This window comes from Impatiens glandulifera, chromosome 9, assembly GCF_907164915.1.
Source record: "Impatiens glandulifera chromosome 9, dImpGla2.1, whole genome shotgun sequence".
In the NCBI taxonomy this organism is placed as follows: domain Eukaryota; kingdom Viridiplantae; phylum Streptophyta; class Magnoliopsida; order Ericales; family Balsaminaceae; genus Impatiens; species Impatiens glandulifera.
In genome coordinates this window covers 1-55,000 of record NC_061870.1, presented here as the reverse complement: position 1 = coordinate 55,000, position 55,000 = coordinate 1, and the positions used below count along the sequence as shown (strand labels likewise).

At 35.1% G+C, this 55,000-nt stretch overlaps 1 protein-coding gene across 1 annotated transcript; it reads right to left on the bottom strand.

Annotated features, from left to right (window-relative positions):
- Positions 1 to 32,673: 32,673 nt before the first annotated feature.
- Positions 32,674 to 52,779, bottom strand: LOC124914243 (ankyrin repeat-containing protein BDA1-like). Its single transcript, XM_047454751.1, has 4 exons — positions 52,555 to 52,779; positions 34,403 to 34,483; positions 33,870 to 34,289; positions 32,674 to 32,973 (listed from the first exon to the last, which is right to left on the bottom strand). Exons 1-4 carry the CDS (start codon positions 52,777 to 52,779, stop codon positions 32,674 to 32,676), a joined length of 1,026 nt encoding a protein of 341 aa, XP_047310707.1.
- Positions 52,780 to 55,000: the final 2,221 nt, after the last annotated feature.

The following is a 55,000-nucleotide window of genomic DNA, read 5'->3' as shown; positions in this document are numbered from 1 at the left end:
GAAACAATCTAGATAATCACGCCAAAAACCATATCTTCAAAGTTTTGGACAGAAATACCTTCTATAAGGTCAGAGATTGCAAAACCTCAAAGGAAGTATGGGAAATAGTGATTCAACTTCATGAGGGAAATGAAAGAACCAAGGAAAACAAGATAATGGTGGCTACCGAGAAGTTTGAAAACATCAAGATGAAGCCAGGAAGGAGTACATTGACCGGTTTACAAATGTGATAAATGAGCTATCAACTCTTGGAAAGAAGTATGATAACAAGGAAACAATCATCAAAGATTTAAGATCTCTTCCGAGTGCATGGGACATAAAGACAATGGTGATGAGAGAATCAAACTGCCTAAACAAAATGAAGGTACACGATGTATTCAAAGATCTGAAGGCATATGAGTTTGAAATGAGATCTAGGATCGAAGATGAAGCAGCAACCTCAACCGCTACAAAGGCACTAGTCACATCTATAGAACCGGTAGCTGCCGCACCGATCAAATCTGCTGAACAATTCACTGAGGATGCAATGGCAATGTTTGCACAGAAGTTTGGTAGATTCATGAAGAAAAGCCAACCGACAAACAACAACTATAACTACGGTGATAAATCAAATATTAGATGTTATAATTGCAACTGTTTGGGACATTTCAGGTGGGAATGCAGAAAACAAGGACGAGATGACCGGAAGCCGGATGATCAGAACCAAAGAAACAACTACTCACAAACCGATGAAGGGAGGGAAATTCAGAAAGCACTAATAGCCGATGATGGAGGAAGTCTATGGGATCACAGTGACAGCGCTGATGAACTCTCTTGTCTCATGGCAAACGAAGAACAGGTATTTGATTTTTCCTGTGAAGAATTTACTAAAGATGATTTAGTTAATGCACTAAATGACATGATAGTAGAGTACAAGAATCTATTAACCTTAGTACCAACCCGACTCAACTTTAGAACCGACCCTATGGCACCAACCCAGTCCAATCTTGAAATCGATAGTATTCAACCTGATGAAATCCTAGAAATTGAGGCAGCACCTGAACTATCCTCTAAGACTGAACAGCTCAAGGAGTCAGTTCAAGAGTTGACCGAAGAGGAAGATGCACGAACCAGATATCGAATAGCAGCATGGAAAAGATCTAGTGAAGCGGTGAACCCGTTGTCTAATTATCAAAGACATCCCAAATGCAAATTTGGTCTTGGATACAAAAACAACAGATCTGCCAACCAGAACCGTTCCAATGAGATGAAACTCACGAAAGACAATCTTCCCTTTATAAGATTTGTCAAGAGCTCTTCAATCGACAATGAGGAACAACGTGACTCAAAACCGGAAGAAAAAATAAAATATGTAAGTCCAACTGACTCGGAAAAATGGCTTCATCTTGAGAGAAGGAAAGCCAACCGGCCAACAGGTAAACAAATCGATCCACGACCATATAGAATAAACCAAAAGCTACTACAAAATAAGACACTCTTAGGACAACAGAAAGATGTCAATTCAAGCACAAGAAAACTAATTAGAACCATAACCGGGAAAGTTATCCGATTTATTAAAGTCTGGATACCCAAGGGACTTATCAACTGTGGACCCAAGTAATGTGGGTACCAAATAGTTGTAAATATGAGTATTTTGCAGGTTATGAAGAAACGGCTAGGAAATTCTGAGTGGTACCTGGACAACGGTTGTTCCAGACATATGACTGGAAACAGCAACCTTCTGACCGACATCAAAATAGAAACCGGTGCAATGATAGTCTTTGGTGACAACTCAAGAGGTAGAACTGTGGGAAAGGGTAAGATTGTCCATGGTAATTTAACAATTCACAATGTACTTCTAGTTGAAAATTTACATTTTAACCTGCTAAGTATCAGTCAGATGTGTGATGCTGGATATACTGTAGAATTTCTCAGACATGCATGCTTAGTTAAAAACTCTCAGGGTAGCACACTACTAACCGGAAATAGGTTAGGAAATATATACAAGGTAGACTGGAAAAATGAAGTGGAGCATCCTGTTTGCATGATAGCTAAAAATGATCAAACCTGACTATGGCATAAAAGGTTAAACCATCTAAACCTCAAAACTATAAACTATATCCGCAATAAAAAGTTAGTTGAAGGAATTCCTGATATAATATTTAATAAGGATAAGGTGTGCTCAGCATGTCAAATGGGTAAACAAACTAAATCAACTTTTAAGAGTAAAGGAAACATTCAATCTAACCGATGTTTAGATCTTCTTCACATGGATTTATTTGGACCGATTAAGGTCACCATCCTAGGTGGTATGCATTACACTATGGTTGTTATTAATGATTATTCTAGATATACATGGGTCACATTTTTGGCATCTAAAAGTGAAACCGCATCCAATTTAATTACACTGCTTAAGCGTTTACAAAATGAAAAATCAACACGTATAAATAGCATTAGGAGTGATAGAGGAACCAAATTTACAAATAGTACTCTAAATGCATTTCTTGAGGAATCCGGCATTAGACATGAGTTGTCCAGTGCCCGAACCCCTTAACAGAACGGCCTGACTGAGAGAAGAAACCGAACTCTCAAGGAAGCCGCAAGGTCTATGATAGCCGACTCAGGTGTTGCTCAAAAATTTTGGGCTGAAGCTATCAGCACTACATGTTATACACAAAACCGGTCTTTGATCAACAAATTTCACAATAAAACACCGTACGAAATATATTTTGATAAAATTCCTAACATTCAGTATCTTAAGATTTTCGGTTGTAAATGTTACATTCACATTAATGGAAAAAAATACTTATCTGTTGTTGATGCAAAATCTGATATTGGGATAATGTTAGGATACTCAGCGGTTAGTAAAGAATATAGAGTATATAATACTAGAACTTTAACCGTGGAAGAATCTCTTCATGTTGTATTCGATGAATCGGTTGAAAGTAACACTGCATCATCCATTGATCTACACAACAGATTGGAAAACCATAATATCCATTCTGATAGTGAAGATGAGATTCCGGTTTTCAGACGGTTTGTCCATGACCAAATGGGTGTTGTTGAAACCCAGCCGGATCAAGCTACCACACAGCAGGAAGCTGATACCTCGGCTCAAACTAAGGAAATTGGTCGGTCTGACACTATTGTTCAGCCTACTAATATGTCTAGCCTTGATCAAACAAACGGTAATTTGGTAGACATTCATAAACCGAATCTCAAAAGGAACACAAATCATCCTCCTGAGCTTATTATAGGTGACCCTTCAAAACCCATCCAAACTAGGCGACAAAAACTGGAGGAATATTTTAATTCCGCTTTCATATCCCAGATTGAGCCGAAAAAGGTGGATGAAGTATTGTTGGATCCGGATTGGATCTTAGCAATGCAAGAAGAGTTAAACCAGTTTGAGAGTAATAAAGTATGGTATCTAGTGCCTAGACCGAAAGATCAACCGGTCATAGGAACAAGATGGGTATTCAGAAATAAACTCAATGAAGACGGTTTGGTTACGAGGAACAAAGCTAGATTAGTGGCACAAGAATACAAATAGGAAGAAGGCATTGATTTTGAAGAATCATTTGCTCCTGTAGCTAGAATTGAAGCTATTAGAATTTTTCTAGCCTTTGCTACTTTCAAAAATTTTAAAGTATTCCAAATGGATGTTAAAAGTGTATTTTTAAATGGTGACCTACGTGAAGAAGTATACGTTGAACAACCACCCGATTTTATAAATGCTGACCTGACTAATCATGTATATCGTCTAAATAAAGCTCTTTACGGTTTAAAACAAGCTCTTAGAGCTTGGTATGATACATTAACCGTATTTCTAATACATCATGACTTCACCATAGGTTCAGTAGATAAAACCCTATTTAGATTTGAGAAAAAGGGACACATTTTACTTGTTCAAATATATGTAGATGATATCATTTTCGGATCAACCGATCCTAAGCTGTGTGATAAATTCTCAACCCTTATGACTAACAAATTTGAAATGAGTATGATGGGAGAATTAAGCTTCTTCCTAGGTCTTCAGGTTAGACAACTCGAAGGAGGAACTTTCATCAATCAGTCCAAATATACAAAGGAACTTCTAAAGAAATTTGGGATGGAAACATGTTCATCTGCCTCCACTCCAATGAGCTCATCAATCAAGCTAGATAAAGATGATGACGGTCAGGGAGTAGACCTGACAGCCTATCGTGGAATCATCGGTTTACTTCTGTACCTGACAGCAAGTAGACCAGACATATTATTTGCGGTCGGAGTGTGTGGAAGATTCTAGGCTAATCCCAAACAGTCTCACTATACAGTCGCTAAACGAATCCTGAAATACCTAAAGGGAACCCCTGAAGTCAGATTATGGTATCCAAAGGACTCAAGTTTTAACCTAACAAGCTATTCTGACGCAGACTATGTAGGATGTAAAGTTGATAGAAAAAGTACCAGTGGAACATGCCAATTCTTAGGTGATCGGCTTGTTTCATGGCACAGCAAGAAGCAAACGTCGGTTGCTACATCAACCGCAGAAGCTGAATATCTGGCAGTCGGAAGTTGTTGTTCACAACTTCTATTGATTCAACAGCAACTAAAGGACTTTGGTGTCACCGCCGAAGAGTCTCCAATTTTCTGTGACAACACAAGTGCCATAGCAATCACATACAATACGGTTCTACACTCTAGAAACAAGCACATCGACATAAGGCATCATTTCATCCGGGAACATGTCATGCAGAAGCACATCCGGTTGGAATACGTATCAATTGATCAATAAGTAGCCAATATCTTCACAAAGCCTCTGCAGGAAGCTAAGTTTTCTTTCTTCAGAAACATCCTCGGTCTAACCGATATAAATCAACTCATTTCTTAAACCCTTTAACCTCTAAAGGGAAAAATCGGATCGGACAGACAAAACCGGCAGTTCTTCCTAAAATGTCGGAAACCGAATTTACCATTGCATTTATTGAAGAACCGCTTTGTCTATCAGTTACAGTAAACCGATCAGTTACTTAGAACCTACACTAATTAACTGCTTCGGGACCAATGATTGAAAACCAACCGGTTTGAATATAATATACTTTGGAATATTTGGATTCCCAACAAAAATGGAACAACTGTCTGTGTTTGGACGTATCTGTTCTGAAAAGATTACTTTTCAAAACAAAACAGTCATGCCTCAAAAGACGTAAAGATATGATATCTCTCATTGTCCAGGCCTATGACTCACACCCTTAAGCTGTAAACACACCTAATTCATGCAAGATGTTTTATCCTACTACTAATAAACTAAATATCCTGTTACCCACTAGATATAGCTACTCACTTATATCACCCCCAACTGATATATAAGTTAGATTAGTGTCAAACAAATATTCACACTCTCAACCTCTCATCTTACTAAGGCAAAAATGTCTCAGTTCCAGAACATTCTTCAAGTTGAGTTTGACACAGCACAAAGCACAAAACACTACGAAATTTTCAAGATGATCAAGTCTTTGGAGAGTACCGGTCTTCGGTCCTTCCTAGATGACAAACATATCATATTTCCTGAAACCGTGACCAAATTCTTTCACAATGCCAGAATTTTTCGCGGCACTCCATTTTTCGACACTCTTATCCAGTCAAGGGTAAGAGGAACATTTTTCGACTTCACCGAGCGAGACTTCGCTCGGTGCTTCGACCTTCCCAAAGAAGGTTTTACAGACCTGTCAGTTTCGGCTGAACAGAAAGCCGAAATATCTCTGGAATTCTCTCGCTCCAACTCTCCGGTCGATGATCACGGTGCACGATCATCGTTGAGGGCCGAATATCAGCTCCTCAACGACATCATTGGTAAGGCCATCCTGGGAAAGGATGTCACCAATACCTACTGTACCACGATATTTAACATCATGACCGCCATAACAACCGATACTCCGGTAAACTGGTCTAGGTTGATGTTTGACAACCTAATATGGATGATCAATACCCGACACACCGACTTTATTCCTCAAATAAGCTCTCTACTCATCGAACTCGGGGTTCCACCCGTCCAGGCGAAGGGATGCACCAATCCCAGGTCTTGACCAGGGATTCCGCGAATTCTTTCTTTGAGCGATTTGAGAAGGCATGGAAGAAAAAGCAGAGAAATATCACCTCCTCCGGCCATTAAAGAATTACTCCTTCGGACAACCGATCATTTTGCTTCATGCACCGGTTGTATTCCTACCTATTTTAATCGGTTGTGGATTCCTTTTGATCTACTGTAATTCACCTTTTTCTTAATGAAATTCTAGTACCTTTGAATTCTAACTGCATGGGAAACTACACAAACTTAGTTGGTTTCCAACTAGATTCTCAACCTCGGTCTCCGTAACCGGTCAATAGTACCACTTCCCAAGACGTTTTGAAAACATAAATATTCTAAAGCATTAATGAGACAAAACGAAATCTTAATCTTAAATGCTTTTACGTTACCTCTCATTTCCAATCTATTTAAGATGCCTCTCCCTCTCATTCCAATACACTCCAAGATAATATTCTACATCTCTATAAAAATCTGAAAAATGTCTCATCCCATTCTCCGAAACTATTTGTGCATCGAATTTGACTCAGTGCTATCCCTTGATGACGATGAAACAAGAGAAGTACTCTTTGAATCTTTGATTGACACTGGCCTTCGCGGATTCCTAGAGGAATCCAGACCTCTCTTTCTTCTAGAGGTACTGGAGTTCTTCTCCAATGCAGCTATGCATAACGGCGTCATCATTTCTATTGTAAACATAAGTGTCATCGTTCTCTCGGAAAACACACTCGCCGGGATGTTCGACCTCCCAACCGAGGGGTTTTCGGACTTTCCACCACGGGTGAGTAGTACATTTGATGAATACGCTGAAATGTTCTCTGCCTCCGACACACAGATTTAAAACCACGGCCTTAAAGCCCATCTTGCTCCCCACATCCAAATCTTGCATGAAATCGTCAACCGGTCGATCCTCTGCGAGACCCCCAATCAAAACTACTCTAGAAAAGCCTTTGACATGATGACCTATATCATTAGCTCAACTTCCATCAACTGGGCATCGGTCATTTTTGATAACCTGAAGACTATGGTCGAGACGAAGAAACGGTTCGGCTATGCTCCTCATTTGAGCCGGATCGTTCGAGCTTTCGTTCCAAACCATGGACCGGGTACACCGATGAATCCTTCAAATGTCCTCACTAAGGAAGCGGTAGAAGACAAAATCTCTAGGATGTCTTAGGTTCTAAGTCGGTTAACTTTTAATTTTAACCTTGTATGTGTATTTCAAACCGATCTTCATATCGGCTCTATCATCATCATGTCTGTTTCATCCTTAATCAAATATCGGTTTAAATTACAAAGTTCAAGTATCGGTTTAAATTCTTCACCGGTTAAATTGTTTACCGCTTCATTAATTACCGGTTAAATGGTTTACCACTTTAATCACTTCCCGCCAAAATGCCTCCCGCCAAAAACATTGCCGCCCAAGAGTTTACCGCCAACCCGTTTTGGAGGGAAACCTTGGCGCCTTTTCTTGATGTGACGGTTCACGTCAGTTAACATTCCAGACGATGCCTATAAATAACCTCATTCGTCTTCTTATTATCCTCTTCCGCGAATCTACTTTCTCTCTCTTGCAATCACTAAATCTTTCAAACTTTCAATCTTTCCAACTCCCAATCTCTCTAATCGAAATAGGTCGTGATTCTGCACTTTTCAACCACATTTTCCAAGTAGACTTCGAAGATATTCGAACCAACGGTTCGACGGAAGCTAAACAAATGTTGGAACTCATAACTGCTTCAGGGTTGGAGCATTTTCTAGGTGGACCGTTCGTCATGTATCAAGACGAGGTCACAGAGTTCTTCCAAACCGCCGCACTCCATGAGGAAACCATATCCGCAACGGTCGGTGGAAAACTGTTTCAGGTTACAAAGGAATCAATTGTTGAAGCTCTCCGCCTACCAACCGAAGGGTGTGACTTCACCGAGGACATGGACGCCGACGAACTCCTTTCGGTTTGCTGTGCTGTATCGGATGTTGACCAACCGTTAGTGGTGTCCGGTAAGAAAACAGACCTGAAACCGGAATACAGGCCACTTTGTGAAATTATTTTCAAAGTCGGTCCAAGGAAGAGGAGGCAACTTCGACAGCCTAACAGGTTCGAAGATTGAGATGATAGCCAGTATAGTTAGAGGTCTTCAAATCAAATAGGTCAAGGTCGTTTTCTCCAACTTCTGTGAGATGGTGGATCCGACTTCAAAATGTTCTCAGGGATATGCCGTTCTGCTCGGCAGGCTGATGCACCACTATAATATCGAAACCGGCCTAGGTGTTCTTATACGTCACAACAAGATCATAAAATCTACCCACTTTTTGGGGACAGCGGTTCGACCGAGCAGAGCGAAGGCCTCAACCGCTAAACAACCATCCACTCGATCTAGGAAATCGCAACCTAAGAAGAAGGCCCCGAAGGAAGGAGAATCCGAATCCGGAGAACTCCGCATCTAGCTCTAGCCGCACCAACACCAACGACACCGAGCAGAATCGGTTAAACAAAGGAAAATGGAAGGTCGTCGATGAGGAAAATCCGGCCACAAATTTTGATGTTGAATCCGGTCCAGTCAGTCGTCAACCGGAGGCATCCGAAACTGTAGACGACGACATCCAACAACTAGGAGAAGAACTTGTCTCCAAAATAATAGAGCAGCTCTTCATGTAGGCACATGTTGTAAGCAATGTCTTCTATCGGTGGGCTATTCTACGAGAGGAAGTCGGTTTTGCCGACATGTTACCAGAGTGTCCTGCTCATCAAAAATGGGAAAAACTGGTGGAAATGGAGAGGACGGTGTTCGAATTGACGAAGACAAAGAGTGTTGTCACTGGTCTTAGAAGAGGAAGGATGGTTGAAATGCACGCCCGGTTATAAGAACTCACCAGCCACATCCTTCACATTCATGAATAAAACGTCTCTCTAGAGGACAAAAACCAACTCGATGTGATAGTGCTGGAGGCATTAAAGACTAAGGAACAAGAGCTGACTGATGAGATGACGCAGTTGGAATCGGAAGCCGGTCATCAAGAAGCTTCGCATTTTTCTAGATCTCATCTTAACGATGATGAAGGATCTAAAGGATCCAAATCCAATGACGGTCCTAATCCAGAAGAGGCTGAGAATGCCCCTCCTCCACCGGAATTCACGGTCAACATAATTGAAACTGAAACGGGTAATCCGCTCACCGATCGACCCAGGTCTCCACAAACCGATAAATCGCCGGCGACAGCAATAACCGAGGACCACGTTAAGGAATACATCGAGGAATTTTTCCAAGATGCCATCATCCCATGGTAGACTAAAGTGAAAGAAAGGGTGAAAACATCACACCGGTTGGCTAAGTCTAACGGTGAAATGCTCAACTCTGCGATCCAACAGCTTACATCCATTGAAGAGAATCACGCCCTAACCGACCAGCTGATCAGTTCAACGACACATAGAACTATAACTCTTGAGGACGGTCTTGCTCAAACCGACCAGCGGCTCGGTTCGACGGATCAAAGGTTAGTGACTCTTGAAGAGGGTCACACTCATACCTCTCAACAAGTCACGTCAACCGAGCAAAGGTTGGCATCTCTTGAAGAGGGTCATTTTCAATCCGGTATCCAGACCGGTTCTATACTTCAAAGAATGGCAGTGCTTGAAGAAAAGCATGCCCTGACCGAAGCCTCGCTACAAGCGGTCTCCGAACAGCTTGCGGAAGTGATTACGGCCAAACTAGCGCCCGACGAGGCACTTGAGAAAGCGAATGAGATCGTGGCCCCAAAACTCCAAGAAGCTGAGAACGAGAACATGCAGATACTGAAGGAAAGGGAACAAGCAGATGCGAACCTGGACCAACACGTTCAGGTGGTAGAAAATGTCGCACCAGAACAAGTAGTACAAGAGAATGAGGACGCGGCTCAGCTATTCCAACAAAAGTTGATAGAAGAAGAAATAGCCGAAACAAATAAACTCTCTAATATGTCCGCTCCCTCAACCGGACCGGTCACCAAAAAGAGAAAGGTCACCAAGAAGACAGCGGCTAAACGGACTCAACAGCTGCTGGTTGAGATTGCTGAACCAACCAATGCTCCTCCAATCAACCCGGATTCACCAGAAGTTGAAGAAGTTGAGGACGAGACTATACCGCTAAGGAAGAGAGTGCGGTGCGCTAATGTGTTCCCACTCAGATCGGTCCCACCACCAGCACAGGCTTCACTAATCACCGGCACCTCGGGAGGGCAAGCATCTTCCTCCGGACTTGGCACCGATCCGTGCAATCCGGGAAAGGGGATAATAAGGAATAGACTTTCAATTATCTGTTATTTATGTCAACTTTATAATCTTTCCTATTTTATATATATATATAAAGTATTTTTGGAAACCAGCCTACTTCTTACATGATTTTGAATATTTTAAATAAAATAATCAAAAAGGGAGAAATTGATAAGATAAAATTTTTCTTTAAAGACAAATTTTTTTTCAAATTTTTCCAAAATTTTTCTAAAATTTTTTCTACATCTTTTTCAAAAATCCGGCCAAACAAACTTTTAAAACAACCGGCCTACTTCTTACTTCTTACATGATTTTGAATATTTTAAATAAAATAATCAAAAAGGGAGAAATTGATAGATAAATTAGACTGGTTAAAATAAGAACTTAACAAAAACAAATTTCCTGTGCAGGAACGGTCAAGAATCTAACTGGTCAAGTAATCAAACCGGTTAGAAGAAGAAGCAAAGGATGTATCCAAAACCGGAAGTTATTCGGTTAACCTGAAGCTATGAACAACCGGTAGACATCCTAAACCGAAATGAAGTATTAAACCTAAAATCGACGAGGAGACTACTTAAAGAAAGAAGTCAAGATTATCAAACTAAGTACAATCTACAAATTGGTGCAAACGAACACTTTGAGTATCTGCGGAAGATGATATCAAAGGATCAGACTGTGACATTGTCATATCTATACAAGTCTGATGATACTCTGAAGGCTGCAGAAGATTGCCTGAAGAAATATTTACCATTTTGGTACAAGTCAAATGTGCAGTTCTCCAGATGCAGGCAACTGGCCAACCAGTAGTTTCCATATTAAGTAAAAGACAAATGAAGCCGGTCTGCTCCATGCCTTGGAAGTTTAAACCGCAATTAATGCAATCCTGAACCTCTGCTCAACCAATCAGATTCAAGGATTACCCTAAAGGTATCCATTGAAGAAATGTGACCGTTGACACATTTCACCTATAAAAGAAGGAGCTGAAGAGGAGTAAATGCAGTTCTAACAATCACAAGTTGTGTTTATCTCTCTACAAGATTCAAAGTTTAAGTGTGCATTTGAAGTGTGATTACAATTTCTGTGAGAATTTTACGAGTGGTCATCGAGCAGTAAATAAGTCTTGATTGTGTAGTTTGGTTGAGTATTCCTTAGTGAATATCCTTCTTGCGGTTTGAGAAGAAGGAGTGACGTAGGAGTTTTATCTCCGAACATCCATAAAAACCTGTCTTGTGCTTTACTTTCTGCCGGTTCCGCTTTCTAACCGACTCGCATTGTCATAACCGACTTACATCATTCTAACCGACTCACTAAACCTCAAACCGACTTTATCCAAACTCTATCTCTATTCATCCTGTGTGTGTTGCTTCAGTCTGAAACAAACCACTTCCGCACTTGAACTCGGTTCAAGGGTTTGTGACAGCCTGTGTATTATTGAAACCGATGTTAATCTCTAACCGGATTAAACGTCAACCGTTGAGTGTTGTAGTGTTAGCCGGACTCCGGTCCGTCATCCGCGATCTAGATCCTAACACAAGATATTCTACAAGCTCTTTCTCTCTCAAATTGTTCCATCTTCTTGTATCTTTTAAGAGGCTGACTAGCTAGGATTATGGCAATCTAGCCTAGTACTACGCGGGACGAGTGAATATTCGGTGACCGAGTTTCTGCCCGTGACAAGTGGTATCAAAGCGAAAGTGATATCGCATCCACATTTGTGCTTTCACATTTAAGAGAATATATGGATTTAGATTCCAAAGTCATAAAGGTTTCGACCGATGAACAGAAGGACAAGAGGTCCAATAGGGACAAGTCCATTGAGAGGAGTGTCGGCATGGAAGCACGGGTGACCCGACTTGAGGAAAGCATGTGTGAGCACCAGGAGGCTCTCAATGTTTTTAGCACGGTGGTCGAGAGGGTGACGGCGTTGGATGAGGCTGGTGAAAAGTTGGAGAACGAGGTGATGGGGATCATTAACAATATGAACCGGAGCATTCGTGACAAAGTGGGATCGGTTCGAGGGGAGGTTAATGATATCTGTCATGAAGTGCTCGAGACAATGCGGGGAGAAGTCCATGCGATGGTCGAGGACCTCCGGAGGGAGATCTTAGGGAGGCTAGAATCGATGGAAAGGTGGATTGGGAGGAATGGAGGGGAACATAGAGGTGTGGCACCTCAACGGATGGATGTTTCTAAGCCAACTCCATTCAAATGCTCGAGGAGTGCAAGGGAAGTGGAGGACTTCCTTTGGAACATGGAGAGGTATTTTCGGGCATCAAACATACTAGATGATCGTGGCAAGTTGGAGACAGCACCTTTCTTCCTACAAGAGATGGCACTGCTGTGGTGGAGGAGGTGAGAAGTAGACATTGAACGAGGGACCTTGAGGATGGAAACATGGGAAGACTTCAAGATCGAGTTCAAGCGCCAATTCTTCCCAGAGAACGCCGAGTTCAAGCCTAGGAAAAGATTGAATCAACTTGTGCACAACAGGAGCATCAAGGAGTATGTGAAGGAGTTCCAGAAGTTGATGCTCGAGTTACTTAGTCTAACGGAATAGGAGGCCCTGTTCGCGTTTTTGAATGGCCTTAAGACTTGGGCGTAGTTGGAGCTGCAAAGGGCCAAGGTGCGGGACGTCCCCGAGGAAATCATAGTTGCAGAAAGACTGTTAGAGCTCAAAGTGTCTATGGATAGGCCGAAGATCCTTAGAGACGAGGAGTAAAATAGTGGGGGGAGACCGCCCACTTAGGAAGGGGCATGCACATAACAACTTTGTGGGGAAGACCGACGACTCGGGTAAGCAAGAGTGTGTCATATTTGTGGTGCCCATAATCACATAAAGTTTATGTGCCCGTTCAAGGGGGAAAAGGCTACAGCAGTGAAAGGACACGAGTCTTCCGAGGAAGAGGAAGGGACTCGGGTGGGATCCTTGAGACTGCTCAACGCTGCAAAGACTAGTGTTGCGAAGCTGGTCAAGGAAATAAGGAGTGGCTCTTTGTTCGTGGAAGCCTTGATCGGGAGAAGACACATTAAGGCACTAGTGGATACAGGGGCTACGCACAACTTCATGCAAGAAGGAGTAGCCAAGGCGTTGGGTCTGCGGATTAGCCCAACAAGAGGGACGGTGAGGTCCTTCGATGTAGCCAAGCCAGTGGCCGGGGAGGTTAGGAAAGTTCACACCAAGATCGGAGACTAGAATGGGACAGTCTCGTTTACCTTGGTCCTAATGGAAGACTACGACGTAGTGTTGGGACTACAATGGTACGATCAAGTACGCACTTGCATAATGCATTATTCCGATTCCTTAATCATTTTGGATCACGGGAAGTCTAGCGTGATTCCAACAAGGAGAGAATCAGAGTGAATATGCATGTTCTCGACAATGCGATTCAGCCGAAGTCGCAAATGTGGTAAAGGGGCTTTTACCACTTTTGGTAGGGTGGATGATGGGGACGGTTCTAAGGGGAAGAGACAAGTACCCAAGAAAGTCCAAAAGAGGTGCAAGGTCTTCGAGCGACTCAAGTCTAAAGGAACGAAACCATCAGATCCACAAGATTTGGCCACAAGCAACGTGGGCCAAAGTCCGTCCGCCTTCACTCGCGTCAAGTCCATGGAAAAGGAAGCAGGGTGTACAGTCAGGAAAGGGGACAGTGGAAGGGGGAAGTTGCCCCCACAACAGTTGAATTCTCTACGGTCTGTGCTCAAGGGGCTTGTGCGCAGATTTGAGGGACCACTTTCAATCGAGAGACGTGTGGGAAATGTCTCATATCGGTTGGATTTGGCGGCCATAGGTGCACCCAATGCTGTGACGTGCAAGGGGGAGGAAGAGCACTTAGGGGACGCCAGGAAGAAGATCACCATGCATCGTTCTAAGGTCGTGCCGAGGTCGGCCACGACTTAGGTGGGGGAGAATGTCATGGCCCATTGGTATGGGGTGCACATGACAAGCCAACAAGGTGAATTTTTTAGAATATTCCAGGTTTTGTGGTCATTTATGGAACTCTCTAGAATCCTCTAGGAGTTCCTGGGTTTTGGTTGGTCATAGAACTCTCTAGATTTCTATAGGAGTTCCCTTTTGTGAGTGAGGTCATGGAACTCTCTAGAATTCTCTAGGAGTTCCTCTTTTTGTAAGTAGAGTCATGGAACTTTCTAGAATTCTCTAGGAGTTCCTTTTTGTATGTAAGGTGGGAGAACTCTCAAGAATTCTCTAGGAGTTCTCATGTATAGGTGCTAGTATGGATGGTGTAGTGATCTAGTATGAGAGGGTTCTCTTGGATTAGCCTGGAGCTGTGCATCGTGCATAAACGGTCGTATTCGAGTTGGACAAGTCGTGTTAGACTTTCAATTGTGTTGTGTTGTTTCTCAATCTTATGCGTGTCCTGTCGTGTCTTGACTCACTCAAAAATTATGATCCACAGACTATTTTGTGTCGTGTTAATTCGTGTTCACGAGTTTGTTTGTGTCGTGGTAACTCGTGTTTAAATTTATGTTTCATGTTTTTCCAATTAGAGTTTCAACCTTATCGTCTCGAATCAGTGCTCGTTTTCCTGTGTGTGATGTCGTGTCTTGACACTCATATTCATTATATTATATTTTAATTTATATTATTTAAGTTAATATTTTAATTTAATATGTTTAGTTTTAATTATATATATTACATTTATAAAATTAAATAATTTATTAATTGAATAAGAATATAATATATTTAGAGAAAATATTAATGTAAAGTTGAGTAGCTTAGGTCATGTTGTGTTTATGTTGTTTCGTGTGTATACTCGTGCTCGTATTGTGTCTGTGTCGTATAAATTCATAATCGTGTCGTCTCGTGCTTGTATCGTGTCCAATCCACGACCCGAGTGAAAATATTGTATTGTGTTGTTCCGTTCTAATATTGTGTCGGTTCGTGTTGATATAACATATTGCTCAACTCTAGATTAGCCTATCCAAAGAGTCAACATTGCCTTCTTTTTCAAACATGATATAGTCTTTTCTCTCTTCCTTGTTCTATCTCCATCTATTAATTATATATATATATATATATATATATATATATATATATATATATATATATATATATATATTTCTAAGCAAGGAAAAGATGTAGCAATATTTAGACATGTATGATAACGATAAACAATAAAACAACACAAATGACAAAAAGAACAATGATTTGTAAAACTCACCAATATAACAATTGAGAATAATACATTGAAGTCATAAAGTCAGGCTTAGACCAATTTGATCTTGAGTTAAAGAAAAAATAAATAAATAATGTTTTCTTTTCACTTTTATCAAATAATTTAATTATAAATCAAAATACATATATATATATGTAGGTCTTTCTATTTTTTTTTTTAATAAAAAAAATATTTTTATAAAATATTAAAATAAGTTGTTAGACAATTAGTTTAGATGTGATTACTTTAGCCATATATTCATTGAACTTCTCTACCTTTTCTTAGAAAAGACAAATTATTAACTTACATAAATAGTAAAATAGGAGATATATAGCAAGTGATGATGACGTTTATAATTGTTTGTTTTCATCCTTTTCATTTAATTGAAGGTTAGTGGAGTTTTGTTTGCCTTTTCTTCCATCCACTAGTAAAAAAAGGCTCAATAACGACGGTAAGAGTCGTCGGTATTGGGATATAAGTCGTCGCTATAAATAATTTGGGACAGTGAAAAAGCAGTCGTCAGTCGTCGGCATTGCCCTTGTCGTTATTGCCCAAATACACATACAACGACCAATTTAGTACCGTCGCCATAAATCCCTCTATGCCGACGACTTTCACCGTCGCCATAGAATAGTCTATAACGACCACTCTTATTGTCGCCATATAGGACTCTATCACGACCACTCATACCGTCGTCATATAGGACTCTATCACGGCCACTCTTACCGTCGCCATATAGGACTCTATCACGACCACTCTTACCGTCGCCATACAGGACTCTATCACGACCACTCTTACCGTCGCCATCGAGGACTCTATGACAACCACTTTTACCGTCGCCATAGAAAACTCTATGACGACCAATTTTACCGTCGCCATAAAGAACTTTATCATGGCCACTCTTACCGTCGCTATTAAAGACTCTATGACGACCACTCTTACCGTCGTCATAGAATGTTCTGTCATGACAACTCTTACCCTCACCATTAAGTAACCTATTTGTAATGTCAATTTTTAAAATATTAAAACAAACTAAATAATGTTTTTATAACATAAATCAATCATAGAATATTATAAAATATTTAGTTTTAAGTTATTAATAAACCATTTCCTAACTTACCATTGAACAGTAATTATATCACAATCCTTACTACAAAAAGAAAATCGAAATTGCTTTATAGTTTTAACCAAATGACCAATTTCAAGCAAGACAATTGAGAAAGTTTCAGAAGAAAATTCATCCATTCCACTTTACACTTCAAAATGAATCCTCCTTACAACACACAAATTGGATCTACTTCATCCACCTGAACCAAAAACAAAAGAGAATTATGCACAAATTTTACACAACTATTAGATCATTCTATTTAATCGATTCTGAACCACAAATATCAACTATATAATATTACTTTTAAACATAGTGATACATAAATAATATCAAATCCTAATATCAGTATATCCTTCATGATCACTCTGTTTAATTGATTTTGAACCATAAAAATCAACAATATAATATTCATTTTACAAATATTGATACATAAATTATCTCAAATCTTAATATCAATACAGCATTAATGATAATTATACTTGATCGATTCTGAACCATAAAATCAACTATATTAAATATACGTCAAATGAGAGAAAAGGGATGTGAGAAAACCTGAGCAAAGAGAGTAATATACCGTTGACACCTAGAAAATGAATCCTCCTTACAGAACACAAATTCCTCCTTACAGAACACAAATTGGATCTACTTCATCCACCTGAACCAAAAACAAAAGAGAATTATGCACAAATCTTACACAACTATTAGATCATTCTATTTAATCGATTCTGAACTACAAATATCAACTATATAATATTCCTTTTAAACATATTGATACATAAATAATATCAAATCCTAATATCAGTATATCCTTCATGATCACTCTGTTTATTTGATTTTGAACCATAAAAATCAACAATATAATATTCATTTTACAAATATTGATACATAAATTATCTCTAATCTTAATATCAGTACAGCATTAATGATAATTATACTTGATCGATTCTGAACCATAAAGATCAACTATATGATTCTGAACCATAAAGATCAACTATATTAAATATACGTCAAAGGAGAGAAAAGGGATGTGAGAAATCCTGAGCAAAGAGAGCAATACACCGTTGACACCTAGAAAAGCAATCATGTCCCTTACATTTTGAGTCAATTGAGATTTCTATTATAACTGTGCTCTTTTATAAATTGTTATAAAAAATTACTCTACAACTTACAAAAACAAAAGTCTTCAATATGTTTTTTTAAAATTTCCATCTTTATGAATTTGAAGTACCTATAAATAATATAAAAAATTAATTGCAATCAACCAACATAATAGTGAAAACATCACTAAAATTTACATAACAAGTTAAAATAACAAAAATTACAAAAACAAATACCTGTTTATCCATTGAACAATGAAAATTATTCATTCTCTTCTTGAATATCATCCAAAATGAACTCATCTATGAAATAATTAACAAGTTAAAATAACCAAAATAACATTTCATAGGAATATAAACAATAAAATATGTAATGACATAATAGTCTGACCTATATCATGAAGCGATACACTTGGTGGCATTGATGAAGTGGGAGACATTGATGCATTGGGTGACATAAATGACATTATAATTGCCAACCTTTTCTCAAATTCAGCTTTATCAGTCAATCTTTCATCGTGAACGGCTTTTAGTTTGGCTTCAGTTCTAGCTTCATATGCCTTTTGATGATTAGCTAACTTTTGTAGTTCATATTCCTTTTGATGATCAGCTAACTAAAGAAATGGAATTTTAATATAGAGTTTTAGACTATCATAGAAGTGTTATAAATCTGTTTAACTACAAAATTATATATAAATATTTCATAAAAAGCAACCCCATACTACAAAAATTAGTTAAGTTCTTCAAGATTTTACAAGTATTTGTGTTGTTACATAAATAATCATGACATTTTAATTAAGTTTTATTAGTTATTAAAAATGATGCTAGTTCATCCACATTAATATAGAAACACAGTTATATGCCATAGAAATCTTAAAAGTGATGTTTCTTTTTGTCTTATTTTCATCTCAATCATTAAACTACACCATTGCCTAATGGTTTTCATCAATGACCATAACTACAAAAGAAGAAGACCCAGTTCACCATGACTAGATTATTCATGCTAGAAAATCTTGAGATTTTGGCAAATGGGATCAATATTCGTCATCCAGATTTCCTATTTCTAGAAATTCCATCAATTCGTCAAATTCAAACTACAAAACGAGAAGTAAGAATGTCCAACTAAGAATCCCTCCAATTTTGAAAGGGTTTCCCTACAAGCAATGTCCTAAGGATTCCCTGGACAGTTTCTTCTAAAATAAACTAATTGTATTTGTTCCTTTATTTATATCAATCTTTTTTAATCGAACAAACTGACATGTATCATCATGACTATTGAACATGTAAAGAAATTACCCAATGACTATAGAATTGGTACTACTAGTACTAGGAATGAGGTAATATAGAGTGTTTTTCATTAAATTTATGTTGAGAACGATGTGTGTAACAAAATGAAATGTAGGATTTGGATCTGGATACTGTAAAAAGAGCATATCAATGAGTTTTACTATATTTACATCCAAATAAGTTATAGTAGAAATGTAGTGCTCTTCATCAAATGTACATTGCAAAAAAAGTCTTCAAGATTTTACAGGTGTTTATTTGTGTTGTTATATGAATAATCATGACCTTTTAATCATTTTTGTCAAGAAACAGGGAGCAAGAGCTGTTGGAATCGCGGAGCCAGAGTAAGCAGTAATTGGAAGCATGTTTGAAGAATGATATCATTGGTATAAAGCCTGATTAGTATCAGAGTAATAACTTACTAATTCATCTATGTGAGTGAAAAGAAGGCAGGTAGAGTAGTCATCGATTCTTTGAGTAGAAAATAAAGGAACTAATGCAAAAAAACAAATACAATTTGGCATGAACAATGATACAAGTAATAACTTACTAATTCATCTATGTGAATGAAAATAAGGCAAGTATAGTAGTTAATCATTCTTTCAGTAGAAAATAAAGGAACAAATACAATTCGGTATGAATAAAGCTATAAGAGGACATTCATTTCGTCAAATTACCTAAAGAAAACTCTGGAAAAGAACATTGACTTTGAACTAGTTAATAATCGGATCTCAGATCAGAAGTTCTCAAATTACCTAAACCCTAAAACATATCAGAAATAAGACACAATTACACGCACGAAAACTCACCAGAGACCTGATGACAATTCCTCGTACACTATCTTCTTGACGTCAATGAAGCGGTGGTAGTCATAGAACGCCGACTTCTGAATGATGTTCTCCTCTGGTAACTGATCCAAAGGTCGATGTGGGAGCAGTAGGGAGAGGGAGTGGGTGGCGGGAGCTGAAATGAAGGTCGGAGAGAATGGACCTCAAAATTTCTTGTTTTTAATTTTAGGATAAACCCTTAAAACCCTTGATCTTTTATCGAAATTGAAATTCTTCCCTTAAACTTAAGGATAAAAAAATTCAAATGATGCAACTTCTTCCATGTAACACAACCACATATACCTCTAAAAAAACTGGTCCATTCAGACGAGTTTGAACGAGTAAGAAATTAATATAGATATATTTATTTTAGAAACGAAAATAATTGATTTTCATATAGTACTAAAATTCAAACAAAAAAATATCAATGTTGCCCATTATTTCTTTATAAATAATACTAATCAATAGTTAAGTATGTTGAAGGAACAAATGATGAAACATATATTGTTATTTACTGAACTAAACTTAGTGTGATTGTGTTTGCCCTAGCAATATTCCATGTTTTCATATTTTTATTGTAATTAATTATTTCATTCATGTTTTAAAAAATAAAATATTTTTATTTTAGAAAGCTTCATCCTAGTCCAACGTTCATTCATTGGTTTTATAAAAAGTTATATTTTTAAAATCTTCTCTTTATAAAGAAAGAAAAATATAACAATAAATTGAATCTTTTTGAAAAATTATATTTTGATCATTTCAACAATCATACTTAAACTTAAGATTATATAGTTAAAACTAATTATGTTCAAATATAATATAAAATTAAGATTAAAAAAAAAAAATTAATTATGTTATCCAAATTCTTCTACATGATTTTTTTTCTTTGCCGACAAGATCAGAAAGATAACATAGGATAATTTAATTTTTATAATATAAATTAATTATTTTAAAATTATAGTATTTTTATTTTATTTAAATAAATATTAATAATAGTGTTTATAAGTTATAATATAACTTAAATTGAAAAATAAGATAGTATGTAATCAAATTAAAAATTATGTATTAAAGAGATTAATTAATAATTTAAAATAAGATGATAATTCAACAAATTGATATATAGAATTTTAATTTGATAATATCTGATAAATTTAATTTTTTACATTTTATTTAAAATTAAGGAGGTATACCGAGGCTTCAAAATCATCGATATATTGGTTATAATACCGAGGGTTTTTTAAGTGGTCGCTATAAAGCCCCAAATACTGAGGGCTTTTTAAGTGGTCGCTATTAAACCCTAAATACCTACGATTGTAGTTGTGGTCGGCAATGATATACTATATACTGATGATTTTTATTCCCGTCGGCATTTGTCGTCGCTATTAAAGCTTTTTTTACTAGTGATCTCACTTTGTTTTATTTATCGTTTATAGAATTTATTTCCATCTAAATATCTAATTATGATGAGAGCAATCCAAGTTGTCTCGTCTCAACTTTTCAACATCGGGTAGTTGATCAGTCTCTTTTGGCATCACATTTTATGTTTTGTATGGAGATCTCTTTAAGTGATAGATTTAATAACCATTTGGCTCTACCTTTTGTTTGCGAAAAAAACAAACATTTCTTAAAAATGATTCGAACTCGATCTAGATCATCACTCAATACATTATATTTCTCTCAAATCCTAAGTAAAAACAAATAAAAATGATAGGCTAGACTAGAGCGGTGAAATGAGTTCGATCAACACGGACCGACACGATACAACACGATATTAGTACAGAACGACACGATATAATATTATCTCACTTGGGTCGTGTGTATGACACGACACAAGCACGAGACAGCACAATTATGAATTTATACAATCGTAACACGTTACGAGTCGACACAGATATGACACGAGTATAGATACGACATGGCACGTCGCACGAGCACGAGTATACACACGAAACGACATAAACACAATTAGTCACATTTTCTAACCTACTCAACTTTATATTAACATTTTCTCTAAATTTATTTATATTCTAATTCAATTAATAAATTATTTAATTTTATAAATGTAATATATAATTAAAACTAAACATACTAAATTAAAATATTAATTTAAATAATATAAATCAAAATAAATTAAATATATGAAAAGAAATGTGAGTCTCCTAATAATTTTCTCCGATATTATTTTTTTAATTAATAAATTTATTTTTAAAATTATTTTAAAATTTTAATTATTCTTAATACATTAAATAATAAATAAATGATAATAATTTAATTTTGATAGTATAATAATATATATTTATAATTTATACTCGCTTTTCATTAAATTATAATATAAAAAGTATATATTTATAAATATGTCACTTGTAAATTCATTTTTAGTTATTACCACATTTCTATTTTCTTTTCCAAACTTCGAACATTTTTTTATTTTTTTTCTTCTTAAACTACCAACATTTACATTAATATTCTCAAACTATTACGTCTTTTTAAATTTATTTATATTCTTATTCAATTAATAAATTATTAACTATTTTATTTGGATAATTATTTGGAAGTTTTAACACATTTAAATTATTATTTATGAAACTATATGTTAAAATTTATATTTACACAACTTACATATTTAACATATTAATTGGTTTTTAAATAACACATTTCATACATTTAACTTATTAAATTAATTTAAGATTTCTAAATTAATAATAATATTTTAAAATTTTTACTAACAATATAATTTAATATATATATATATATAAATAATTAATTAATTAACATAAGTGTGTCAAGACACGACATGACACACTGAAAACGGGCATCGACACGATACGATTATGTCAGAACTATAGTCAGAATAACACAAAACACGAATTTAAATACGAGTTACCACGACACGAATAAACTCGTGAATATGAATTAACACGACACGAAAGAGCCCGTTGATCATAATATTTTGAATGAGTCAAGACACGACACGACACACATAAGATTGAAAAACGACACAATACGATACGATCGAAAGTCTAACACGACGTATCCGAGTCGAATACGACCATTTATGTATGATGCCCAATTCTAGGCTCGACCATAATTATTTTAAATTTTTGTAGACTAGAAATTTTTGACTTTGAGATCGCTACCTAATTTTCTACGTGAAAAATTAGGTAAGAAAAATATTTTTGAGATTATGTTTTTTATTCGGGTTTAGTTAACTATCTAATGTTCCCATCCAAATATGTTGTCCCTACTTTGAATTGATGATATTTTTTTACTTTTAAATTATTAGCTTAAATCAAATATAGAGTATGCTTATAAGGTATGAAACTCATTTCTATCCTAGGTATAAGTTATTCATGTTGCATATATATGGTAAGAGAAGATTAGAATTGTGAAGGTGAAACAAGTAGGTCGAGAAGGCAAAAGTGATCAAAAGTTAAAATAGTTATGTACGCGCCTTTTTTGTCGCCTCATCCGTTTGAGATCGAATTCGGATCTATGTTCACATCGTTTGAGATGCGTTTTATTGGTCTTGTGGGCATAACCTGATTCTAAGCGCTTGTTTTAGAGTTGATACATTAGTTTGCTTCTTAAAAATTAGGAAATAAATTTAGAGTATTCTGATTAAGAGTCTAGTGTTTGGTTACGTGTGAGAAAATGTCTCAACGCTATGGGGTGGACAAAAAATCCGATCCGAAAGATCCGATCCGTTGATCCGACTGATCCGATCCGAAAAGGTCTACATGTCCGTTCTAAAAGGACCATCTCTACTTCAAAACGGTGGGTTATTTAGATTTGAAGGATAATTACATTTTTCATATAATGTTCGGACTTTTGTATTATTTGTCAAATATTTGGAACATATGTCTATGGAAGGGATTATGCTTATTCTTTTCCACAAAGTTGTTTTAGAATTAATTTCATAGTAATATAAAAGGTTGAAACTGAAAATAATGGACAAATCTTGATGAAATAAGGTACTGGACCTTGAATTTTAATTCTCATCAAATGTGAATTTTCTTGCATTATATTATTGTGGATAATTTTAGAAACATGTAGAAATTTTCTTTGTAATTTTTAGAGTCGTTGAATTTCAATTATGATGGTGTCAGAGTAGGTTTTCAAATGAAAGTTTTTGTGTTGTAATAATTTTCTTGGTGACTTTTAGAGTTATTATGGTATCAAAAATTATTTTTTTCTAAAATATATTAAAAAATAGTATTCTTGACAATTTTATATTTATTTTTAATTAATTTAAAGGTTTAAATCGCGAAAATGGATGGAATTAGCAAAATAAAAATCAAACCAAACAGTTCTAGTGTTTAATTTTAATTATAAATGAAATTTGCAATTAAAATTAAATGGATTAGGGTAATGGGTTAATTAAAGTGAAAAGCACGGGACATTTGATTTGGACTTTGGAGGACTCAAATAATTAAGGGAAGGGGCTTCAATTAATTATTCATTTTTATTTTATACGTGATGGCATGACAGTAAATATCCCAATTATGACACTGCCTTTGGAGATTGACTGGCCACGTAGACATCAACTTTGGCCCGGCATGCATGCAGTTAAATCTCTCATCCTTCACAGCTGATTTTTAATGGAATTGAAGCATTATTATTATTATTATTATTATTATTATTATTATTATTAAGCTTTCTCTAACCCAGGGGGTCGATAGATCTTTAAAAGATTTATCTAAAGTCCGCAGTTTAGCAAATTCTTTCCAATTAGTGTTTGATTTGGTTCCTAGCCGATTTTCTAAATACATTAAGCGACTAGTTGGATAAGTTTCATGGTCATTGTTCTTGAGCTGAGATTTGATAGGTTTTCCTACTTAGTTTTAGCAATTAAATTAAACTAATAGTACTTAAGAAACAATCAAAAACACGATTACACAGCAGATCAAGCGAGGTGACATAACTATGCTATATAAAAGATTAATCAGAATTATTAATTCAGATTCAAGTGATGAAGAGGCCTCACAATCCTCTGGAGAGTACCTTATTTAGATTAGTTCAAGAAGAGATGTAGGATGGTTATGAGTAGCGGTAGACACTCTCGAAGCTCTTGATCAAACAAACTTATTTCGCGGAGAGGCTATTCTTCCTTCGGCAAGTAGTAGTTGCAGAGCGGTTTCTCCTCCTATCTCTTGTGGTTATAGGCAGACAATGATTAGTTAATGATGTTAGGATTAAATTGCCCAAATTTATACGGAGCATGGAGGGAGAATTTGTCATTGGAAGAATTTATGAGCCTTCCGATTTTTTAATGAATTTGGCCTTGATACTCGGTCATTTGGGCCGTGCTAGAGGAAAACCAAACCAAGGCCTATAATTTTCGTCTTTGCCTTATTTCAAATAGATGACCATAGCTCATGTCATTTGAAATGCACATTTTGGAGTGTTTTTGGTCTTATTTGGTTCGGCTGCTTGGAAACAAACTTTTCCGAGCTCTTCGTGTCGATTAGATTCGAGTCATGGAATGAACTTGGTACCGTTGGAAATGTTTGATCAAAGACTACACTTTTGGTAGCAAAAGTTTTAAACGAGGTGGACCATAGGTCCCTCAATCTTCAAATGAACCCGAATGACCCGTTTTTGATCAACACGGCTTACGGGTAACCTCCTGTTGAGAAAAGATCTAATCTAAATACACGATAAAAGAAGATATAAAGATAAAGTGGTAAAGAATAATAAAGAACACAAGATATAATGAGATTCGGCCAACAATGACTACATCCTCGGGGAGTCGTCCATTCTATTGATATTCCATGGAATAATGGTCCAAGTAACCCTAAGTTACAATGTCTCTATTTATAGGAGTACATCAAAAGTTAAAAGACTAGACTACCACTCCTAAGCCCAATAAAGGCTTAAAGCCCAATTACAATATATAAACTCTAATTAAATATGAGCTCAAAACCCAACAATCTCCACCTTGGGAGAATACAGTGCTTATTGAGATATGATGAATAAGTTACAAATTCAACAATCTCCACCTTGACGAATTTCACGTCCCTTAGGAAATACAGGAGTCGTACCCATCAATCTCCACCATGACAAAAGTAAAGCCATAAAAAAATAAGTGAGTTCAACACTTCAATCTTCACCTTTGCTTGAGTCATTATCAGATAACTTTTCGTACCTCCACTTCCACTCAAGAGCTCTTAAAAGAATAACAAACTCCACCATCATGTATATCGCATCATCAAAATGTTATGAGCCACACATCAATCTTCACTGCTCGAGTCATTCACGAGATAAATAATTATACCTCCACTTCCGCTCAAAAGCCTCTTACAAGATAAATTATAGAGTTTATAAAACCAAGTAATTTTGGAAACTACGCTACTTTAGCGGCTAGAGACATTCAACAACACTTCCCAATCTTTGTTCATGCTCGTTGACATATGCGGAAACTAGAATTAACAATTCTTTATTATGTCAAAAATAATCTTTACCCTTGTTTTCCAACTGAGTGTTTTATTTTCCAAGTCCAACAATCGACTGAAACAAAAATACCAAATAGACTAAAGACAAACTTTTATCGTCTACTTTTTTAAAATCAGATATCTATCAAAAACTGAGGATACCCAAAACGAACTTGTATCGTCTACTTCCTCAAAATAAGATATCAATTGAAAACGAGAATACCCAAGACAAACTTTTATCGTCTACTTCATAACAAATAAATTAGGCTATCACGACATCTCTTTTCTCTAGCTCAAGATCTGACAAAGTATTTGTCACCCATCTTGCATTGAATGTTACATTCTCAACCAACTTGAACCTCATACTTCTCATTGACCAAATTAGCTTGCAATCTGCTAGTTTCTTGAATCCAAAAATGCCTAGCAATCCAAGAATATTATTTCAATATTCACTATCTCTCTTCAATTGTCTTCACCAATGCTTCAAATGACCATCTATAGTTTCTCTGAAAGAAATCAAATATCCTTCCATTTGAATAGATCGAACCTCTCATCTAGCCCTTTTTCATGACTAGGAATCTCATGCAAGGTCTCAATCATCTCATCAATAAGATGACAAATAAATCATCTCATTTACCTAAACTATGATCCACAATGTATAGACAATTAAGATAGAACAAAAGAAGTAATAAAATCATCACCTTCGAATTAACCGAGTCTCCCATCTAGACCCTTTTTCATGACTAAAAATCTCACTCAATGTCTTATTTATCTTCTCACATTAGAAGATAATGCAATGATTTCTTCTTGGTTCGTTTGAGAGTTGTTCTCAAGATGTCTCCACCTCAACTTATAAGTGTCTTTCACTAGTGTTCCTCTTCCTGGTCTTTCATTCATATTATGTGTTAACTAGAATTTTGTCAATCCTTAATCACCCGCCAACTCAATGCAATCTTGCAATTTGGCCTGAAGGACTGCTCTATCAAGTGTAAAGCATATAATCTCACTACCATCTTCATCTTGATTAGTTCTTCCAATAAGATAAGGTCATAACCAAAAAGATACAAACTTTTTGGTCTCAAACAAGTCAAATAAAACTGAAATTAGGCAGACACTTTAAGCCCCAGAAAAAACAAACTTTGAGACGTCCAAACTTTGATTCTACTATTGAAAATGTAGAGGAATGAGTTACCAACCCTCTCGACAAAATATCAGCGTAATTGGACTTTGTTTGAATCTCTGATCGCCAGTTTGATGAACCCTGCGCGGCTGTAAGCAAAAATCTGCTACTAGATTTTCTCTCTACCTCTCTTTTAGTTTGACTTCTTCAATAACCGTTTTCCAAAGAAAAATCTCTCCAAACTCCTTTTAGCCGAGAATTTATTCAAGTCAAATCCCTCAACATTGTGAAATAATGTCACTCATTTATGTCAAGACAATAATCGATTATAATAAAACCTTCAACTAATTTTCAACAAGCATGAAGATGTATCGTTTGTTCTCCACATTTTTTTAGACAAATTCTGCATAGAAAGAATCTAACAAACCATATATATGATTAGTACATACTCAACTCATACTTTAGAAATTATCATTATTGGTAGAACCCTTGAGGCATCAACACCCACTTGACAACTTCGCACCAGCACTTACCGGGATTGTCAATCAAAACCTACTCACAAGGTTTGATGCAAATCCAAATCCGGCCTTTGTACACACATATCAAAACCACACTCTTGCAAACAAACATTAAAGCCACCCGTTTTAATCAGAAAACCCTTTACATGTTGCATCAACTGTCTTCCACAATCTACAACATCGAATAATCACTCTGCCTTCTTTTTCAACTCCAATTTTCAATCTCCCCATTGACGAATATCAAATATCTTAGCAGATAAATCATAAATCTCCATCTTTGAGAAATTCAAGTCAAACAAGACTCAATACAAATCCAAGATCAAAGCATACAAAGCTTTAAGATTTTGATTAAAATCAAACAAGGCTTTACTTGTAAAATTGGAATCAAATAGGTCTTAAACCTATTTTATGAAATCAAACGAGACTTAAATAAAAAGTCTTGGTTGAAAAAGTCTTAGTTGAAAAAGTCTTAGTTGTTGACCGCTTCAAAGATTCTTGTTTCCTCTCTATATATTATATCATAATATAATATTTATATATATGAAATATATATATATAGAGATTTATATGGAATATATATTGTTAGATAAAATTAGATCGGTTAAACAAAACTTAACAAAAACAAAGAACTCAACCGGTCAAATTACTCAACCGGTTAAGAAACTCAACCGGTCAAATTACTCAACCGGTTAAGAAACTCAACCGATCAAGCAATCAAACCGACCAAAAACCTGACCAAACAAGAAAGACAAGATCGGTCAAATCAGAAGGCCAGAATCATTGAACAGTCGGTCAATCAGAAGCTATGGGAAAACCGGAAGTCATCTAGTTAACATAAACAACCGACCAACACAAATAGATACTTCGGGTATCTGTTGAGAATGATACCGAAGGAACAGACTTAGTATTGCCATATTCATATAAGTCTGAGGACAGTCTGCAGGCTGCAGAAGACCGTCCTATAAGATCTTTCCACTCCAGGATAAATCAGAAAGGCAATCTTCCAGGTACAGACAATTGTCCAACCGACAGTTGCCATATTGAGTAAAAGACAAACTTAGCCGGTTTGACCTACACACTGGAAGATTAGACCGCCAGGTCTGAAGACTAGACCACCAGGTCTGAATCACTGAACCTCTACTCAACCAATCAGATTCAAGGAAATGAAATGTGACCGTTGGCACATTTCACCTATAAAAGAAGGAGCTGAAGAGGAATAAATGCGGTTACAAATTCTGAATTTTCTACAGCCTAAGTAAAAGATTGTGTTCTATCTCTAGAAAGCTTAAGCGCTTATTTGAAGTATATTTACAATTTCGGTTAAAATTGTACGGGTCTTATCGAGCAGGAAATAAGTCTCGATCGGATTGTGTTTGTATTCCTTAGTGAATATCCTTCTCGCGGTTTCGAGAGGAAGGGGTGACGTAGGAGTTTCATCTCCGAACATCCATAAAAACCTGTCTTGTTATTTACTTTCCGCCTGCTTTACTTTCTAACCGATCTGCACTAACCTACTAATACCGCTCCAACCGATTCAACATCACCTAAACCAAATTACTAAGCTCCAAAACCGACCCAGCAATCTCCAAACCTGTCTTATTTAAATCCGGTTCTGCCTATCTCGTGTGTGTGCTTCTTCAACCTGAAACAAACCACTTCCGCGCTTGAACTCGGTTCAAGGGTTTGTGACAGTTTGCGTAGTATTTAAACCCCGATATTAATCTTTAACCGGATTAATCACCACCTTTGAGTGAGACGCGCAAACCGGCCAACCCCGGTCCCCCAGCCGCGACCTAGATCCTAACGTATATGGATATATATTTTTTTTCTTTTTTTTATATTTTAATAGACCATATGTCCCAAATTAAAATAGGTCAAAAAGAATATACGTCATCTTCTTCACTATGGTGTCGCTGCCTACACGACGACTTTTCGTCACTTGCACCCATTGGCGCCTTCGATAAGAACAAAAAACCCATTGTCTTCTTCTCTCTTCTTCTCAAGAGAGCGTCACCAAAAACTAAAAAATATTTTGACGACCGTTGACATCTCCTTAGAAATTGAAAATTTCGAATCAAATCTTCACAGCGACTAAATCTTCTCCAACTAATGTCGTTTCTCCAATAGCCATCTTCAACAAAAGCACAAATATCCAACAACTTCTTCAATGGTGGTTAGGGTTTCTGTAATATCTTCAAAAATAGATCATGATAAATATTCTCAAAACATGCTCTGATACCACTTGTTGAGAAAAGATCTAATCTAAACACGCGATAAAAAGAAGATATAAATATAAAGTGATAAAGAATAATAAAGAACACAAGATATAACGAGGTTCGACCAACAATGCCTACATCCTCGGGGAGTCGTCCATTCTATTGATATTACATGGAATAATGGTCCAAGTAACCCTAGGTTACAATGTCTCTATTTATAGAAGTACAACAAAACCAAAAGACTAAACTACTACTCCTAAACCCAATAAAGGCTTAAAGCCCAATTACAATATATAAACTCTAATTAAATATGACCCCAAAACCCAACACCTCCCTTGGACTGTAGATCGAACTATGTGTCATTCTTGGTACCAAAAAAAATGTAATAAATAGACCTTTACAATGGTAGGTCATTGACCCAATTTGGTTGAGTGTAACTCACTTATGCTTCATGAAGTCGATGTTATCATAGATTAACTTTTCGGATTAGTTGATTTTCATACATATGCCTTAATCATTGTTTGGAGTATTAAGATCAGTGTCAATCGATCGACATATGTCTTAGGTTTGATATAGAACATCATGGCTAAATTTGGTGGACTACAACTCCTTCCACACTTTTTTGATTGCAAGGTGGTCAATTTCAAACATAGTGTTCATACTCTTGTCTTCTTCAGAGATTCATGGAAGATGTAGATATTGATTTGGAATTATATCTAATTGGAATTGTAAATGATCCTCTTATCTTTCTAACCAAATTCATCCAAATTGGTTAAGTGTCCAGCCCTCGGTGAATTTTTAAAGAAAATGTGTCTAGTTGATTTTCCAAGCTTTCAGACAAATTTCAAAATAGCCAAATGAAGAATAGGTTCTTAGTGTTCTTCACTTGAAGGTGATTTCTGTTGAAGATCCCGACAATATGGAGAAGACTCGTCTACGACCTAATTGGGGAAGACATGTAGTGTGGCTTTGCATTTGACTAAGTCTAGAGCGCGTTGACTAGTCTTTGACTCGGATCTAACTCACCGTTTTGACTCGCCTTTGAGCGCGTTGACTAGTCTTTTCGAATTTCTCATAATCTTTCCTCGCATCACAAATTTTTTTGGTCACCCAAATTATTTTGACAAATTAGAATGTGTAAATTTTAAAATAATACTCTATTTAAAAATGTCTAAAACGTTTACAAATCTAATAAATTAATTAAAAAAATAAAAATAATACGTTAGAATATTCTCTAACAGTCAAAATTTTCATTTGCCGATAGTTGGTATAAAGGGCCGAAAATGTATGGTTAAGTAATAACTAACCATATGTACATATATATGATAAAACAAGAGAAACTCATTAAAATAATATGATGATGATACATGTAAAATGACCTCCAATTCAAAGATCAATTTTAATGACTATTTATTTTTAAAATTAAAAAATAATTTTAGATTCGGTAACTTAATCTCTTTTGCTAATAAAAAATGGAACAAAAATTTAAGAAATGATCATCAATACTATGAAAAGTTATAAAAAGCAAATGATCTAACACCGTTCGAATTATAAAAATTTAGGGACTTAACTTTTTGAGAAAAGAAAATTTTAATAATATTATGTAGTTAAATATTATTAATATCAATTTTAATGACTATTTATTTTTAAAATTAAAAAATAATTTTAGATTCGGTAACTTAATCTCTTTTACTACTAAAAAATTGACAACAAATTTAAAAAATGATCATCAAAACAATGAAAAGTTATAAAAAGAAAATGATATAACATCGTTCGAATTATAAAAAATTAGAGACTTGAATTTTTTGAGAGAAGAAAATCTTAATAATATTATGTAGTTAAATATGAATTGAATATACTAAGTACACACTCCATAACAATAAGTTTATCATACTAAATAAACAAGAGTATAAAAGTACACACTCAAACACAATAATTTGTTTTGTGACATTGGACAGTAACATATACATTGTAAATTAAAACATCAACTTAATCTGATAAGTTGATCAAATAATTTGAACACTCATCATATAGTTAGATGAAAGATATATATCAAAGTTGAATCACTCTGTGATCATTCATCTCCTCGTATTTATCCCAAATTGTTAGTCTCCGCGACATAGCCAATATGAAGCGAACAAACTTCTTGATTACAATGTAAGTTAAGCGAATTGTATGCGCGAGGAAAAGAATGGTCATCAACCCCAACCAAAGAATCACTGCAAATACTATAATATCTCCAACATCATTGTTATCTTTGGTGTTAAAATGTAGAATATTTTTGTCTTTATTGGTGTAGAAAAACAACACCACCATGTATGTAAAACCAGTGGTTGTGATTGACACCCATAAGATCATCATGAGTAGTCACATGATCAATTTATTCCGAAAGGTTAATCCACTTATCAACATGAATATCACACTCAGAGATGATGTGAATTCTATTGTATTCGATATCAAAAATACCTTATAACCATTCTTTCTTTTGTCATTCAGTGTGGATAATCCCGCAATGTGCCCATTCGTGTCGTCTTGCCAAACACCGCCAGGAGGGTATATTCCGACTTGGAAACTCATTGTCGCAATTAGAGAGGCCACCACCATTAAAGAGTTCTTTTTCTTTCCACCCATTCTCGTTTTATCTGTTTCTTAGACAACATTAAGTCACTTGGTTTACGAGGCTTCATGTCTTTCCTTCCTAAGTTTGTTGATCTAATCCGAAGCCGGGAATTATGGGGAGCAATAACTTGATTGTTTTCTGCTCTCCGAGATTGGAGAGACTCGAAAATGCCCAAGTCGTTGACATGTCTTCTACTATGAGATAAAATATCAATTGGTGTGAGGCCCATGGAGTTTTGTGAGGTAACCTCTGTATTGGTGTTACCAACCAAAAATCTAACAATCTGCATACCATATTATGACAAAATATTTTCTTGATTCATTGTTAAAAATATAACTATTACTATTTTGAAGAAGAATTTTATGGATTCTAGAGCAGCCAGATGAAGAATTAGAGGATAGCTAGCATATATGAATGGAAATCAAATTTATTGATCTTACTTAATTTATTAATGTAGTTTTCTAATTGATGTAACTACATTTTTTTTATTCTCATTTATTTTTTAAATATTTTGTATATAATAAAAAGTAATGAGTTATTTAGTTAATAAACACAAAATATGAAAATATGAAATAAAACATATACATCTTCGAATAAATTAGATCTCGAACCTTAAAATTTATAGATGGAATCCATTGACTTTTTATTGTCTCGTAATAATCAGTCCTTTGTTTGTTTAGATATCACTATCCCAAATAATAATAAAAAATCTATATTATTATAATTTTGTTTAAAAGGTCAATAATATATAAAATATAAAAAGTTGTAGGTCAAAAAAACATTACAAATCTTATTGAATTGGACAATTATCTTTACCGTTTTTTACCTTTAAATATTGATACCATTTCAAATCCCGATGAGACCCCTATCCTTTTATTACATTATCATAGTTTATTGGACCTATTCATTTTGATAAGATCTAACTTATCAAAATGTCTCTTAAATGAAAGGACTAATTTTAATTTCTCAATTGTTCAATTCTTAATAAAAAAAAATATCTAAATTAAAGTTGAAAGTTCATGCTATTTTTTTTTTTAATTTGAAAACTTTAATGGTTTGTCCTTATTATGTAATTAAGTCCACAAGTTTGTCCTTATTATGTAATAAAGTTCACAAGTTTGAATAACTATTAAATAATTTTCAAAATGAACAGATGAAATTGCATTAATTATATCATACCTCAAGTTGCTTATTAGCGACAGCCAAATGTAGAATAGTATTACCATGAGCATCAAATGAATTCAAAAACTCTTTATCCCCAACCCTTTGCACCAACATTTCCAAAGCCTCCATCTTGTTATTCTCCACACAAATATGCAAGATTGTGTCTCCCCCATCTAGTTTGACCCTAGCTGCCTCCGGTTCAGCCTCAACGAGCTTTCTTAGAACATTGACACGACCCTTTGTTGCTGACAAGTGTAATGGATTCATCCCGTTCTGATCAAGTACAAAACACATGTTTTTGTTTACTTGTAGCAAAGATTTCACGATCTCTATGTACCCTTTGGCTGATGCAAGATGGAGAAATGTCAAGCTTGGCGAATCGAGCTCCTTAGCCAACTCAGGCTTGAGAGCTAGTATCGATTTGACGAATTCTAACTGCCCAAACATAGAAGCCAAGTGTAAGGGGGTTTCACGAAAAGTATGGATGGTGTAGCGATCTAGTATGAGAGGATCCTCTTGGATTAGCCTATCCAAAGAGGCAACATTGCCTTCCTTTGCAGCTTCATATAGTCTTTGCTCTCTTCTGCAGCTTCATATAGTCTTTGCTCTCTTCCTTGTTCTATCTCCATCTATGAATATATATTGAATTATATCTCTCTCTAAGAAAGGAAAAGATGGAGCAATATTTATACATAAATTTTAAAAGAATGATAAACAATAAAAAAAAACATAACAAACAAAGACCAAATACTTGTAAAAATAGACCAATTGGGAATAATAGTTTTAAATGTATACGTAACCATTACTAATTAAAGTTAGACCAAGTAGATCAATAGCTTGATTTTTCAATTCATTTCCAACTCTAAAATTATTCCATTTATAAATGAAAATACTAAAATATATTTCATTTTAATTTTTTTTTAATAAAAATAACTTGAAAGGACAAGTTGTAAAAAAACTTTGTAAACACTCAATTTTTACATCCCGAAAATAAAATGAGTCTGTCCGGTTTAGTATGTTGTTCATACTTGATTATTGGACCGAGAGAACAACATAAAAAATCACTTTTTGAAATTGGCTCGGAGTGACCCTCGAGTAGCGGTTCAAACACCAATTTTCAAATATACTCAAGCTTCATATGGTTTTCATACGTTCAAAATAACTGTCTTGAAAAATCATGAACTTTAAGTATAATATTGTTGTTGGACAAAATGTGTCAAACCAGTTTGGGACCCATTTATGTGTCTAAACGTCATTTTTCAAAAATAATAGGAATTTGGAAAACCTGAAATCTTCAGATTGACTGGTTTGAAAAATCTTGAATTTTGAGTATAATATTGTTGTTAGAAATTTTGTGCAAAGGCCTTAAAAGGGAAAAATTGTCAAAACCGAGTTGAATCGGGCGAGTCGAGAGAGGGTCAACAAAGGTTAACGCATCAGACTTCGTGCCCAAAGTGATTCAATAACGCTCGTGCCGACTCCATGTGCGTAGTTTATTTGAAAAACACTCAAATCATGTATTTGGAGGTATTTTTTTCTTAAGAAATTCTAGAGCACCTTCAACTTCAAAAAATCACCCAGGTCACTATACTTAACGGAATTATTTTTTCTTGGATGTTTTAGAAATCTTGAAGAGTCCTATACAATGTTCGTCTGAATCCGGAGTAATGTTAACGCTCTTAACCCCTTTAAATCGACGGTAAAAGACGACGCGACCAAGATAGGATCAAACTAGACATATCCTCGGCGTTTAATTCATAACTAATGTTGTAGTGCTTAGTTTTTGGATTGTGACCTACGATTGGAAATCTAAGACATAGTCGTTTGAATGACACATGTCTCGTACCTCCATTCAATGGTTAAGGCGGTCAATTTAGCCCGACAACCAGACACAAGATAAGCCATTTTGTTCTTAGAGCAAACTGGAGCTTGCATTGACTTTAAAAATTCATATATTTTGATTGACCCAACCATTTTGAGCTAACGAGATAACATTAGAAAGGCCTTTGAGTTACCTTTCGTTTGATACCAAGTAACACTCATGGTTCGACCTACAACCCACGTGAGGTCGTCCGTAGCTAAGTTGTTCACTTCGAGACCCCGACGTTCCATATCGGATTTCATGGACCTACGACCAGTTTTGAAGATTCCTTTCAACACAAAGTTAAAGCTAACAATCTACCATTTCCAATGTGTACTGGCTCAACCTCAATGGTGGTATAAGTCAAAAGTTATTGCCATTTGAAGTGTTGGTTGATCTAAATTGGCAGAAAACTGAAATTAGAAAATACCTAACTTCATAAATGTGTAACTTGGTCTACACTTAACCATTTGGCTGAAGCAAATGCCTAAAGTATAGCTTTTCTAGTTACCTACACAGAAAAATTAAGCACTGACACAGCTTAGAAGGATTTTAGGTCGGTTCAACCTAATAAAGAAGTTGTCGGTTCCCCTAAACATTTTAATTCCTACACTACCCTTACCCAAGGGGTGTTTAAAGACTTTGCCTCATTTAGGGAAAAAAAGTTACGACCATTGGCATTCATTTGACTAAAATACACACTTGAGAAGAGAGAGGCTAGAAGAGAAAGCAACCAAATGAAGAACACTTGATAGATGTTTCTGGCAAGTTCTTGAAGATTGCATCGAGATCATCTTCAACTGCAGTTCTTCTTTGTTTCTTATTTGCTTCAGGAAGGCTTTCTTGCTTTCATGTTTTTGTAATCATGTATGAAGTCGGTTCTGTACACTAACGTCGACGGTCTTTGCACATTTTGTTGATTAATTAAATTATGTTTGTTAATTGATGAATGATGTTTAATTTTTTTTTCATTGCTGATTATCCTAGCTGTTAGAGTCCTAGGATAGATAGAGTCTAGATAGGAAGAGGTTTGGTCGAGTTTGGCGTCGTTTCTAGAATTTCTCTTCGCTGAAATCTTCATGTTTTGGTTGCAGGAGGAAAAATTGTTGGTTAGTTCTTTAGCAATGTTTCAGGAGGCTTCTTCGGTGCGGCGTAGGTGAGTTCGAAGCTCTAGGCGATGAGGAATACTCTTGTGCTATTCGTAGAGTCATCGTGCGATCAGAGAAAAAGTTTCATATGGTAACTATCGTTTATCCTTATTTCCATATTTACAGGAGAAGCGTTCATTCGCTTCCTCTGTTCTCTATTTCCTTGTTTCAAAATGTTCTCCAGAGGTCGCAATTATTTTGGCGAGTCTCTATCGGGACAAACTTCAATCGGATGAAGCGAAAGCGAGGCTGTATTGATGCTCGATCGGATGTCGGAATGTCGGATCTGGAAGAACAAAGTACACTTTTGTTCTTCAATGTCTGATTCCAGCAAGCTCTTGACGAATAATAAGACCATGAAGGTGAAACTAATTCCGAGGCAACCTCCGAGTAGGCGAGGTCAGGCAGAGATTCCATGTACATCCACAACGTCGGTAAGGAGCGAAATGCCTACAGTTCGAGGAAGACAATGAAGGTCGCGACAGTCTTCTTTTTGTTTCTCTTATCCGATTTCCCAAATTTTCAAGGTGCGTTCAAATTGTCCCTTAGACTTTTCCTTTATTTAAAATTGCATAGGAAGTTTTAATTTGGAATTAATTTTTAATACTGAATTAATTCAACCCCTTTACTTTTAGCTTGGTTCAATTTTAACCCTAAACTTCCATATTCGAATTATTTTTTGAGAATTCGAATTCATTTGGCCCTTGGACTTTTGTCAACTTCAAATTCATCTTTCAACTTTATATTCATCTAATTTTGGATATAAGTTTCAATTTCCAACTTTTGAGAAATTCCTTAAGACTTGTTTGGATTCCTTTTATGCCAAACATTCTTGTTTTTTCAATTGGAGCCTCCATACAATTTTATAAAATTCCAAAAATTCAGGGATGCTAAAAAATATTATTTTCAACAAAAATAATATTTTTCCATAATTTTTGGGGACCGTTTGAAAAATGACTTATTTAGGAATGCTCATTTCGTGAGCTTCAAAGCCCGAAAAATTATGAAATATTCGTAGTAGGTTCATAAGAATATTTTTTACCTCCATGAAAATTTTCAGAATTTTTGAAACATTTTCAAAATAAGGCTCGTTTTATCAGAATCATATCGGGTGTCTCATAACCCCAAAAAGTTGTTTAATCATGTGGAAAGTGTTTATAAAAATATGTTCAACGTACACAAAAATTCTCAGGATTTTCTAACGTTTTTAGGAAAATTCTCGATTTCGATTGTTGCATATTTCAGGGCTCAAATTTCTCCCTCTTCATTTCTTAATATACATTTCGTGAACTAGTGAAGTCCTTCATTTACAAGGATTCACAGTCTATCAAGAAGAAAACCTTCAAGTAAATCAACAAATGCGATAGTTCACATGTGTACCCAACACTAGTATAAAATGTTAAATGACAACCATCTCTAGAGATGATGTGAATCCTTATTGTATTCGAAATCAAAAATACCTTATAATAATCCTTAGTTTTGTCATTCAGTAAGCATAATCCAGAAGTGTGCTCATTCGTGTCGTCTTGCCAAACACCACAAATAGTGTATATTCCGGCCTAGAAACCCATCGTGGTTATTAAAGAGTCCACTACCATTAAAGAGTTCTTTTTTCTGTCCACTCATTCTCGTTTGATCTGTTTCTTAGACAACATTAATTCACTTGATTTATGATGTTTATACCTTTCCTTCCTTAATTTTTCGATCTAATCTGAGGCTGAGGAGAAATAACCTAATTGTTTTCAGCTCTCCGAGATTGGAGAAACTTGAAAATGCCAAGTATTTGACCTGACTTTTGCTATGAGATAAAAAATCAATTGGTGTGCGATAGAGTTGGGCAATGGGTTGGATTAACACGAACTGACACGATCTAACACGATATTAGTACTAAACAACACAACATACTATTATCTCACTCGAGTCGTGGGTTGATCACGGCACAAGCACGAGATGACACGATCACGACACGATTATGAGTTTATACGATCGTAACACGGTCATGAGACGACACAGACACGACACGAGTATAGACACGAAACAAGCACAAGTACACATACGAAACGATATAAACACAATTAGACACATGACCTAAACTACTCAGCTTTACATTAAAAGTTTGTCTAACTCTATTTACATTCTCGTTCAATTAATAAATTATTTCTAAATGTAATATATATATAATTAAAACTGAACATACTAAATTAAAATATTAAAATAAAATATTAACTTAAATAATATAAATTAAAATAAAATATACACGACATTACACGCATGAAAACGTGCATTGACACGACACGATTAGTCGGATTAACATAAAATACAAATTTAAACACGAGTTACCACGACACAAATAAACTCGTGAACACGAATTAACACGACACGAAATCAAATTGTGTGTGCGAGAAAAAGAAGAGCCATCTATCCTATCCAAAGAACTGCTGCAAATAGTGTAATATTTAAATCCTCAATGTTACCTTTGGGGGTGATGAAATAGAATATAAGTGTCTTTACTGGTGTAGAAAAGCAAAGTTAACATGTATGTAAAACCACTGTGTTAGGATCTAGATCGCGGATGGCGGACCGGGGTCTGGCCGGTTAGCGCGTTTCACTCAAAGGTTGGTGATTAATCTGGTTAGAGATTAACACCGGAGTTTCAATACTACACAAACTGTCACAAACCCTTGAACAGAGTTCAAGTGCGGAAGTGGTTTGTTTCAGGTTGAAGCAGCACACACTGGATGGACATAACCGGATTTAGGTGAAGTCGGTTTGGTGTATAGTTGGTCGGTTTGAGATTCAGTAAGTCAGGTTAGGTAGAATCGGCTAGAATGCAAGGCCGACAGAAAGTAAATAACAAGACAGGTTTTTATGGATGTTCCGAAATAAACTCCTACGTCACCCCTTCCTCTTGAAACCGCGGGAAGGATATTCACTAAGGAATAAACAAACACAATCCGATCGAGACTTATTTTCTTCTCGATAAACACTCGTACAATTCTCACCGAAATTGTAATCACACTTCAAATAAACACTTAAGCTCTAAATATTGTAGAGAGATAAACTTGTAATAAATCTTGGATCTTGTAGTTAGTAGGACTGGTAACCGCATTTACTCCTCTTCAGCTCCTTCTTTTATAGGTGAAATGTGCCAACGGTCACATTTCATTTCCTTGAATCTGATTGGTTGAACAGAGGTTCAGTGATTCAGACCTGGCGGTCTAGACTTCCAGTGTATAGGTCAAACCGGCTAGGTTTGTCTTTTACTTATTATGGCAACTGTCGGTTGGACAGTTGCCTGTACCTAGAGGATTGCGTCTCTGATTTATCCTGGAGTGGAAAGATCCTGTCGGACGATCTTCTGCAGCCTGCAGATTGTCCTCAGACTTGTATGAATATGGTAATACTAGGATCAGTCCTTTGGTATCATCTTCAACAGATACTCAAAGTATCTATTTGCACCGATTGGTTGATTAGTTTAACCGGATGACTTCCGGTTTTTCATATCTTCAGATTGACCGACTGTCCAATGATTTTGGCCTTCTTATCTGACCGGTCTTATCTTCTTGATCGGTTAGGTTCTTGACCGGTTGAATTGCTTGACCGGTTGAGTTACTTAACCGGTTGAGTTACTTGACCGGTTGAATTCTTTAACTGTTCCTACATAGGAAGTTTGTTTTTGTTAAGTTATATTTAGCCGATCTAATTTTATCTAACACACTAGCAGTGATTGCCACCTATAAGAACATCATGAGTAGCCATATGAGCAATTTATTCTAAAAAGGTAAACCATTTATCAATATGAATATCACACATAGAGATGTTCTGAATCGTATTGTATTCGAAATCAAAAATACCTTATAATAATCCTTAGTTTTGTTATTCAGTATTGATAATCTTAAAGTGTGCTCATTCGTGTCGTCTTGCCAAACACCACCAAGAGGGTATATTCCGGCCTGGAAACCCATCGTGGTTATTAAAGAGGTCACTATAATTAATGAGTTCTTTTTTCTTTCCACCCATTCTCGTTTGTTCTGTTTCTTAGACAACATTAATTCACTTGGTTTATAATGATTCATGCCATTCCTTCCTAAGTATTTTAATCTAATCCGAGGCTGGGAAGCAATAACTTGATTGTTTTCTACTCCTTAAGATTGGAGAAACTTGAAAATGCGGAATTGCTATGAGATAAAAAATCAATTGGTGTGAGATAGTGTTGGGCAATGAGTTGGATTAACACGAACTGACATGATCCAACACGATATTAGTACTAAACGACACAACACAATATTATCTCACTCGGTTCGTGCGTTGGACACAACACAAGCACGAGACGACATGATCACGACACGATTATGAGTTTACACGATCGTAAAACGGTCACGAGTCGACACAAATACGACACGAGTATAGACACGAAAGAAACACAAATATACACACGAAATGATATAAACATGATTAGACACATGACCTAAACTACTCAACTTTATACTAACATGTCTTTCTAAATATATTTATATTCTTATTCAATTAATAAATTATCTAATTTTATAAATTATTAATTAGTTTTATTTGAATAATTATTTGTATGTTTTAAAACACATTTTAAATAATTGACATTCAAATAATTATTTGTGAAACTATATGATAAAATTATATTTACACATCTTACATATTTTACATATTAATTAGTTTTTTAAATAACATATTTGACACATTTAACTTATTAAATTAATTTAAGTTTTTTAAATTAAATTAAATAAATTAATAATCATATTTTTTTTTAATTTTTACTAACAATATAATTATATATATAAATGATTAATAATTAACATGAATGTGTCAAGACACGACATGACAAACATGAAAACGTGCATTGACACAACACGATTAAGTCGAAACTCTAGTCGAAATAACACGAAACACAAATTTAAACACAAATTTAAACACGAGTTACCATGACACAAATAAGCTCTTGAACACAAATTAACATGACACGAATTCGAATTGTGTGTGAGAAGAAAAGAAGGGCCAGCAATCCATGCAAAGAACTGCTGCAAATAGTGTAATATTTAAATCCTCAATGTTACCTTTGGGGTGAACATATAGAATATAAATTTCTTCATTGGTGTAGAAAAGAAAATGCCACCATGTAAGGAAAATCAGTGGCAATGATTATCACCCATAAGATCATCATGAGTAGCCACATGAACAATTTATTCTAAAGGGTAATCCATTTAACAATATGAATATCATACTCAAAGATATTGTGGATCCTATTGTATTCGAAAATAAAAATACCTCAAAAGAATTCTTAATTTTTCCATTTAGTAGGGATAATCCTACAGCGTGCTCATTCATGCCATCCACCAGGAGGGAATATTTCAGCCTGGAAACCCCACGTGGCTATTAAAGAGGCCACTACCATTAAAGAGTTCTTTTTTCTTTTTATTCATTCTCGTTTGATCTATTTCTTAGACAATATTAATTCACTTGATTTATGAGGTTTCATGTATCTCCTTCCCAAGTTTTTCAATCAAATCTAAGGTTAGGGAACAATAACTTGATTGTTTTCTACTCCCCGAGATTGGAGAGACTCGAAAATGTCCAAGTCTTTTACATGACTTCTATTATGAGATAAAAAATTAATTGGTGTGAGGTAGAGCTGGGAAATGAGTTGGATCAATACGAACTGACACGATCTAATACGATATTAGTACAGAATGACACAATACGATAATATATCACTCATGTCGTGGGTTGGATACGAGACGACACGATTATAAGTTTATACGATCATAACATGATCACGAATCGACACGAACACGACATGAGTATATGAATGAAATAAGCATAAGTATACACGCGAAACGACAAGAACACAATCAGGCTTATGACATATGTTACTCAACTTTACATTAACATTTTTTCTAAATATATTTATATTCTAATGTGGTTGGAGGATTCCAAAAGAAGCAAATTTTATTATGAATTGAATATACATTACATAACAATAAATTTATTCATACTAACATCTTTATAAATATGTATAGCTCACCCTCAAATACAATAATTTGTTTTTGTTACGTTAGACATTAACATTGTTGATAATTAATACAAAATAAAATTAATCATTAACTTAATCTAACAAGTTGATCAAGTAATATGACCACCCTCATAAAAGATATATACCAAACTTGAATGACTCCATGATCACTCATTTTCTTGTATTTATTCTTAACTGTTACTCTCCTACAAATAGCGAATATGATGCGAAGAAACTTCTTGATTACAATGTAAGTTAAGTGAATTGTGTGTGTGTGAGGGAAAGAAGGGCATCAATCCCATCCAAAGACCCGCTGCAAATACGAATATTTACATCCTTAATGTTACCTTTGGGGTGAAGAAATAGAATATAATTGTCTTTATTGGTGTAGAAAAGCAATGCTACCATGTAAGTAAAACCAATGGTAGTGATTTCAACCCATAAGATCATCATGAGTAGCCATATGAGCAATTTATTCTTACAGGGTAATCCACTTATCGAATATCACACTTAGAGATGTTGTGAATCCTATTGTATTAGAAATCAAAAATACATTATAATAATCCTTAGTTTTTTCATTCAGTATTGATAATCCTGAAGTGTGCTTATTCGTGTCGTCTTGCGAAACACCACCAAAAGGGTATATTCCGGCCTGGAAACCTATCGTGGTTATTATAGAGATCACTATAATTAATGAGTTATTTTTTCTTTCCACACATTTTCATTTGTTCTGTTTCTTACACAGCATTAATTCACTTGGTTTACAATGTTTCATGCCTTTCCTTCCTAAGTTTTTAGGTCTAATCTGAGGCTGGGGAGCAATAACTTGATTGTTTTTTGCTCCCTGGGATTGGAAAAACTTAAAAATGCTCAAGTTTTTTACTTGACTTTTACTATGACATAAAATATCAATTGGTGTGAGGTAGAGTTGAGCAATGGGTTGGATTAACACGAACTGACATGATTCAACACGATATTAGAACGACACAACACAATATTATCTCACTCGGTTCGTGGGTTGGACACGACGCAAGCATGAAACGACACGATCACGACACGATTATGAGTTTATACGATCATAACACGGTCACGAGTCGACATTGACACGACACAAGTATATAGACACGAAACAAGCACAAGTATACACACGAAATGATATAAACACGATTAAACACATGACCTAAACTACTCAACTTTATTTTAACAGTTTATCTAAATCTATTTACATTCTCATTCAATTAATAAAATATTTAATTTTGTAAATGTAATATATATAATTAAAACTAAACCTACTAAATTAAAATCTTAAAATAAAATATTAACTTAAATAATATAAATTAAAATAAAATATAATAAAATAAATAAACTATATGAATAGAAATGTGAGTCTCCTAAAAATTTTCTTCGGTAATATTTTTATTAATTAATTTATTTAATTATTTTTAAAATTTATTTTTTTATAATTTTAATTATTATTAATACATTAAATAATAAATATACAATAATAATAATTTAATTTTAGTAATATAATAATATATATTTCTAATTAATATCCACATTTCATTAAATTATAATATAATAATATATATTTATAAATATGTCAATTATAAATTCATTAAATTATTGTTATTCCTTTCCCGTGCACTTCCCCAAACTACCCATATTTTCACATTGACATTATCAAAGTAACATGTCTTTCTAAATATATTTATATTCCTATTCAATTAATAAATGATCTAATTTTATAAATTATTAGTTAGTTTTATTTGAATAATTATTTGTATGTTTTAAAACACATTTTAAATAATTGATATTTAAATAATTATTTATGAAACTATATGATAAAATTATATTTACACATCTTACATATTTTACATATTAATTAGTTTTTTAAATAACATATTTGACACATTTAACTTATTAAATTAATTTAAGTTTTTTAAATTAAATTAAATAAATTAATAATCATATTTTTTAATTTTTACTAACAATATAATTATATATATATAAATGATTAATAATTAACATGAATGTGTCAAGACACGACATGACACACATGAAAACGTGTATTGACACGATACGATTAAGTCGAAACTCTAGTCGGATTAACATGAAACAAAAATTTAAACACGAGTTACCACGAACGAATAAGCTCGTGAACACAAATTAACACGACACAAATCGAATTGTGTGTGCGAAGAAAAGAAGGGCCATCAATCTCATCCAAAGAACTGCTGCAAATAGTGTAATATTTAAATCCTCAATGTTACCTTTGGATGAAGAATTAGAATATAAGTGTATTCAGTGGTGTTGAAAAGCAAATGCCATCATATAAGGAAAACCAGTGGCAGTGATTATCACCCATAAGATCATCATGAGTAGCCACATGAGCAATTTATTCTAAAGGGTAATCCACTTAATAACATGAGCAATTTATTCTAAAGGGTAATCCACTTAACAATATGAATATCACACTCATAGATGTTGTGAATCCTATTATATTCGAAATTAAAAATAACTCAAAATAATTCTTAGTTTTGTCATTTAGTAGGGATAATCCTATAGCGTGCTCATTCGTGTCATCTTGACAAACACCACCAGGAGGGTATATTTCGGTCTGGAAACCCAACGTGGCTATTAAAGAGGCCACTACCATTAAAGAGTTCATTTTTCTTTATATTCATTCTCGTTTGATCTATTTCTTAGACTACATTAATTCACTTAGTTTATGAGGTTTCATGTATCTCCTTCCTAAGCTTTTTCAATCAAATCTAAAGTTAGGGAGCAATAACTTGATTGTTTTCTACTCCCCGAGATTGAAGAGACTCGAAAATGTCCAAGTCTTTGACATGACTTCTATTATGAGATAAAAAATTAATTGGTGTGAGGTAGAGCTGGGAAATTAGTTGGATCAACACGAACTAACACGATTCAACACGATATTAGTACAGAACGACACAATACTATAATATCTCACTCATGTCGTAGGTTGAACACGAGACGACACGATTATGAGTTTATACGATCATAATACGATCACGAGTTAACACGGACACGACACGAGTATATGCATGACACGAACATAAGTACACACACGAAACGACATAAATACAATTAGTCATATGACATAAACTACTCAACTTTACATTAACATTTTTCTAAATCTATTTATATTCTAATGTGGTTTGAGGGTTCCAAAAGTAGAAAATTTTACTATTAATTGAATAAACACTACATAACAATAAATTTATTCATACTAACATCTGTATAAATATGTATAGCTCACCCTCAAATACAATAATTTGTTTTTGAGACATTAGACATTAACATTGATGATAATTAGTACATTATAAAATAAATCATCAACTTAATCTAACTAGTTGATCAAATAATATGACCACCCTTCATGAAAGATATATATCAAACTTGAATGACTACATAATCACCCATTTTCTTGTATTTATTCTTAATTGTTACTCTCCTACACATAACCAATATGACGTGAACAAACTTCTTAATTACAATGTAAGTTAAGCGAATTGTGTGTGATAAAAATAAAGGGTCATCAACTCCATCTAGAGTTGGAGAATGGGTTGAATCAACACGAATCGACATGATTAAACACGATATTAGTACAAAACAACATAATATGATATTATTTTCCTCGGGTCGTGGGATGGACACGACACAAGCACAAAATGACACGATTATGGCACGATTATAAGTTTATACGATCGTAACACGGTCATGAGTCGACACAGACATGACACGACTATAGGTACGGGAGTACGAGTATACACACGAAACAACATAAACATGATTAATCACATAACATAAGCTCCACAACTTTACATAAACATTTTATTGGGAGTCCTTGGTAAGTGGTTTTTGAACTCGAGAATTGGAAAGGGAATAAAATTAGGTGGTTTTTGAACTATCAATTATACACATTCTCAATACACACATCTATTTCATTTAGATTCTCATTCCTTTAATTGAGCCAAGCCCCCTAAATCTATTTAGATCCTTATTCAATTAATAAATTATTTAATTATTTAATTTGATAAATGATATATATATATATATATATAACACTAAAACTAAACCTACTAAATTAAAATATTAAAATAAAATATTAACTTAAATAATATAAATTAAAATTAAATATAATAAAAATAAATAAATTATATGAATAGAAATGTGAGTCTTCTAATAATTCTCTCCATATTATTTTTATTAAATTATTAAAAAAATTATTTTCTAACTTTAATTATTATTAATACTGTAAATAATTTAATTTTAATAATATATATTTATAATTTATACCCACGTTTCCATTAAATTATAATATAATAATATATATTTATAAATATGTCAACTATAAATTCATTTTAATTTTTACCCTTTTTTATCATTTTATTCTCCAAATTACCCATATTTCTTATTTTCTTCTCCAAACTACCCACATTTATATTAATATTCTCAAACTACCATATATTTCTAAATATATTTCTAAATATATTTACTTTCTCATTCAATTAATAAATTATTATCTAATTTTATTTGGATAATTATTTGTAAGTTTTAAAACACATTTTATATAATTGACATTTAAATTATTATTTATGAATTATATGTTATAATTTATATTTATACATCTTACATATTTAACATATTAATTGGCTTTTTAAATAACATATTTCACGCATTTAACTTATTAAATTAATTTAAGTTTAATTTTTAAATTAAAATAAATAAGTTAATAATCATATTTTATCATTTTTACTAACACTATAATTTAATATATATATATATATAAATAAATAATTAACATGAGCGTGTCAAGACACGATATTACACACATTAAAACGGGCGTCGACACGACACAATTAAGTCAAAACTCTAGTCCAAATAACACGAAACACAAATTTAAACACGAGTTAACACAACACAAATAAATTTGTGGACACGAATTAACACGATACGATTGAAAGTTTAACACGACCTTCCCGAGTCGAATATGACCGTTTATACTCGATGCTCATCTCTAACCTCATCCAAAGAACTGCTGCAAATACTGGAATATTTACTTCATCAATGTTACTTTGGAGTGAAGAAATAGAATATAAGTGTCTTGATTAGTGTAGAAAATCAATGCCACCATGTAAGTAAAACCAGTGCAGTAATTACCACCAATAAGATCATCATGAGTAGCCACATGAGCAATTTATTCCTAAAGGATAATACACTTATCATTATGAATATCACACTCAGAGATGTTCTCAACATGAATATCACACTCTTAGATGATGTGAAGCCTTTTGTATTTGATATAAAAAAATATCTTATAACCATTCTTGCTTTTTTCATTCAGAATGGATAATCCTGCAGTGTGCCCAATGGCACCACTAAGAGGATATATTCCGGCCACAAAACCTATTGTGGCTATTAAAGAGGTCATTAATTCCACCAATTTTCGTTTGATTTGTTTCTTAAACAATATTAATTTACTTGATTTATGAAGTTTCATGTCTTTCCTTCCTATGTTTAGTGTAGAGATCTCTCTAGTTGATAGGTTTAATAACCATTGGCTCTACCCTTTTGTATGCGAAAAAAAAACAAACTTTCTTAAAAATTATTCGAACTCGATCTAAATCATCCCTCAATACATTATATTTCTCTCGAATGCCAAGTAAAATAAGAAATGAAAATGATTGGCTCGACTAGAGCTAGGAAATGGGTTGGATCAACACGAACCGACACGATCCAACACGATATTAGTACAAAATAACACAATATAATATTATCTCACTCGGGTTGTGGGTATAACATGACACAAGCACGAAACGACACAATCACGACACGATTGTGAATTTATACGATTGTAACATGTCACGAGTCTACAAGGATATGACACGAGTATAGACACGAGCACGAGTATACATACGAAACTATATAAACACAATTAGTCATCTGTCCTAACCTACTCAACTTTACATTAACATTTTCTCTAAATCTATTTATATTCTCATTCAATTAAAAAATTATTTAATTTTATAAATGTAATATATATAATTAAAATTAAATCGTACTAAATTAAAATATCAACTTAAATAATATAAATTAAAGTAAAATATAATAAAAATAATTAAATTATATGAATAGAAATGTGATTCTCCTAATAATTCTCTCCGATATTATTTTTATTAATTTATTTATTTTAAAATTATTTTATAATTTCAATTATTATTAATACATTAAATAATAAATATATGATAATAATTTGATTTTGATAATATAATAATATATATTTATAATTTATACTCATATTTTCATTAAATTATAATATAATAATATATATTTATAAATATCTCAACTATAAATTCATTTAATTACTATCATCTTTCTTATTTCCTTCCACAAACTACCCACATCTTTCCCATTTTCTTCCCCAAATAACTCACTTTTATATTAGCATTCTCAAACGTCTTTATAAATATATTTACATTCTCGTTCAATTAATAAATTATTTACTAATTTTATTTGGATAATTATTTTGTATGTTTTTAAACACATTTTAAATAATTGACATTCTATATGGTAAAATTTATATATACACATCTTACGTATTTAACATATTAATTTTTTTTTAAAAGTTCAACTTTTATTAAAAAGAACACAAGATGCGTTCAAACGTTATAAAAGGGAAATAAAAAACAAAACAATAAATAAGAAAACAACATAAGAATATTAAATGGCAATAAGATCAAAAAATATCATCTCATACAAGTCCCTCTTTTTCGGATTAAGGCGAACGCGTGTAACATAAATCCTTTGATATGCTCGTATACATAACTTTTCCCTTCAAAAACTCTTATATTTCTTTCTTTCCAGATTGTACACCACATGATGAGGGGGATTGTTTTTAGTCATCCGCAATTTTGTATCTAGAATACAATTCAATTCATTTGACCCAAAAATCAGAGACTTTTGATGGTGTATCACATTAAAATTGAAGAAGGTTCTACAGAAGAGCCCACATGCTCTTGGCAATGTCATAATGTAGAAGAATGTGATCAATGGATTCTTCATTCTTCAAACAAATGTTACATCTACTAGCGAGATGAAATTCTTTCTTTTTTATTCTGTTAGTTGTCAAGACTCCTCTATTAATAGCTTCCCAACCAAAAAACGAGATTTTTTATGGAATTTTTTATTTTCACGCATCTTTCCAAGGAAATCGTGATTGAGTATTTTAGAGAGACACATGATAAATATAGCTAGTTTTAAAAGCAGGAGAGCTAGACAGAGAAAACTTGTCGTCAGTCTTTAGGTCAATCGAAACGCTGGTAAGAGCATCTATGAAGAGAACTAGTCTCCCCTCATCTTCTGTGGAGAGTTGTATATTTAAAGAAATTCTCCAAAAAATTTTGTTAGATGTGAGACAAAAATAGTCTGCCACTTTAGCCTTCTTTTTATTAGAGATCTTAAAAAGATCTCGATAAGTGTCTAACAATTTTCCTCTAGAGTGCCACGGATCATTCCAAAAATCAATTTTCTTACCATTACCAACCGTAAAAATGAGAAGGGGATGGAGCTTCTCCCATGTTTTACAAATACTCCCCCATAGGATTCCACCCATAAACTTTCTCCCAAAAAGAGGCATTCATTTGTTATCATGAAGTCTATACTTGGTGATGATTGTTTTCTTCTAGAGACTTGTGTTTTCGTTGAGGAATCTCCACCACCATTTATAGAGGAGCGAGGTGTTGAAAAAGGAGAAGTCCTTATTTCCGAGTTTGTCGTCAATAACTTCAAGTTGCATTGTGTTAGGATCGGGGACGCCCTTGGAGGACCGGGGTGTTTTCCGGTTTCGGTAAGGGTGGCCGCTTACAACACACACACTTTGGTGATAGTCCGATTAGAGACTATAACCGTTCTCAGCACTGCACAAACTGTCACAGACTCTTGAACCGGGTTCAAGGGCGGAAATGTCTGTTTCAGGTTGAAGCAACGAATGCGACTTTGGATGATGTTTAAGAAGGAGTCGGTTTAATGGAGGTGAGTGACCGGTTTTAGGAGTATAATTAGTTTGAGGTTAGGCTAAGTAATAGAAGCAAAGAAAAGAACACGAGACAAGGATTTGTTTATGGATGTTCGGAGCAAACCCTCCTACGGCACTCCTTCTTCTCAGGTTATGAGAAGGATCTCCACTAACTCTTTAGAGTTACAACAATACTGTCGGTCGAGCCCAACTTCGCTACTCGCCGGTTACACCAAACTCACACTTTGATGTAATACAACAACACAACACAACGTCACACAAAGAGCTTCCGGTTTTAGACACACCGGTTTTACAGTGTATAGGACTTTATCTCTCTAGAATTTAATGCTTTTACAACTTTCAACTACTTCTGAACTTCTTCGAACTGCTTGTGCATTAAATGAAGACGTTTGATCTTCCTTTTATAGCTGAAAGTTTCCAACGGTTACTTTCTTCTCTCTCCTGCGGATTGGTCGATCGTCATCACGCCTGTTGCAGAAAAGGTTGCTTGCACGCTTCACTTTCCTCAACACCTGGCATTCATGCAGGCAGCTCTAAGCAAAAGATGACGTAGCCGGTTTTCAGATTTGGACACGTGTTGAACATGCACTTCCGGTTGTCAATTTCAGATCAATAAAGCATCATTACTTTCCTCGCATGCTTCCGATCGGATCCGATCTTCTTTTATTCTTTCAAAACACGTTTCTTCCGTCATGGTACGTCACTCTTGAAGTTTGAATCTTCTGACTTTTGTTCTGAACCTTCCGGTTTTTGTGTCTTGTGCAGTATGATCCGGTTGGAATGAAGGTTTCTGTCTTGGCTAACCGGTCGCTTGAGAAAGTGAAAACCGGTTTCTCTGATCTTTAACTTGATCACTTGAAACTGGTTTCTTTGAAGTAGAGAAGCAACCGGTTTTGATACGCCAACCGGTTCATACGGCTTTGATCTGTACCTGCACATGAAGGTTAACTTCTGTTTAGTTCGTCTGGCTGGTTCCAAAAATTAACTTAATTAATTTTTCTATCAATTTCTCCCTTTTTGATTATTTAGAATAAATATTCAAAACATGTAATGTGTGGCCGGTTCCAAAATTAATCTACTTAATTTTTCTATCAATTTCTCCCTTTTTGATTATTTAGAATAAATATTCAAAACATGTAATGTGTGGCCGGTTCCAAAATTAATCTACTTAATTTTTCTATCAATTTCTCCCTTTTTGATTATTTAGAATAAATATTCAAAACATGTAATGTGTGGCAGGTTTTGAAAAGCATGTGTTTATATTGTTTTTGGAGAAAATGTTTCAAAAACATGAGTTTGATTGTTTTTGAAGAAAAATGTGAGAACTTATCAGAAAAAGACAAAGTAACCAAGGTATGAAACATAGTAAGGCATAGTTGTTTGAAATAAATAAAGAAAGAGATTTAGGGCTTGGATGATCCCCCCTTGTGAAGCTCCTTTTCCTTTTCCTTCTCCAACTGTCTTCTTTCTTCCTCTTTTCTTGCTTTCCACTCTCTATCACGTCTTTCGGCATCAATCAGCACTCCGGCCCATACACTTGAGTGGCCGGTACTCCTATTCTTGAACCCAAAGTTGGTGCAGACCGGTTTCGATGGTGGAGGCGGTGGAGCATTAGAAGGTCTGAAGCTTAGAGTTGATGGAGATCCTGCGGTTGCCCTTCTCTTTTGCCGGTTAAGTTCCTCAGCATCTTCTTCTTCTTCTTCATCAAGTGGTGGCGCATTTATCACGACCGGTAAAGCTATTTTCTGTTCTGCCCGCTTGATCACGTTCTTGACTACGCTTCGCTTCTTCTTGTTCCTTGTATCCATTGAATGGGACGATGGAACCGGTTAGAGTTTCTGGACGTTGGCCTGTTCTTCTTCGTTGCATTGTTGGGCAAGCGCGAAGTCTTTGTCTTCAATCTCCTTCTGTAACCGTTCCCTTTCTATTTCTTTCTCTTGCAATTTCTTTGCGGTTTCAGCATCCGTTTCGATTTGCGTCAGAGTTGTGGTGACTTGAACCTTGGACATTTCTCCGATCTGAATGGCCATTGCTTGCAGCATGTCCAATAATGGAGCGGTTGCGGTTTGGACGGATTCGTTTATCAAGGCTTTTACTGTTGTCTGCATGGCCGTGTCCATCATGGACCTTAGAGAGTTTGATAGGTTGGCCTCAGCCGTTGTGATTCTTTCGTCGGTTGTGACCTTAAAATTTCCCAAGCATGAGTCAACTGTTTCAGCCACCGCTTGCTTGATCTGATCAATTTCCGGAGCTTTGACCGGTTGAGAGGTTTCTTGTTCCAAATTTTCAGAGGTTCCGGATGTCTCACCACTCATAAAGAATGGTTTGCTTTGATATACTTTGGCATTGTTGAGTTGGCGTTGGCAACCTTTCCTCCACTGCTTGTCAAGATGATCAAGATTTTGCACAAGTTTTTCTCGTACCGTAATAAACCGTTCGGTCATCCTCATTTCAATCGGGTTTAGCGTCGATCCTTGGGTTTCTTGAAAGGCATTCTCCACTTTCTGTAGCCGTGCGTTTTCAAGGATGACTGCTGCTTTGCTGAAAGCCGGTTGAATTAGGTTTGTGTTAGCCAGCTGAAGTGCCTTCTCTTCTAGCTTGACGAGCCTATCCTAATGCTTATTACCATTTAGATTTGGAGCCATGTCGGATAACTTGGTTTCGCATCTGAGCTTCACCCACAAGATGTATGGAGCCAACGCATCACTCACACCTTTGTTCATGTCTTGAATAAGTTCCTCGAAGATCTCATTCTCTTGCACTGCGGTGAAGATGACTTCGTCTCCGATTATAGCTTCCTGCTGAGGGTCGGTTTGCAGCGCGCTCGTTCCGGTTACCGTTGTATCTTCAATAAGAATCCCTTTCCCTTTGTTTACTTGAGTGGAACCATCAGGTGTTGTGGTCGGTTGGATTTCTGAGGTTGTCTTCCTTCCTGCGGAACCGGAAGGTTCCTGTTCTTCATAATTTCCCTCCTGAGCCGGAGGTGTGATCTCTGTTGATTTGGTCGTCTCATCGACCGGTTGAGCTTCTGTCTGATCAGGTATCTCAACTTGATCATCTGGCTTCCGACGACTTGAAACATCGTCCTCTTCGGTTTCTTTTGTGATCTCTTGGACCACATTATTGATTGCTTCTGAGGTATTCAAGCCCACATCGGCCAATACCTCTCCAACTCGTTTACTCGGTGACTTGGAGATTTCAGAGTGAATGCTTACCTCTGCTTCCTCCTTGGAGATTGACTTGTTCTCCTTGCTCCCCGAAGATTCGGTTTGCCTTGGAGAATGGGATGGAATGGGAACGGGAATAACTGTGTTGATGGGAATGGGTTGGAATACATCTGCGGTTCTTTCCGGTGGATTGTCCGAGGAAAGCGTTTTCTCGGAGTCTGCCGGTTTCTTTGAGCTCTTCTTTGCAGCTACCTTCTTCCTCCTCTTTGGTTCTGGTGGAACTTCTGCTTCAACCGCCTTTCTTGACGGTTTTTTCTGTCTGGTTTCTTCTTCAACCGGAACCGATGAACTGGCTCCCTTGGATGATTTGGTCCTTGAGGATTTAGGTTTAAGTGTCTTCTCCGGTTTTTCGATCACTGACTCTGAGTCAAGAATGTTGGAGATCGGAAGTGGTATGCCTTCACCTAGTTCCATTTTGAGGAACTCAAGGATTTTGACGATTTGCATAGCAAAGGCCTGCACCCGCCCATCTTTATTTATCACCATTTGGCAGAATTCTTCGTAAATCACATATCCCCAGTCTACCTTGTCACCTCGGACAATAGCTAACAGCATTCTAAGTTTGAGTTTTGTGAGGTTGTCGAAGTTACCTTCCCTTCCCTGGATTGATTTGGCGATGACGGTCACTAACCATCTATATTCCGGTTTGAGCTTGATCTTCCGGCTGGAGTGGATCACTAGATCTTGATCCGAGAATGAAACCACCAACCGAGCAGCGTTGAATTCTCCATCGGTTAGGTCTGTCTTCAGATCCATACCGGTGTTTGGCAGACCGAGAGCTTCAGCAAATAGCTCTTCGGTT

Coding starts and splice junctions, on each gene's coding strand:
- LOC124914243 (XM_047454751.1), bottom strand. CDS start 52,779: ATGGATACAAGGAACAAGAAGAAGCGAAGCGTAGTCAAGAACGTGATC. Junction 34,484..52,554: donor CGCCTCCACCATCGAAACCG/GTCTGCACCAAC, acceptor ATATATTCATAG/ATGGAGATAGAACAAGGAAG. Junction 32,974..33,869: donor TCGCTAATAAGCAACTTGAG/GTATGATATAAT, acceptor TATGGTATGCAG/ATTGTTAGATTTTTGGTTGG.